This window comes from Nannobrachium achirus (assembly GCF_963921795.1).
Source record: "Nannobrachium achirus genome assembly, chromosome: 5".
Lineage (NCBI taxonomy): Eukaryota > Metazoa > Chordata > Actinopteri > Myctophiformes > Myctophidae > Nannobrachium > Nannobrachium achirus.
Window position 1 is genome coordinate 53621654 of NC_137814.1, and position 69297 is coordinate 53690950.

Genomic DNA, 69297 nt, shown 5'->3' on the forward strand with positions numbered 1-69297 from the left:
GGAGATCGTATCATCTTCTTTGAGGGACTCAGAGGTGAATTCGTACCAATTCGCGCCAATTACCTGCACGTCTTAGACTTAAGTCCTAGTCTCAAGACATTATGCAAACTGGCAGTTATTCAGTATGGGCTGCAGCAGTCAGAACTCCCACACAACATCAAGTGGGAACTGGCTAGGGTAGGTACCCTCACAAAAAACATGCAGTAATCCTGGTCTCTATATACTGCCTAGTGCCTTTCCCCTCCAGCCTGATGGAGGGGAAAGGAACTGGTGGGAATAGCGTGTTCCTACCACACGCTACGTCCAACCGGTGAAACCCCCCCTCCCCCTGTCAGGTGAAAAGTAGCGGCTTGGACTCCTCAAGCATAGAAGGAAGCATGAGGTCAGTCTGTTGCTCTCCCCAGGGAGGGAGTGTAGCAACCAGGATTACATTAGACAAACAATTGACAGCAGGTGTAAAAATTAGCTACAAAAACCATGGGAAAAAATGTAGAACAAAGAAGAAGAAGTGGCTGCCATGATTACCAATAGCAGATACAAAAAATAAAATAAATACAATTAGAACTGCACTCTGTCGAGGTGCCAACTTGCGTCTCACACACGCTCAAGTAGCCACACATGGCCTACCTGTGCGCAAGAAGCACGGGCCACGAGGCGTGCACTGCTGGCCTGGCCTCATGTCCTTAATGTCTTCGCCCATTAATGAAGACATTACCAAGAGCGCTCTGCGCTCTTATATACCAAACTACCAAACTCTGCTGACATCACCAGGAATGCTGGTCCCTCATTGGCTGTAGGTGTCACCTACATACATTCCCAGAATCCCAGCCGTTTCAGGGCTACGGTCTTCAAAAAACCCAGTCACCTACATAGCCCGATTGTTATGGGATCCTTGACCAATCCTCAAGCTAGCACCACTCCCCCATTGAACTCAACGGACTTGGTGACGTCACTGAAAATGCTGCTTCCTGATTGTCTAATCTAACGTTTATCCAGAACATTAAAAAGTAAGCTGGGCTAGAACCAGGGGCGCAATTGGCATTTTAAAAGTGAAGGGGATATATCTGGGAGGTATGTGCGCGCGCGAGCGCGCGCGAAATTTTTTGGGGTATCCCCCCCACTTTTGGTGATATCCCCCCCACTTTTGCCCCGAGGAGGGGGGGACATATCCCCTCCACTTGAGCTGAATTACACAGTTGTTTTACGCAGATTTCAAGGCATTCTTTTTTCTTGTTACTGTATCCCCCCCACAGTAACAAGAGGAAACGTAACTTAAAATGTGTTGACAAACGAAATTGTATTTCCATTATGCATCTGTTCAAAGGTACTTACATTGTTGCTTGATTTAAAGAACGACGTTATGGTTTTTTGGTTTTGTGACCGTTTCATTTTGATGTGAGAGGTCCAGCACCTGCAATGACGGTCTCCTTCTGCCAGTGCCACTGCCTGCCTGCTTGTGTCGCATTAATTAAACTCATTCAGAACAGATGTGCTGCAAATGGACTGCACTGCACTGGTGGGACTGTGCCTCTAGAGGGCAGTAATACGCCTTGAAATGAGAACTAGGCCTACTCTCAGTGTGTGTACAGTATAAGCGATCATATTTGCGTCTTTTTCTTGGACCTGAACACTGGGTGGGATATCCCCTCCACCCAAAAAAAGTGGAGGTGTTAATCCCCCCCGTCCCCTCCTATCTATTGCGCCGATGGCTAGAACTATAATGTGTTGCTTAAAGCAACCACACTAACTAGAAATACTGTTCCTACGAAACAGTGTGGGCTCGCTCGTGACTATATTCTGCAGCGTGCTAACTGTCATGTGAAGCTCAACCAATATTCCAGCTAACACCACTCCCAGATTTTCCACACCTCAATTGCACCTCATTGGCTAAGGGCCCTGCCTTTGTACTGTCTGCGACGGAACTCACAATATAAACTAGACCAGGTCAACCTGGTTGTGCCAGACCCCCTGTCTGTCATCATCATTTATGACATCATGCCTTTTGTAGGCATGTCATCATCATGTCATCATCATATATACCCTTTATATAGAAAACCCGGACAGACCGACATTTGCTTATGTAGGCCTACCCATTTCATGGGTCTGGCAACTAGAGATACTGTTCCTACGAAACAGTGTGGGCTCGCTCGTACTATATTCTGCAACGTGCTAACTGTCATGAGCCCACAATAATGAAGATAACATAGTGTTCTCGCCTTTCAGGCGAGCCCACAATAACTAGAAAGAAGAAATTGGAAATTGCAAGTGTGACGTGACTATATTAAAAACTCATAGTGCCATCCGGCCACAAGGGGTGCTAGAGTGCCAGAAATGTATCCATAGACCTTCTTTATAGCTTTCGTCGACCCTCTCCCAACTGCCTTGTGTTTTCACTCCAGTCAATGCTATGGGTGTCGAGAGGAGGAAGCTAGCTGACACGTAGCCAAAATGCTAACCCCTTTAGAAGCCCGATCTAAAGCTATTTCAGCCGCAAAAAACTTTCTCTTTGGGTCTGGGGACACAATCCGGAGAAAATCCTGTCTAAAGATGTGATTTATTATTGGAGTGGGCGGCGCGATTTGGCCGTTAGCGTGAATACGGCCCGTGGATGGCCGAGTCTAAGTCCCGGCCAAGGATGGACGTCTAGACCGGGGCTTCATTGAGGCCTCCGATAAAATAATTCATTTTATTAAATATCCCGGACATGTTCGGGATAGGCACCCTGGAATACGTCGCGCCGCCTACAATGAACATTGGGTGAACATTGGGGGGGTCTAAACTTTATTTTAAACCATTTTCAATGGAATAAATCGTCAGAGCATCTAGCGTCTCTCGTTGGTGAGCGCTGGGCGAGCCGGGACCACCCACGTTGCTCCAAGCAGCTCGGGGTAAGTAAAATAGCAAATAAAAAATTGTTTTTGATCCCGAATATCCCGAACATGTTCGGGATAGGCACTTAAAGGGTTAAACTCTCCTACTGCCAGATCATTTATTTATTTATTGGGTCTGGCGCCATCAAAAAGCGGCTTACCTTTGCGACGTTATAGTAGATAGACAGACAGACATTTATTTATTTATTTTTATTTTTTTTGGTTGTGCAATAGTGCACTTTGGTCTGCCAGGCAGCAGAGGGCGGCGTCATGCGAGAATGAATGTGAATTTGCCTGTTATGTGTTGAAGAAGAAGAAGACCAGTCACTGGCCCCAGAGCCTTACAGCCAGAGGAAATCAACAAGGAAGTGAATTGTTCTCCGTTGATCTAACGCATAATGGATTTTTTACACCATCACCGCGGAAAATGTGTTTACAGTAGACGGCCGCGCGACCCCTCATCAGCTTACAGTCATCAGACGAACGAACCGAACGAGCGCCGTATTGGCGGTAAGGTCTTGCGCAATCGGGCGAACGTGAACGTTCAAAGCGTGGGAAGAGTTAAGCAGCAAGCTAACCGTCTTGTGAAGCTCGACCAATACTGATAAAATCCACTTTAGTATGACAATTTTATTAATAGGGCCTATTATGTGGCTTGTGATGATCTTGTCCAATATTTAGTTGCTCCAGTGACCATGGAACAAAATAATAGTTCAGAAGCTGTGTTCACGTTAGCTCTCTCATAGTTGCCTAAATGAAGAGACTCCAAACATGCTTCTGCCTCCTAAAAAGGTATCCACCTTCATCACGCAGAAAAGAGAAGTACAGGTCTCTTGCTATCGCCCTCCTGGCTATAATGTGTTGCCTGCTAGCCTCGCGTACATTCTGACCAAAGGACACCTATTATGTAAACGGACGGCAAGCATGACGTAACTTCCGTTAACCGTCATGACCGTCCTGGTGCCGCCGCGTGTATGTGTCTCCCGTAGGAAGTGAGGCCGATCGCCCCCCGCTACCCCCGCCTCCCCGTTCTTTGCTCCCAGACCACGCCCCCGACCGTCGCGATTGGCCGGCTGTACTCTGCTGTACTTCCTGGCCATGTCCTGTTACTGTTGTTGTCGCGTCGCACTAGTGCTGTCACGCGTAGAAGGATGTTTGAGAGAGATGAGATTCAATTTATTGTCAGTGTACAGTACAAGTACAGTACAGTACAGCGAAAAGTATTTTCACATCTCATACGTGGAGACGTTTGAATACGCGGAGACGTTTGGACTTTTGGAAAAATGAAAATGCGCGTGATTTACAACGCTGCCGACCGACCGATGACAATATTGTTGTCTGCTATTTTCGAACATTATGTACCTTTACCTTTTGAAGTATATTTGTCTGATCTAATGTAACGCCTCATCAAGCATCTCTACTAACAATGATGTCCTATAGAATAGGACATCATAGGCCTATAGAATAATGTAGGAGGAGGAGGAATGGATGGAATTCTGATGGCTCATATATCTACCTTTCAGGTGGTGTAGAATTAGCATCACTATAACACCTCATTAATCATCTCTATGTATATACTAGGCTACCAATACGTTCAATTACAAGTCTTCTCTCCCAAGCTTGTCAAATAAAAAATGTAAATGCTTTATCTCTTGTGGTGTGCAATTATTATTATTTTCCCCCCCACAGTCGGTCCTTCATAATAATGATAATAATAACAAAATAACTCAAAATAGCCTGATTCCACGCTGGCTACTCCCCCCCCCCCCCCTCTCTTCCCAAACATAATAATAATAACAATAATAAAATGAACTCAAAATAGTCTGATTCCACGCTGGCTACTTTAGACTAAAGCATCAGTCTCCAGACGTTTTTCCCCCTCTCCCTCTCTTCCCAAACCTGCAGTCACACTGCTTTTCTGTGGGCAGTAATGCCACGCTATTCATGTGGTACAGTAATCGAACTTTACATCATTAGATGGTATTTAGCGACGGTCCAACAACAATATTGTCATCGGTCGGTCGGCAGCGTTGTAAATCACGCGCATTTTCATTTTTCCAAAAGTCCAAACGTCTCCGCGTATTCAAACGTCTCCACGTATGAGATGTGAAAATACTTTTCGCTGTACTGTACTGTACTTGTACTGTACACTGACAATAAATTGAATCTCATCTCTCTCAAACATCCTTCTACGCGTGACAGCACTAGTGCGACGCGACAACAACAGTAACAGGACATGGCCAAGATAACTATAAAGAAGGTAGAGTCGCCAAAATGGCTGGGCATCCGCCATTGACGCTCATGGGAGCCAAAACTGGAACCGGAAGTAGTGTGAACTGCATTGGAATCCATGGCATAAGGAAGGCAGCCAGCTGGACCATGCTTGTGAATAAATTATTTCTGAACGTTTGTCTCCTTTGTCAGATAATCGGTACAGGAATATAAAAAAATGCATATCACAGGTTGTTTTCCAATCAATTGTTTTTTTTATGTGCACACTGTATAATTTTATTGAGGCATCTAAACAGCGTCATCCTCCGCCATGTATTGTTTCTGGTAGTGTTGCCAGGTTCTAAGAAATAAGCAACCAGGCCTAGGAAAACAAGCCTAAAATAACCAACTAGGGCCAGGGAGGCACTAGGCTTTTATGAGCACTTACTGCTGTATGGAAAATAACCATCAACAAGCTAATAGTTCTGCTAAGATTTTGATAACTTGTCAAATGTGACATTCTGCATAATGAGCACTTTCTACTTTTGGTAGCCTACTTTAATTATATTTTAATACCATTCATTTTTTAATTCCTGAGTTTAACTTGTGAGATTATTTCTAAATTGCTGTATTGATTGATTACAGTTTGCAGAGACAGGTACAGATAAAGAGAAGTAGGCTACAGTACAGTACAAGTTCTGCTAAAATTATTTTTTCCAAAAAAGTATAAGTATGGCTTGTTTCCATGGGGTCCTTTGTACTCAATTGATCGAAACATTGATAATATTGATGGTACTTTTACTCAAGTAAAAAACGTTGGTACCACCACCACCACCACCACCACCACCACCACCACTTAGAACCACTGGTTAAAACAATAAAAAGGCAATTCCCTTGTTACTGAAGATATAATATGCAAAGTAGCCTACTGTGCTCCATCGGTCTCTTTCAATGTTATGAGATAGGCCTACATAAAGTGGCTTAAAATAAGACGAAAAGCTTACTAGGATCTCCTTTTAGTTGACCTTGTACCAATGAGTACAAGTAGGCCTACTGTCATAAAACTGTACGTTTTCCAGGCTTCTAGTACATTATTCAATCAATAAAAAATAAATAAATAAGCAACTTGTTCACTTTATAACAGGGGTCTTCAATCAGGCCAGGGACCTTATGATGCAGAGATGGAGCAATCCCCTTAATACCACCTTGTAGAGGCTACAACATTTGTAGGCTATTCATGTGTAACATTATTCATACTTTTATTTTAAACATGAATACATAGGCATATACCTATCAACAATCAACAATATGTCAATTGCAGTAAGCTTGTTTTATTTTTAACATAAATGTGGAAAATGTTTAAAAATAATTATTTGAAGATAAATGGACATGTGGGGGGGAAAGAGTAAAAGAAATGTATTTATTTGTTCATCAATCAAGCAATAATTTCGCGGACCCCCTGCAGTACCTCCGCGGACCCCCTGGGGGTCGTGGACCCCCCCCCCCCCCCACCCCACACACACACACACACACACACACACACACACACACACACACACACACACACACACACACACACACACAGACGCCACCTGCAACAACCAATATTTACAAGCAACTTCACAGACATTAAGCCCAAAGTCGCTTATAATAAGCGAACATGGCAACACTAAATCCTTGGCACGTTCAGAACGTACTTTGTACTCTTTAGATACCTCTATGAAATTGCACAGTGTGCACATTGAAAAGTAACATAGCAGAAAAAAAGTTTTATATGATGTCTTTTATTTTCCAGAAGTGATTATTTGACAAAGGTCTAAGACAGTCAGAATAATTGTTTGTTGGTGGTTTGTTCATGAGCTTCTCCACGGACTTCCATGGAATCCAATGCAGCCACCAAACTTCCGGCTGCAGGGCTGGCTCCCATGGTGAGACGAATCTGCCGTCTGGAATTGCATGATAGCGAAAATGACGTATATGTCCCTACCTTGTTTTTAATTTCCTTGGACATGGCCAGGAAGTACAGCAGAGTACAGCCGGCCAATCGCGACGGTCGGGGGCGTGGTCTGGGAGCAAAGAACGGGGAGGCGGGGGTAGCGGGGGGCGATCGGCCTCACTTCCTACGGGAGACACATACACGCGGTGCCGCCTCAACCAGAGGAGCAGTGGGGAATCCGACCCTAAACGATTTGACGCCGTGCAATGTTCATTACACGACGCTCCCGGATTGTTGAATAAAAAGCATTTTTATCCGAAATTATTTAGCTTAACATTGTATTTCCGGCTCATTTCCTCGCTTACCCTAGCCTCGGAAACCCAGGCTTCATTGCGCTTACCCCAAATGATGATCTAACCTGCGCCTCGAGACGGAATTAAGCAAAATAATTTCTGATAAAAATGCTTTTTATTCAACAATCCGGTTGAATAATAACAAATATTAGCAGGAATTCTCTGCAGTCTAATTATTGAGCATTTACGTCATTAAAATTAATTGCTTTAAATTAGTGACATCACATCGAATCTATGATCTACATACTGCTTAAAGCAATGACATCACATCCTTATCCTGCGTGGCTCCCAGCGCGCATAGGGTGCTATTTTGCCTTATGGTTTTGTGAAGCAGAGGATGCCATTTTGAACATTCATGGTTGAATATGCCTCAAGTATTTCTAAATAATACTACTCCACTAGTATCACATATGTAATCTACAACATATGTAACACATCTACACATGATATGAATTCATGCATTACTCTCCTCTCCAGTTTCACAAATAACTCACTTCCACAACAAGTCTAAAAGGCAAAAACAAATACCTTGTACTCACTCTCGCAACAACAACCGGAAGAGCAGATTTTTGTCAACAAACGCCAGCTGGTTCTCTCGGACTGGACTCACCTCGTCACCATGGCGGACCTGAACCGAGACCTACAGGCGTACCTGGCCCAGTCCAAAGGCGGCGGCGGGGCCAAGACCATCTCCCAGTCCAGCTCCAGCATGTCCTTAGACATGGGCGACGGCGGCGACCCGGTGTCCGGCAGCTGGTTCGGGAGGTGGTCGAGCCGAGGAGGCTCCGCGGCGTCGAGCAGCAGCAGCGGCTTTTCCTGGCCGTGGTCCGCGGAGCCAGACCCGTGTCTGCCGGGGATGAGCCGCCGGCAGCGGCTGGTGGCGTTCGGCGTGTGCATCACCTTCTCGGCGCTGTGCTTCGGACTGTCGGCGCTGTACGCGCCTCTGCTGCTGCTCTACGCGCGCAAGTTCGCGCTGCTGTGGTCCCTGGGCTCGCTGTTCGCCATCGCCGGGGCCGCGGTGCTCCGGGGACCCAGTCGGTTGATCGGCTTCCCGACGCCCGGCGCCGCCGTGTACATGTGCTCCCTGGGCGGCACGCTGTACGCGGCGCTCAGCCTCCACAGCACCGTGCTCACCGCGCTGGGCGCCATCGTGCAGGTGGCGGTGATCGTCGGCTACGTGGTGTCCCTGCTGCCCGGCGGCAGCGCCGGCATCAAGTTCATGGGAGGACTGGCGGCTTCCGCCATCAAAAGGACCGTGACTGGTGGGAAGACCATGCCGATCTGAGAGTACTCCCGTTGTTATTGTTGGGCGGGCCCGTCTGGTTCCATGATGTGTTGCACTCTCAGTTGAATTAAAGATGCAATCCAGGACTTTATTTTGAATGAATGACACGTTGTTTTAACCAATCTGATACTGTATGGCTATGGCAGGGCTTCTCAAACTTTAACATTTAGTCTCCCCTTAACTCTGACAGTGTACAAATGGAACCAAATGACACTGTCAGAGTTACAGACTTGTATTGGTCAATTTAATTTAGAGTCCACAGAGTCCCTGGGATCCACTTTGAGAACCACTGTTATATAGTAACGTACTACAAACTATGTGGGTGGTCTTGGAGGTGATCCCTCCTTTTGTGTCAAGTAGGACATCTACTGGTTGACGAGTAGTACTACCTGAAGCTCACAAGGCATGTGCACTGCACATCATCTCCCCTGGCCAGCTTGGGGACAAGTTTGGTCTCTCCAACTCAGGAGATGGTTACTTCTCTCTGGTTAGGACATATGATGACACTCATGGATTGCAGCTTTAACAATGATGATTCTGTGTAGATGGGACAGATACAGATACCCATCTAGACAGAGATGCCCAGGACTTAAAAGACTAAAGAATAAATGTGAAAAAAGACATTTCCAAAGTGCTCCGTTGTTCTGATTCTGTAAAGGGACCAAACAACCTTCTTTGTTTTTACAAATGTTCACACAAACTTATAACTGTAAATTCCAGTCTGTATAATAAATGTGAAGCTAATATTTTTGTTTTTTGCTTTTCTCTAATGTAATTTTCATCAATAAAATGTTCTCTTGGTGAGAGATGTCAAGTGACTGAAAGCCGTGGGACTGAGGTGTGTGGGGGATGAGTTGAGGTGAAGTGGGTCATATTACAATTTGAGGAATGTGCCATTTCAATATGTCCTACACCTGCAAAAAAAAGTTAGACCAAGGCACTCTTGAGGGACAGTTAAAAAGCCTTTATTTTAGGGCTAATGCATATTGGCAAGAATAAAAAATTCACCTACGCGTTGCGGCACATAATGCCTTCTTCAGGGTGACAGTCAAGAGTGCCTTGGTCTAACTTTTTTTGCATCAATTTTGTCACCTGACAACCAAAGAGCACCTTTCCCGGGAGATTTTTACTCAGATGCACTCCTTACTCTCTGTTTTCTACATGTCCTATACCTGATTGTCCATTCCAGGGACAATGTGTTTTATACTGAAAGGTGCCATTTCTGCTATTTGAACTCATATTGGCGGATGCTTGTGATTTCTGCTTTCCAGGCATTTAAGCTTTTTCTAGCGGTAGACACAATGTCAGGATAACAGTGACAGTGCAATGTTATCCTGCACAGTCACTGTAAATCCATACCATTTATAGTTTCATGGTCAATGTCTTATCTTCCCAGTCTCACTGTGCAACTGTGGCATACGTATATGAATTAAGCATCTAAGCCAAGGCTGTTTGAGTTAATATGGTAATGGTCACCAGTCTGATTTGGTTTTAGGACCACATCAGTACCTTCCAGTCAAGGGTTAACAAACACTATGGTCTCAGAGGCAGTTTCCCGTCAGACAAATACAGGTCATGTTATACTTTCCCTAAAGGTCATGTCCACTTGCTGAAAGTTAAATAGTGATAGGTAAAATTTGAATTACGGTTCATTTTAACATTTCTTTTTGCGAATTCTGGAGCCGAGATATGGACATACTGCACCTCAATATTTATGCGAAATATCTCAATAGCTATACAATGTGATTTATTTTAAATATCACAGACATCTTGTGTTGTGTTAATAGCGAACTAAAGAGATGCTTCCCAACTCAAACTTGCCCGTCGGAGCAACCCAAGATCAAACTTCACTTGGCCCAACATTTATTTACTTGCCACGGGCAGTCGGGCAACCGTTAGTGTCAAGCCCTGCAGTTACAGTTCGTAATACTCGGCCAGGATCGTTGGACCATACACGCTCTACTGTAAAAATAGTAAATGCTAATGTATGATGGTACCTTCATTCATCTTTCTCAGAGCATGTTGACCCACTCTGAACAATAGGCAGTAAAACACACACAAAAGAACAGCTCGAGACAATCCTTTGGTAAACTTTGCACAAATTCTATTATAGTTTCATACAAAAAGAAATTGACAAAAAAACAACAATCTCATGACAAACTGTACATCTAGAAACAAAAGGAAATGCCTCTCCTGAACCAGAGAGGTACCCGGCTATGAGACAGTGATGCTTCTCTCCATTCTTTTTGACATTAAAAATTAACTTAAATGGAGCTCTGAGGACTTGAAAGGGGGGTGAGGGGTAGGGGGGGCGTGGACACATTCAAAGTCCTGTTCTGTTTTTTTTTTTCTTTTTGGCGTCAGGATCCAAAAACACAGCCAGTACTTTACTGGGACACTTAGAGCTCAGAAGAGAAGGGAACTCTTGAGACATGGGGGGGAGAGTGCATTCTGTGACGACGCCACCGGACCACTTTCAAAGGTTTCCCCAGTTGCAAATGTGCTGTGATCAGTTGAGGTCTGAGGTTTCACAGAACGTTGTCCACTTTAGACGGCAGCCATTTAATTTGATTCCACTGAAGGAGGCAACACCCCGCATATACTCTATACACGTCTCTGATGTTCATCATTCCGGAAAACAGCAGATCTACAAGCCCACGACGCGGTGCAGGGCTTGTAGATCGGCAATTTTCCGGTGGTGCGTGATACAGTCGTACAGTGAAGTATAAACGAGGCCTTTACAATTGAGTCAGTGCAAGTAAACATGGATAGACGAGACCTGATTTCACTTTGGTTTCTTCCGAAAGAATACTTTAGCATTATGTTTTTGTCCATTAAAAGCTGCCAACTTCGGGCAATATTCCAATTTACTTATGTATTTATTACCTTATTTTGAACCCTCCCAGGTCTGAGCCCCAGGCATTGCAGAGGAATCCTAAATGTAGCAATGCACATGATCCATTTCTATAGGGTGGTGGAATCCAGGTCGGGTAAAAATGACCACAAGCCACCTGCCACATAACTGACCATATGCAGCGGGCAGAAACCTTATATTTCATCTTTTTATATATTTTATTATTATTATTTATAATTTTTGTACAAATATATGCCTTATTTTCTACTTTGTCATATGACAGTGTGTCACAAAAGCAATGACTATCTTCAAGCTAGAAAGTGCTGTCTGTGGGTTTATAAATCTTGAACAAACGAAATGTCTCAAAAGAGCTTGTGACTAAATGATAAGGTTTCTACCCGACAGCTTCAAAAATTGTGATTCTTGCCTGGGAGGTTTGTCTCCTATACTTTATCAGTCACTTTCACATGTTAAGCAACAGTCAGTTGGTGGTTTCACTTGGGCTGCAATCTTATAAAAAAATCTCATTGGCTGATAAAAGTTGTGCAAGTCACAGATGAGTTGTGGGGTGTTCCAGCCCTGTACACAAAGTAGCTTGTTTAAGGTCTCCTATTCTAAACATCCGGGTGTGAAGTAGAATGGTGAAGTTGTCAGGTGAATTTGGAGACGAACTGTCCTCTGGTATACAAGTTACATCCCCACTAGTGGCAAACCCCCACAAACTCAACTCACTTAACAGCCAATAGATAGGTCATTTGTTATCTCCGCTGTCAATCATAAACACAACCCCCTTCAATCGACCATCGAGACCAATCAGGGATAGCAGAGTTTTGTGGGCGGGAATTGTGGTCGTGCTCAGACACAGACGTGAACGGAACAGTTTGTCTGGAGGGTTGTATAACAGTGGTTCTCAAAGTGGGCTCCAGGGACCCTCAGGGTGCTTGCGAGGGTTCCAAAGGGACCCTTAAAAAAAAGATCTATAACTCTGAGAGTTTGCAAATGGAACAAAATTGACCGCCCTGTAAGGGGTCTATTTGATTCCATTTTGTGCACTCTTGGGAGTTAAAATTAAAAGGTTTGAGAACCACTGTTGTAGGTGCGCAATTGTGTCCAGTATGACGTCTCTCCTCTCTGTTCTTCCCTCTGTCTCTTCACACAACTCCATGCGATCCATGTTCAATCCCAACACCATCACCTGTGCCAGGGTCATGGCCTGGCACGGCCCGGCAGGGCATGGCCAGGTTTGTGTGGTTGTGTTGGTCCTTGGCGTCGTTACGGAGCATGTGGGGTGACGTTCCAGGGATGGCGCAGCGCAGTGGTTCTCAAAGCGGACTCTGTGGGTTCCTTTATGGGGGTCTAAATTGACCCATACAAGTCTAACTCTGACAGCGTACAAATGGAACCAAATGAACCCTAACGGGTTCATTTGGTTCCATTTGTACGCCGTCAGAGTTAAGGGGAGACCTTGGAATTTTGAAAGTTTGAGAAACACTGGCGTGGCGGAGAGAGGAGGCAAGATGAAGAGGAGGTAACAAGTGCTGAGTCTTTCCTCATCATTGAGGCCGCCCCCGCCCTCCCCTGGGGGGCCCGCCTCTAGGTCCTCCCCGGGGTCCTCCTCTGGGTCCTCCCGGCCCCCAGCCCCCCCGCCCTCCGCGACCCGGGGGCCCGCCGTAGCCCCCGTCATCTCTCTGTGCCGGACGACCTGGACAGATACATGGGAGACAAAGACGACAGTCGTTTAGCATCTCTGATTCCACAGCCGTATTCGACACTAGTGCTCTGTTTATTAAACAATGAATAATAATAAAACATTTTTATAATGCACTTTACACTCGAAAGAAAGTGCAACAAACACAGTAAAAAAGAATGGATCTTAACACATTTCGTGGCTGGACTTTTATGATTTTGGTTTAAAACTACTGCCTTAGACAGAGATCTCCGTCTAAGCGTTTTCTTTAATCAGCGTATTAATATCGCCGTTGTCTACCGTTCGATCAAGCCTCGGCTGCTAATAGTTGCTCAGAGACTAAATAACCCGGAAACAAAACATCGATTCCCCATCCAGTCCCATCTAACTGCAGAAGAAATGCGTTTCCGCGGGTTCTAGGTTTCCACAGCCTCACATGGCCCCGCCTGCATGAATTAGAGTGCAGCCCGAGCCGAGCTGAATCAATACGGAAGCCATTTCACTGTTCGCTCACAAACAGTAAGGGTGCGGAATGCTCCGCAAAGAAAAACGGAGGACACGAACGGCAGTGTGCACACGCGCGATCGTCCTACAAAAACACAGTAAAACCACAAAAAAATGCTGGCACAGAAGTCAACAAAAGTGCTAAAAAGGAGATCTCCGTTTTAGGCATGAAAAGTGTTAATGGGTTTGAACCATGTGAAACAGTCTCGGTTTACCTCCTCCTCCTCCTCCTCCTCCTCCTCCGTCAGGCCCTGCTCCAGGGGACTCTCTGTCTCGGGGGTCTCCTCCGGTGCCGGGTCCTTCGTGCCAGGGACGTTTGCGGGGGGGCAGCGATGCCATGTCCATGCCCTGCAGGGACGACGGGCGCTCCCGGCTGGCCGGGGACGAGCCGTCATGCATCTGTTGGTTGTACCCCTCGTGACCTGAGCGAGAGCGAGAGAGAGAGAGACACACACAAACGCACGGATCGTCAGGGACTCAGCAACTACTAACATAGTGGGCATGTTACAGAGATTTGTGTTATTATTTTTTCTGTGTTAGACTAGAGAACTTCCATCAAGGGTAACCTCTACTCTCCATGTTTTAACTTTTTTTTTTAAATTTTAATTAATGACCTACAGTACATGATCATACTACTAGAGTGTCACACAAAGGTATCAAAGTTAACAGATATAAAAGCTCGAGGCACGGCGCAAAGCCACTGTTACTGAGAAGTAACAGTTTTGGTTTTCTCCCTACTGTACATAGACTTTATACTCTAACATTGAAAGTAGCCATTTCACTCTCAAAACTATGTATGAATTCACTTGCAATAAGCAAGGTAAATACATCAAATGCAGGGTAATCTGTACATTGAAACTATTGGAAACAAGGTAAAAGGTACCAGGTTTACTCTGCCATCGGTGTATGAATGTGTGTGTGAATGGGTGAATGTAAAGCACTATCTCTGTAAAGCGCCTTGGATAAAGGCGCTAAATAAATGCACCATTTACCATTTACTGTATGTACAAGCTCACAGCGCTTTACTCCGTACTGCGCTGCAAGCTTGTACGTCTGACATCAAAAAAAGTTAGGACGTTTTTGAATAATCTACATCAGGGGTCTTCAACAGGGGGTCCTCAGAGTTACTACAGGGGGTCCTCCAAATCTTCCAATCCTTTTTAATATTAACAACCTGAACCCTAGTGTCCATATTCTGAGAACTGTAGCCAAAAATATATTTACATGAATCCAAAATACACTGATGATTGTGCTGTCAAACGATGAAACTATATGGAATCTATGAACAGGTTGTGGGGGGTCCCTCTCTCAAACTAAGGGGTCCTTGGCCTGAAAACCTCTGATCTAGATTTCTTTTTTTTTTTTAAATATCGTCTCACCTCCTCCCCCGCCGCCTCCTGCTCCTCCTCCTCTGGGAGGACCTCCTCCACGGCCTCGTCCCCGTCCGCTGTTGTCCCAACCTCCTCCTCCTCCTCCTCGTCCCATGTCGTCTCCGGGGCCGTCATTAAAGCCCTCGTCCTGGCTGCCGTACTCCTCGTTGTTGTTGTAGCCTCTCCCTCCACCAGGACGCCCCGGACCCCCGCCTCGGTACCTGAGGTCAGGAGACAGTGAACGGTGAGACCCTAAACCAGGACTAACCCCCTCCCCACCATATTTAGAACAGTGGTTCTCAACCTTTTCAGGCCGCGACCCCCAAAATTATCATATTTTGCCTGGGGACCCCCCACCCTAAAGCATTTAGAGAGACATTACATTTTGTATGACATGGTTCTGTTGGGAAAATAGCAGATCTACATGCTCTATTGTGAGCATGTAGATCTGCTATTTTCACAATTTCTGCCTCTAATAATTGACAATTTAGCCAATGTTTAATTTGTCATTTTAGAAGTATTAAAAAGTCCTTAAATTGTCACTTTAGAAATGTGTAGATAGCCTTCACATTAAGCCAATCATCAGGGGACCACCCTGGGGGTCCCGACCCACAGGTTGAGAACCACTGATTTAGAACACTAAATAATAAGAAAACCTAATATACAACTTGTGCAATGACTATACATTTGAGATATGGGAGACAACATGTTTCAAGGAACAAATAGTGTATATATTGCACATTTGGGCAATCTTGTGTCAATCTTTGGCCTTTTGGAGATTGAATTAACCCAATAACACAAGACCGGGAAAGCCTATACATTTTTATACGTTTAAAACCGGGAATCATTTTAGATGTTGCCATGAACAGTATATATTTTATGAAAACTTTTAGTTTAGGATTTAGGGGCCATTTTTTAAAATCGGCCTTAGGTCTAAATGGGTTAAGGAGAAACCTCTGAAAGGAGGTGAAGTTAGTATCTTTATGAATGAAACCATGCAAGTTAGTAAGTTATCAGCTCGCTAGTGTGAAAGGAGATACAGTATACTCTAGAGGTGAGTATTAAAGTCCAATTACAACACTGTTGAGTCCTGCTTTGTGTGCTGTGGAACGGGAACAAGAGGTAAAAAAAGAAATAAAAAAGACGGGTCCAGGAGTAAACCAGATGTAGTGGCCTGAAGCATGTTGTCAACAAATGAAGCAGGGGAAAAAAAATGCTCCAAGCATTTCATGACAATAGAAAAGCAAAACAAAGAGACAAGTCTGACACGTTGTTCCAGCTACGAGTATGAATCAACCCTTGCTGTGTGCTGCATTGTGAGACAATATTGTCCCATTTTCACTACACTTAAAAGATCCAGTGATTTAGGTCTGTCAGTGTACAACACAACAGAGACTCGGGTTGGATTCCTTGCAGCAGGGACTCGGACATGACCAGGCAGGCATGGGGTGGGGGTTGGCACAGCACACATGGGGATAATGGCAATGACATGTTTGGGACAAAATGAAAATGGCTGAAGTTGTTTAAGTATAGAATATGTGTTTTACTTCTTTTCCAGTGTGAAAGCACTACACTCTCAAAACACGGATGGAATAAGAGTGATATGGAATTAGGGGGAGTGGCCGACGCAAAGCCCTGGCAGCGAAGCTGACTGGCTGATCAGTGTGAGACTGTGACACCCACATGTCATCAGAGTCGTGGCCGTGGCCATGTCTCGGAGGAAGTCTGTCTCTGTGTCTGGGGTCGTGTTCCTCTCCGGGACCTCCATAACTATCATAATCATACCTGTCACACAAAGGTAGACACGCACACACGCACACACACACACGGCACGCACGCACCACCCAGAAGTATTTCAAGTTTTAGAAGTTGGAAAGGTTACAGATTTGTACTTTCTGGACCGAGCTGCTGCAAAGTCTAAAATGCTTTCCTCATGTCTGTTAAAATGTTTGGTTCTACATTAAGCTTCTGTTTAGTCTGCATCGCTGCAACTTCAATCACAGAAGCAACAGATAAAGATGATCTACAATATTTGGGAGTGATATCCTGGTAACTATGTAACACAAGGTGCAATGTTCATTGTCAATTTAAGAGTTGGAGCCTTGCAGCTCGGCCAGAAAGCAAAGAGCAGTTAATTAAGTTGTTTGACAGAGTTTTATCAAACAAGTCGCTAAACCAGACACCTAGCAAAGATGTTAGTAAGCAGGTTAATGTAAGCAGCTGGAAGAATTCACAAGCAAACGTTTCATCCCATAATAAAAAAATAAATAGTGAGGAACCACAATGGAGCTCTGTAAGGATGGAGATTTGGGTGGAAATTATACTAAACAGTTTTTTTAACGAATCACACAAATGACCAATTTGGATTCAAAACGGCGATTTTCGCCGAAAAGCTACAAGTTTGCATGCCTGAATAATGTTGTTGATCAGCTATATTCACTGTGCACCACCATGGTGAAGGGTCAGAAAGCCGCTCACCTGTCATCCCTGTGCCCTCGGAAATCTCCTCCGTCGCGAGGGAACCGCTCCTCGGAGCCCCAGTTCCCTCCTCCTCCACCTCCTCCACCTCCTGCACCTCCTCCTCTGTGTCCTCCCGCTCCCTGGTAGCCCTGGCCAGGCCCCTGCCTCCAGTTATCCTCTCCTCCTCCTCCCCCTCCCCCTCCTCCACCAACGCCTCCTCCACCACCAACGCCTCCTCCACCAACGCCTCCCCCCCTGTTGCCATGGAAGTCCTGGCCCCCGTCAAAGTCCTGGGGCCCTCGTCCTCGGCCTTGCTGGTTGTCTCCCCAGTAGCCCGGCCCCGAGCCCTGGTCTCCCCCGGGGCCGCCGCCGCTGCCACCGCCGCCGGGTCCTCCCGGGCCGCCGCCACCAGGGCCCGGCGGAGGCCCCATGTGATGGTTGGGCGGAGGCCCTCGAGAGTCTCCTGAGATGGTGGACAGAAAGGAAGGAGCTATGAGGTTAAGACAACGGACCGTCCCGTTTCATATCCTCCATCAGGGGTTCTCACATTTCATTTGTCCATTACAAATTTAAGTTGATGATTAACAATTTAATAGTGTTTCTGGCATTGTTGAACATTGGAAAATATGAATAAAAACTGTTTTCCTTTTAGGCGTTGCAACGCAATTTTTTAAAGTTTTAACAACAAATGTTCTCTTAATGCGGGTCCCTGGCATAACATCTTTTCAGAAGGGGTCTTCAGCCAAATTCATATCAATCTGGAGGGTGCTTCACATGACAAAATTAATGTTTGGTAACCAGTGCTCTACAGTCTGTGGCACTTATTCAAACAGCAGCAGGTAGCCTGTTTCAAGCCTTCTCGATGCCACAATGTAATCAAACTCTGTTATTACTGTATGTAACGATACACGCTGTCATGTGATAGTGTGAACAGGAAGCAGACTTAAAACACTCGTTCCCTACCTTTTCCATTGGGTCCCTGCTGTCCCATACCGTGCATCATGGGTCCAGAGTTTTGGCCCTGCAACAGATATTACAATAGTCAGATATACAGTACATCTGCCCTGTCACGCACCGTTACCGTTATACGTAATACAAGAATATTTATACATTATGTGATTGGGTGCTTTATGATCTTATACTGGGGGAAGAAGGATGTTAACTCATATGCTGCCATTTAACAATACCTTCGTACTCTTTAACTGCCATTCGTCTCCATAGACTTCCATGTAATTCATAGTGCACGGATCATGCACACCCATGCCTAGATAATGCACCACGTGTGTCCACATTGCTCACAGCTTTCAAACAAAAAAATCCGAATGGAAATCCGTTCAGGCATTCATGAGATAGCAGCCATTATGTTTTACACTGTTGTGAGCTTGGAGGTCTGCTACCTGAGTTGTATGGGGGTTGTATGGGGGTTAAACAAGCAATTTCGCGATCGCTATCATGCCTACTAACGTTTTTGGGGTCCAAAAAAAATTAAAAAAAAAAAAAAAAAAAAAAAAAAAAAACTTTTTTTTTTTTTTTTTTTTTTTATTCACGGGATTCACGGGCGTGGCAGGGTGGGACAACGGGATTTTTAAGGGATTCACGTTTTTGGCAGTTAATGAGTTAAGGTTTGTTGTGTTAAGCAATATGGGGCATTAGTTAAGTTAAAAACATTTCAAAGAATCTGGGTATTTCAGCATAAAGATTAAAGAATGTGGCCTTCTGTACACCTGCATTTGTGTAATATTGATGTATCCTGTTTTACACAGAAATGTGTTTTACACAAAAATGTGTTTTACAGCACTTAAAAATACATTTGGAAATGAACGATCTGAAGCAATTAAGTATACTTTGAATATAAAATGCTTGGTCAATACTTGTGACAGATTGTTTATATTTGCAACGCAGCATGTAACACACCTGATTGTGCATGTATGAAGGACCCCCCTGTATATTGCCAGGAGGGCCCTGCATATTTCCTGGGGGTCCCTGCATGTTTCCTGGCGGCCCCTGCATGTTCCCCGGGGGCCCCTGCATGTTACCCGGGGGCCCCTGCATGTTACCCGGGGGCCCCTGCATGTTACCCGGGGGTCCTTGCATGTTTCCTGGGGGCCCGTGCATCCCTCCAGGCGGTGGCCCCTGCATGTTCCCCATCCCGAAATTGTTGGGCATGTTGCCGTGTGTCCTGGGAGGGGGTCCCATCATGCCCCCTTGCATTGGCCCCTGAGGGCCCATCATGTTCCCTTGCGGGGGCATCATGCCGCCCTGCGGAGGCGGCCCCTGAGGGTCCCGGGGGCCCATTGCTCGCGGCGGGGGCCCCATCATCCCGCCGGGCCCCTGCATTCCCCTGGGCCCCGAGGCCATGCCGTGAGGGCCCATGTTCCTGGGAGGACCAGGGTGTCTCTGCATCCCCTGGGGAGGGCCGTGCATGTCCGGCGGGCCCATCATGCCCTGCGGGGGCCCTTGGTGAGTTGGCGGGGGACCCGACGGAGGGCCCATCTGTCCCGGGGGCATGAAGGGGGGCTGCATGCCGCCTGGGCCCATAGGAGGGCCGCCCATGTTGGGGGGCATCTGCTGGGGGGGCATGTTTGGAGGGAAGCCCTGGGGAGGGGGCATGGGGCCTCCGGGCCCCGGGAATGGAGGCATGGTCCCCTGACCCGGTGGAGGGCCCATGTTGTTGTCGGGGTTCATCTGGTTCATACGGTCCATCTTCATTTGCTGCGGGAACAACACAAGATACGTTATTTATCAAGAGGTCAAAATATAGAACCTGGCTAGCATAGAGGTAAATGCTACTGTAAGTGCTATGGGCTAAGGAGGTGTGTCTTCAGACCACGGTGGAAGCTAGGGAGTTAGGGCTGACCTTCGATTACTTTTTTCATAATCGAAGCTTAATCGAAGCTTTCTTTCGAACTTCGAAGCTTCGATGACGGCGACCGAGGGGGGGGGGGGGTAGGGAGCAAAAGTTTATCGGTTACATAAGTGATAACCGTTAAGGAAATGTGTTTAAAAATGCGCGATTTACACAATTTTAAAAGGGAAAAAACACACCAGTTTTTTCCTCATAATAATGCTCCTTATTTTCATTAAATAGTACAACAATACAACGAGGAAGAAGAAGATACGAATGTTTTCTACATTAAAGAAAGGTGTTTTTGCAGGACAAGTAGGATTGACATAATCACATCACGTCAGTAATGTAACAAAGCGCGGCTGCAACAGCAAACACTGCAGCGCGACTCGAGCCCTATATAACAAACAGATTAACTCCCAAGTCCCAAGGTGTTGTACACGCTAATGTAATAGTAGATTTTATAGTAAATAATTGCACTGCACTGTGTCTGAATTAAAGTTCCACACTCATCAACCGAAAGCTGATGGTCAGGCTCAGACAACGTAGCCTACTCTATGCGGGCGCGACTATTGAGCTTGCAGCAGATCCGATATAAACTTCATCAACACCACGACAACGTAACCCTAGCAAGTTGGGTTTTAAGCTATTTTTTCCTCTTTAAAACGGGATCGACGCTGACGGGGTCCGTTTTGTAAAATCCAATTGTCGCTGTTTGTTTCCTTGCGTTGAGTTGTGTGTCTGTCAGCGAGTGGAAGACAGCAAACGCATGCATGGATCATGTTACACCGACAATGGTTTGATAACGAAATGTGTGACTGCATCGCATAGTTGCATTGGGTGATGTTACTCAGACATTGGTTTCACACATTTCGGTGCCAAACGAGAGGAGGAGGGGGTGACGCTATCACGCTAGAGTGGAGCGAGGCGCATGCAAGCTAAGGCACGCGGCCCCCCCAAAGGACAAACGGCCGCGGCCGATTATTCGAATTTATTTTTCAAATTCGAATACCGTGCCTTCGAACGAAGCTTCGAATATTCGAATTTTTTGGGTCAGCCCTATAGGGAGTGACTCTGCAGTTCCAATTGCACTGGGGAGTTTATTCCACAGTTTGGGGGCCAGGAGGGCGAAGAGTCTAGGACTAGTGGATCGTTGTCTTGGGGTTTTTAGTGAGGGTTTTGTCAGCTTCCCTGTGTTAGCTGATCTGAGTGACATTTTATATGTTGTCTTTTTTGGGGTTTTTTTTTAACAGTGCTTAAGTGGTGAATGTAAAATGACAATGAGGGAGCAGGCAGAGGCGCTTACCTCCAGCATGGGGTTGTTGTACTGCTGCTCCATCTCTGCACCACTCCTCTTCCCATCCATCTTCTGTTCCACCTTGATCCCTTTGGGCAGCTCGCCACCAGGGGGCAGTGCAGGAACCTTATTATCAGCCCAGGCCTGGAAGGAAGCAGAGAGTGAGTTATTCATTTCTCCTTATTAAAATGTTTCCAAACACAGTGAACACCTCTGACCAAAATCTATTTCGAATGTGTTCTGGTAATACACAACCAAAATGTTCACAAAATCACCCAAAATGTCTTACAGTATATTCTGCAAGTGAGGAGCCCCCACCGGGATGATGACGTAGAGCCTTCGTCCTACTCCTCCCGCCCAACACTGCCCGCTGAGAGGTGCCGCCTCCCCCCCAGCCCGAAGGATTACATGCAACGACCAATAGCAGCATCCCCGCTCGGCTTCCCTCCCCCTAACGTGGGCCAATTGTGTTCGTAGATGCAGGACAAAGCTGGATGCACCACAGTGGATTTGAACACACAACCTATGTGGGGGTGGGCCGGGACCTTACCACTGCGCCACCTGAGCGCCACGAGAGATACATTTGATGTATGAAATCCTTGAACGCTGCGTGTTTGGTCTGTATCTGGTGGTCCTACAGTACCTGTTGGAACTGAGCAGGGATTGGCTTGGCGTAGGGGACCTTCTTCTGAGGGACCTTCTTCATGTCTTTGGACATGACCTCCTCCACGCCCCAGTCCAGACCCGGGATGGACATCTCTACCTCGGGAGCCGCCTCTTTACCTGGACACACACGCATCATCATCATGTATGAATACTTTACCCGGACACATCTTTATTTTCACATCTTTGAAAATTGCAATGCGTGGTGCGTCACTTAAATGCAGAGTTCAGAAACAATGTTGGTGCAGTTTCTCATTAGAATGTGGTGGGTGTGAGTGATCACTCACCACTCTGCTCTTGTTCCATGGCCACCTTGAGCTGTTCAGGTATTCCCATACCAGGGATGGAGGCCATGATGTTTGGATCCATGTCATCTAAAAACACAAGCACCAAAATATACTCATGTTTAAATACATTGACAAAATACCTACATCTTGAAATACCATCTAAATCACAATCAGCAAAGAAAGAAATGAATAATAGCAATGAGTAAAGTAATGATGCATCATCAATATCTGTGACTTTTTTATGAGATTATGGAGGCAAATAGCCTCCTGGTTCTTTTAAACACCAGGGGTTCAAATCGATTCAGCGAATGAAACGCCTGGGATACTATTTGGAAAAATACAATATGCTGTATATTGACACACATATACTTGTGATAATTAACACAAAGGTATACAATATAACTTGGAATTATAATGGGATTATGCGTTACATTTTATTAGAGTAATACTGAATTAATGCACTTTTATTTGCGAGTTATTCTCCTAAAAGACAGTATATTGGTTTATTATAAAGGTTTAGGTATGAATATGGGCTTGTCACCTAGTGAAGTTAAGTCTCCATACCAATACGAGTGATAACACACTACTATTTATTACATTATATATTAATAATACTACTGATTATCTTCATATGATACTGATATTTAATGATACTGGTGTTATATTCTCATCTCCACACAGAACTCACCATATTCCACGCCGTCCTCTGACATTCCAGGGAGAAGGTTCAGGTTGTATCTGTCCCTCATCTTGTCTCCTGGACGGTTCCTTGTCCAGAATTTGCTACGAAACACACATGTTTTGTTATCAGACCTCTAGATTTTAACCACTTTAACCATTATTTCATGCTTTAACTATTAGAAAATAGCAGATATACAAGTTCTTGTTGATCTGCCATTTTAGAAAAAACTTGAACATTTGTGCAAATCTTTGAATATATATTCTTTTAAAGCGAAAATGTTATCTCAAATCTTTGCTTTTGGGGGGTACCTGGAACAAAATATTTTCAGATGGAAGTCCGTGGTCAAATACACCACAGATAAAGAAACATACATTTTTCAAAACCGTTAGGATTTAGAACACTTTTTTGTGTACATTTATTTCAGGTCTAGATGGGTGAAACGGGTAAATGGTCAGCTGTCCTGCCCTACCTGGTGTGGTCGTTGGACCCGGAGCACAGGATGTGACCCAAAGGATGCCAGGCTAAACTCCAGATCATTCCCTCGTGAGCCATCTCCATGCCACCAACCTCCTTCTCCACCCTGAAGAGCAAGTCCATGGATTAAAGCAAAATAACATCTCAAAATTATTTATTTTGTTGTAGTTTTTTACGCCATTCTAGTCCTAATACAGTATGTCATTTGTTAAACAGCGCTGTGTTTAATAAACAATTATCCCAATATGTAGAATTGTGATGTTTTGTCAGCCATACAACCACCCAGTTCAAGAAAGTGCAGATTGATGCTAAAGTCGGCCATACCAGCCCTGACAAAAAAAAGGATAGTGATTTTGTATTTTTTTTTTAAATGCCAGTAGCCAGAGGTTAGTCTTGTTCTGTGGTGTTATAGTGTATAATGCCTACTCCATGCTACTTCAGAGCACAGTGCTCTCCGTCTTTCACTCTATGAAGTACTGTAATTTAGTTGAGGTTTTCTCAACTTTTGACGCCCGTCTTTGCCCTCTCGCCGTCCCAACAATGTGGGAAAAGCGTTGGACGCTCGTTTCCTTAGACTCTGCATTGACGTGACGTGCCAGCATTGCGGTGCGAATTTGGTCTAAAGGGAGTTTGTGTCTCAGCTGACATGGTGTGACTCACTCAGTGTAATCATGTTCTTGTTGTCATACTTAGGTATGGGACGATATGAAAATTTCATATCACGATTATTGTGACAAAATAAGTCGCGATTTACGATATTATCACGATAATCAAAATCCATTATCGTTGGGCGGAACATTTGCCAAAAAACAGCAGATCTACAAGCTCACTGCTGTTTTTTGGCAAAGACATTTGACAGAGAGTGAAAAAAAGACTCTCAAGTAGGTATATTATAAGTACCTTTTACCAATTTTAGAGGGTTTAAGTACTGGATATGTAGCTCGGGAAATAAAAGGTGAATTGATCCCAGTGCATGACGGAGGACGATATCACGATGAATTCAATCTCCACGATACTATTATCATGAGTGTTTTTTATCACGATATACGATAATATCACTTATCGTCCCATCCCTAGTCATACTTTGTTCAGCCAGTTCAGGGCCCAGTGTAACAGTGACTAGAGACAAGATTCCAGGCTGCATTGACAATGTAGAAACACAAATACACATGTCATGACACTTTTTGTTATAACGTTGCAATAGTTACCCTGTGTGCCAGAAGAGTAGAGATCCATCAGAGCCTCCACTAGCAAACAGACCTTCATGGATGGGATGCCACGCTACAGCTAGAGGAAAGACCACACAACATGAACATTACAACTGTTACCAATATTACTACAGATGCTGCATATAAAATCAATATCATTTGTGTTATAATGCATAGTGTCATGCTGGAGAAGTACTGGTCTGGCATACTCTCGGTAATGGAATTACAAAGTCCTCAACATCACTTATGGGTGCTGGCTAAGACATTGTCATACCAAGGACAGCCACATACAGTTCCACCATTTGAAATTATTTTTGGCCTGGTACACCCGTAACAGATTGTTTTTGTTATCAGATTTAGTATAGAGTTCTACCTTGCCTATACTAACAGTGGAGAGAGTGAGGCCTAAGATGACCCAATGGAACTCTCAAGGACCCCTCCCGGTCTACGGTAGCCTTTCGTTGTCAGACGCTCAGCCACCCCCATCCCCCCTGCAGTGTGATGAGTCTGCCAACTAGGGGTGGGCGATATGGTGATGATTATCGTTGAGACGATACAATGTCTCCACGATATGCCTTTTCAGAGATATCGTATATATCGTGATACATTTGAGGGAGCCTTGAGGACAATTCCTGTTTAATCGTTAATACAGGGATTCATTGCAGAAGTCAATTTAAACTTGCATTTTGGTCTAAATCGGTAGTTCTCAAACTTTAAAATGTCAAGGTCTCCACTTAACTCTGACAGTATACAAATTAAACCAAATGGACCCGTAAGGGTCAATTTAGACCTCCCAAAAGGAACCCAGAGAGTCTAGTTTTTGTCAAGTAACTTGAAAAATAACCATAAAAACCAACGTGAAAAAGAATCGTGATAAAATCGTGTATCGCGATACAGCTTGGGAAAATATTGTGATATTGTATTTTTCCATATCGCCCACCCCTACTGCCAACGCGAGGCTAGGTCCACGGTCCCTAATCCTCACTTTGAGAACAACTCGCCTTCAAAACAAATAAGTATGGAAAAACTAAATGATCAAACACAGATGGGCCGTAATGCTGGCTGACCTGTGGCCTCCTTCTTGTGCCCTCGGAACACCTGCAGCTCCTCCTTCAGGTTGCGGATGTCAAACAGTTTACACAGGTGGTCACGTGACGCCGTCAGCAGCCAGTTACCGTTCAGGTTCCATTTCACCTCCATCACTGTGTTTTTGTGAGCGTGGCTAGAGAGAGAGAGAGAGAGGCAATGGAGGGAGGAGGGGGAGAGAGAGAGAGAGTGAGTTCTCGTGGAATATTAAATGGATTCATCACGGACCACTATTTGAAAACATTTCGTGACAGGGACCCCACTAAGCTCTGTATATGTGGGTCCTAATTTCTGTCTTTTTAAGAGATTGTATTGATGCAAGACCAATGGCTTCTATTTCTGCATGCCAGTTGGGAGAGAAAGGGCCTGGGAGAGAATGTCTGTAGTTTCCATTAGCTTGGACTCCACACCCATGAGGTCATTGGTGCACATGTCCACAGCCCACCTCTGAGACACAGTGAGTTGAGTAGACAGAAATGGTGCCAAATCTTATAATAATGAGCATTGGTGAGAAGTTAAAAGTTGACAATGAGTGAAGTGCTCGTTTTAAGAGACTTTAAGTCCTAGAAAGTGGCACCATTACAAGACATCAACAATTCAGGGGAGACAAACAATATACTGAAACTGAACATAAAACTTGCTCTGTCACTGTCAGGCAGAAAACTCATATTTCAACTTTTCATGTTTTTTTTTTTCATGTCACTTAAAGCTAAATTTTCATCCATGCCTTAAAATACTTCAAATAGACGATCTACGTTGACACGTTGTGAGCTTGTAGATCAGCTATTTGAACGATTTAAAAAAAAATATATAGTAAAAAAAAAAAAGGCAAAGAAGTTTAGGGATAAGGAATAAGGCATGGACAAAAATAGGGCCCTTAGTGCTTGACACTCTTATTCTTGTTCCATTTCCTAAAAACTAACGGTATTGGACATACAAGGTTTCCACCTGACAGAGACCTACATGTCAGACACCCTGGATCAAAGTCAACCGTCTGCAGTTGCATGTTGACAGGAACTCACAGTGTAGCCAGACTCTGTCCGGTCTTGGGGTCCCAGAACTTGATGGGCTGTTGGCTGTCCTTGCTCCCAGAGACCACCAGGGCCTTGGTGGGGTGCCAGTCCACGCACTTCACATCAGCACCGTGACCTGCAGAGGAAGAAAACGTGGTTAGATTTAGACCATGGAGGCCGATTCTACAAATGCTACAAACCTTTTTCGTAATGCTAAATTGATCAAGATTTTTCATTTTTCAAAAAGTATTCAAAAATAGCAGATGTACAAGCTCGCAGTGTGGCACGGCGTGACGCGCTGCAAGCTTGTATATCTGGTATTTTTGAATAGCCAAGGCAAAAATCTGAAATGACACAGATTTTGCGGTTTTAATGGGTTAGGCAGGTGTGTGTGTGTGTGTGTGTGGTAGAAAAAAGGTGTGCACACCCGTTTCTAATCATTCTGAATTCTATATGTAATACTGTATTCCGAGTTATAAGGAATATGAATGTATCTGACTGTATTGGCCCAGAACAGTGATTGTGTGAGTCCAATCAATTACAAACAAGGGAATACAGGATCAATACAATATATTTGACTTTTTAATACTTTTAAACAAACAGGCTACTCCTGTTACCCTATTCACAATGGAGAATTACAGCGAAGATACAACATGTGGAGTTTTGAATCATAATGCATTCAGCATTAGCTCTAATTTAATAAATCAATAACCACCATATCAGTGGTTCTCAATATGGGGTCTGAGCACCCCCAGGGGTCCTTGAGGTTCCAGCTAAATGACTGATAGTTAGGAACATGGACCATTAAGGGTTTGTAAGTCTTGAGTGAGTACAAATTTAACCAAATGGACCCCTGATTTTGTTCTATGTGTACACTCTCATGGTTATCGTAGATTGGGGTCCAAGAGATAAATAATTGTATCACATGGGGGTCCATGGCCTAATGCATAATAACTGGGGGTCCTTGGGATAAAAAAAGATCTAGTTCAATAAAACATGATACAATAAAATGTTTTCCCTCAAGTAACAGATTTAAGCTGATTTCATTCATGTTCTTAGACCAAGGGGCTTTGTCTAACTACATGAATGAAATCAGCTTAAATCTGTTACTAGAGGGAAAACATTTTATTGTATCATGTTTTATCATTATTTTTGGTAAAGTCAACTGCTGTAAAAGTACAGGTCTAACTTCTGAACAATCAGACGTTAGACAATCAGAAGAGTTGAGGGTGGCAAAAAAATATACATTTTACACTTTGAACTCAAAGAGGCATGTGTTTAGTGTTCAATAACAGGATACATAATGTCATCTTTTCAATCAATTCTGAAAACACTTTTATTCGCAGCAGGAATTCCTTGAAATTCTACACATTTTATTCTCTTTTTCTTTTACTTCGGTTAACCTTTTTATTTCGTGTTCTATTTATTAAATGGAATTAATCTGAAATTTGTATTTTTGTATTGCCTATAGTACATTATATTGACAGAGTAGAGTGCTATATGTGATGCACAGCACACACAATATAAATATTACTATAATTGGTTGAAAACAGCACTCGGTACTTATTGCTGAAATGGTGTTCATATCTCACAACCTAATCAGAATGGGGTCGTGTGTATGTCTGTCTGTATGTATGTATGTCCCAAATTTGCATCTGCAACTCCACGTTCAGCAGTTGTTCAATTGTCTCAAAAACATAATACAAAAATCAACAACGCATGTTCCTTGCTGACCATCAACTTTTTTTATTTATTTTTTTAACTTTTTTTTTTTTTAATATGAGTTCCTTGCTGACCATCAACTTTTTTTTTTTTTTTTTTTTTAACTTTTTTTTATTTTATTTTATTTTTATTTTTTTTAAATATGAGCGCCCGTTAGGGCGCGATTTCTAGATATGAGCGGCCGCGAATTTCTAGTTAGGTTAATTTAAATGTATGGATTGATGTAAACCAGAAAAACAAGTCACCTGTGAATGCATACTGGTTTCTAAGCTAACAGACAACCATTTATTCTTTCATTTGATCATTTTAAATAACGCTGGATCCTGATCATATAAAGCAATCAAGGAAAAGTGTCAAGGTGGCAACAACTAACATAGCACCAGTGCCACTGATGGGCATAGGCCTTGCATCTCCCTATTTCATCCTTTTAATGTTTATTTATAACATAAATTAATGTCCCATTTTATACTTTATGCAATGACTGTCATTCAAAACTGGCGAAAATAACCGATCTGCAAGCTCACTTTTTGCAATGTGTCACATTGTGAGTTTGTAGATCGTTGCCATTTAAAAATAAATAAATACAATCATTTATAATGCCCAAAACAGGGACACCAGGTTTAAAGTGGTTATGGCTTGTCTATGGCAGGGGTTTTCAAAGTGGGTGATGGGGCACCCTGGGGTGCCGTGACGGCAGTCCAGGGGTGCCGCGAGATCAATTTATTTGAACACTTGAAAAAATATTTAGTATCATTTTAAACTTGAAGTACAAAGTTATTTTCAGTCAGTTCTAACCAAAATGGCTATTATCTCAATGTTTTCCTCGCAACATAATCACTAAAATATCGTCACTGTCAGGCAGAAACCTCTGTCCCACAAAACTAGTGAAAACAGCCAATCTACAAGCACACAACGCCTCGCGATGCGAGGCGTTGTGTGCTTGTAGATTGGCTGTTTTCACTAGTTTAGTACATTTTATAGATGATAAATACAAAACGAACTTTTGGACATACAAGGTTTCCACCCGGCAATGACGATATGCTATAAATATAAGGTGCTGGGAGTGAAAATTATAATGTAGGGGTGCCTCGGATTAAAAAAATATTCATGGGGTGCACTGAGACAAAAAGGTCTATGGGTTTTATAAATATGTAACGAAACATGAGCTTGTGACTGACTATTTTGAATCCATTGGAACACAGGTTATTTTTTTCCATTTACTGATGCAAGGAGGCATTGGGTCCCATCCTTCAGAGTCTTTGGTATGACCCGGCCGGGGATCGAATCCCAACCTCCCAGTTTCAGGACGGGGACACTAACCACAAGGCCACTGAGCTGGTTCATAATTGGCTTACACAAATAATGCCCTGAGTCCCTGTGTGTCTGGATAGCTAGATCAGGGGTTTTCAAAGTGGGTGACGGGGCACCCTGGGGTGCCGTGACGGCAGTCCAGGGGTGCCGCGAGATAATTTGATAATATTTGGAATTTATTCGGATACTTGAAAAAATATTTAGTATCATTTTAAACTTGGAAGTACAAAGTTATTTTCAATCGGTTCTAACCAAAATGGCTATTATCTCAACGTTTTCCTCGCAACATAATCACTAAAATATCGTCACTGTCAGGCAGAAACCTCATATCTCCAAGTTTCAAATGTGTAAGTCTTTTGGTAAAGCAAAGCCCTGCTTCATCATACAAGACTGTCGCACAAAACTAGTGAAAACAGCCGATCTACAAGCACACAATGCCTCGCGATGCGAGGCATATAGGTTTCCACCTGACAACGACGATATGCTATAAATATAAGGTGCTGGGAGTGACAATTATAATGTAGGGGTGCCTCGGATTAAAAACAATATTTATGGGGGGCCCTGAGACAAAAAAAAATTGGGAACCCCTGAGCTAGATAACATAATTCAGTGCTCTGGTTACAGTCATTATGGAGGGAGTATTGTACAGCCATCTATTAGTATCCCTGGACAGTGGCGAGTTACTACATTATAAAGATGCAGCGCTGCTTTCAGGTGTTGAGCACATCAATCATTACTCAATTAGTGTCATTAATTAATATCAATTAGTGCCTATCAACAGAAACGTGTTGCTTTGGAAAAAGCCCCTAGTTTGTTTTAGGGCAACTTCGTTCAATTTCTAGCACGAATCCTGTCATTCCATTGAGAGGACAATGTGAAAATCTCTGTCTTGAGAACAGGATAAGACAGATAAATAGGACAAGTCCTACTTTAAAGCATTAAATGATGATTTTTTCAAGTCTATCAAGAGTTCCTCTCTTATGAATTGCAGTACTGTGACGTACGTTTGGGAAATACAGACACTATTTGTGTCGCTTTGATCACATGCACTTCTGCTGCACCATCTGTTAGGTACATCAGTGGTACACTGATCAACTTCCACTAGTAGGGAGTTCCTCACTTGTGAATGACAGCCGTGTCAGATATAGAAAACGTGAAATAAGTCTCTAAACCAGCGCTTCTCAAATGTTTTACTTCCAAGAAAACCCATAACTCTGAGAGCGTACAAATGGAACCAAATGGACCCTGACGGGTCCATTTGGTTCCATTTGTACACTCTCAGAGTTATAGACCTGTAAAGGGGCCCCTTTTAAACTCTCCTTTTCCTTTGTGCTAGTAATATGTCATCTACCAGAAAATGATATTGAGCTTAAAATGAGCTCCTGGCTTTAGATTAAGTGGTGCAGCCGTACACATCAGTTAATAAGTACTCTGTCCTGGCAGAGTTCCTGACAGCCAGTACAAGAACCCTCAGTGCAAAGTGTAATAAGGTACACAAGCTGTGCTGCCAAGGCATCGGTAGGTCTGGCCAAGAGCTGTCGGCTCAACAGCATTTTGGTCCAATCCCAACATTTCCCTGATAATAAGGCTAAGCATGTTTTTCCCACAAGTCAACAGCCACCTTGTTGATTGATAGCTTACACTCCGATTTGTGAAGAACTCATTAAAGGAGTAGTTCACCCCCAAAATTACTTTTTTTCTATTGAAAAAAAAAAATGATTAGTGTTAAAATGTTTTCATTTACCACTTCAGTGGGAGGGGGAATGCGCAAACGTGGCTAAATATTTATTTTTAGACAAGCCATTACTATTTACGGTAACACTACTAGCCCCCATAAGTCACATCTGCCAATGACAGATTGTGGTGCATCTGGAGAATGGGCTTATTGTGTCTAAAAAGACATATTTAGCCACTGGTACGCATGCCCCCACCAACTGAAATCGTTAAAATTGCTAAAATGATAGAAGGCAGTAAATTAAAACATTCCAACACTCATCTTTTCTTTTCTCTAATAATTTAAAATACGAACCCTTGTTGTAAAAAAACAAAAACAAAGTTGTCCTTTAAAACATTTCCATTTCACTTTTGTACCTTTCATATATTTTCACTGTCGCGTATTGTCGATTTACATCGTTTTCTATTGTTGGTAACATTTGTATAGTCTATCTATCAAGCAACATTTTATTTGTATTTGAAGCACATTGTATCCATTTTCGAATAAGAGCTATAAAAATACACCTGAGTGAATGAATGAAAAGCTAGACATTTCCAAATCCCTGAACACCTGTGTGTGTGTGTGTGTGTGTGTGTGTGTGTGTGTGTGTGTGTGTGTGTGTGTGTGTGTGTGTGTGTGTGTGTGTGTGTGTGTGTGTGTGTGCGCGCGTGCGCGCGTGTGCGAGGGGTCTGAGAGAGAAGTGAAGTGAAATGCGGTGCAGTTTGGTACACCAGCCACCGTCCCGCCGATGGACAGACAGAGACCAACGTACCTCGGAGGATTCTCTCCTCGTGACATCGCATGAAGTCCCAGATGCGCACGGTGCCGTCGTCTGAGCAAGTGGCAAATTTATTATCCGTTGGTGAGAAACTGAAGACACAGGCAAGGGGGGGAAAGGCAAGACAGTCAAACAATGCAGGCACACACACACACACACACACACACACACACAGAGGTAGACAGACCGCCAGGGACCACAGCTGGAGCTAACACGCTCCTCCATCAAGGACACTGTCCACCACACACAGCCAGCCGTATCCCCTATTGGCTCAACAACCCAGTGATTTCCAGCTCGTGTCAGAGGGAATTACAGCTGTTCTCGGCCCGGTTTGAACTTATCACTGCCTAGCTACAAAGTCTCTATCCGCTCTCTGATGAAGATGGTTCAAGGTGTCTGTGAACAGTATTTATCTAACAAAAACATACCACACAAAACCACTTCTCAAAACACTGACCAAAAGATGCGTCAAAATCATTCTTCAATCTATGGACGAACAAAACTAAAGGAATTTTACCGATACTTGACTCCTGCCTGACTCACACACAGTTCTTGGTACAAAAGGTGAGACCAAGACCGACTGAGGTTGATCCACAAACCACCACTCCATGTGTGCGTTTCCTTTCGTAGTCCTCGACAAGGCATATTTCTGCAGTCATTCCGAAAAAGAACTCTCAACTATACTGCAAGCTTGTATAAAATTAACAACTCTGAATCTAGCCCCATTCTTGACCTAGCAAAGCAACAGACAAGCTCCCTGGCGACTTCATCCACATCATCACAACTGGTATAATACCGTCATCTAGATTTCGTACCATCACTGTCGGGCAGAAACCTTGTATCTCCATGTTTGTTTTCCTAAATGAATGCCCTATGAGTGTGGCATAAAAGTAAATAACTGATACACCAGGCATCACAATGTGACACATTTAAGTTGGACAATTTTTACCTATAATGCCCAAAATAGGGACACCACAAGAGCTTGTGTGACTAATTAACTATATTGAATCCATTGGACCACAGGTTATTCTTTACATTTACTGATAAGTAATGGTTTTGTCCATGCAAGGTTTCCGCCTAACACTGGTGATATCAATCATCACAAGCTACTGACAACAAACACTTGAGCCGGTGAAAAATAAAGGTCTAGAAAAAACAAATAACTATCTATTTAAGAACTTTCAGAATAGCCTCATAATGATCTCATTTTGAGGTGTCTTGCTCAGATGTTCCTGGTAGTTAGTGTACATGATGGGATAATTCAACTTTGTGGGGTCTCTTTTTCTATTTTTAAAATCCATTTAGGCCTGGGACCATTTTAACCATTATTTTACGCTTTAACAGTTAAAAAATAGCAGATATACAAGCTCACAGCGCAGCACAGTGCCACACTGCAAGCTTATAGATCTGCCATTTTTGAAAAATCAATTCTTTGCAAATCTTTGAATATATCTTTTTAGAGCAAACATTTGTAACTAAACTATTTGCTTCTGGGGGGTCCCTGATACATAATATTTCGATTTGGGGGTCCGCAGCCAAATACATATCATTTTGGGGGTTGTTGACATGAAAAGGTTTGCGAACCACAAATATAGAAACTTCAAAAACCTTCAAAAGGATTTAGAAGACATTTATAGAATCGGGTCAAAAATATTTAAGACTTCACGATTTTTCAAAAATAGCAGATCTACAAGCTCACAGCGTGGCACTGAGCTTGTATACATTCTATTTTTCAAACGTTAAAGCATAAAATAATGGTTAAAGTAATAATTAAACGGCAGAGTGACGAATGGCAGCTAGAGGTCACGCAAAAGCAACACAGGTCCCCGACCCCCGACTTGAAGTTGTGATGACTCGACCGGCACTCCAAACATTCCCCATGCATCTCTTCAAATCACTTTTAACCTGGCATCCCAATATAATTTAGAGGCAATTTACAGGCAATACGATAATGTGAAAAAGAGGTTTTTCAACATTTTCAGAACGTTTAAGAATAGCAGACCTGCTAGCTCGCTATGCGTCGCACAGTGACACGTGAGCTTTTAGATCAGCTATTTTGAACATTCTTCGTACAAATTAATGTATCATTTCCCCACGGCCCCAAGAGCTCTAGCAAACACGGAGAGCTCTATTCTGCAGTTTTTCTGCAGCTATCCATGTGGTGTACATAACAGTTGGATGAGAATCGTGTGATAAGAAATAATGCTGTCACTGACAAACAAAATAAAAACTAAGCTATGATGACTGACTCTAAGAAACAAGTCATTTTATGTTTGGTTGCGCTCGAGTGTTGCGCTCTCATTTTCAGCTTGCAACCAGGTGTAACATCAGCCATTGTGACGCCATCAAGGCATCACAAAATCAACTGCATATTTAGTCGACTAAACTAGACTAATACCGTTCAAAAGACTAAAACCAAATTACATTTTATTCAAAAGACTATGGCTTAACTAAATTCAAATAAAAAGTGCTGTCAAACAGTCTGGCAGTTTGTTACTAGACAACTCCTATTCAGTTTGGACTGTCTAATCCACAAGGAGGCACTGTGGAGAGGGTGTAACACTATGACATGAGTTTATTATGACATTGGGCAGAATAGCCTACATTTTATTAACTACCACAATCACATGAATCAACTTTCAACTGAGGTTGTATTAGCAACAGCAGAGGGCAGATGGCTCCATCTGCAGGCCTTTCAGCGAAATGACAGGTGATCATGAAGCCAGGCAGAAATGCAATGCGGGGCAAAAGATCAACTACGTTATTTCCGAACGGCTTTAACAGAAGTCAAAGCGAAGCATATTCTAACCTTCTCACCAGCAGAAGTTAAGCAACCATACATGTATTATCAGCCATGTATCACTACCGTTCTCCAAACATCAACCCCATGCCCCCAAAACATGTCAAATGTATGCACTGCTATGATCTCTTATGAACGGGGTGAGAGGGACAAATTGAATAGAAATATGGCAATGTATTAAGGTTTAATGAAGTAAAGCATCTTATGTCACAGTCAAAGTGAGTTGGCATCAATGAGAGCCAGTGTGCGACGACATTAGGATGTCATTCTAGAGGTGGTTTTTCGTTAATAAACTTAAATGAAACTTTATTCAACATTCCCCTACATTCACCTCCAAGATGACCACCTCAAGAAGGGCAGAAATCAAAACCAAAGGCAACTTTTATTATTTGATAAAGGCAACGTGTCCCCCCAAAAAAACAAAAGAACTTTAACATGGGGGGAGGGGAATGGGTGAGCGAAACGTTGTGTTGCGTGATCAGGACTGGGCCCAGAACATTTACGTTGTGTGCGAAGACTTCGGATCGTCAACGTCAGCTAGCAAACTGCTCTCACACCGAGACAAGTTTGGCATTTTTTTGTAAAAGACAAAAATCAAAATCAAAAAGGAAAACTTTATTTAGGAGTGTCTAGGAGCAGTAGACAAGCAGAATGTTATGTTTGAGGCCAAAGGTTTGCTTAGAGACAGAGTTACTACTACATGTTCCAAACGCCTTCTCCTGGACGTGTGAAGGAAGACACCCCCTGAGGAGTTGTCTCCGTACCTCAGTAATGCTCTTCATAAGTAACGTTCAAACTTTATTTGTCTTTATTATGGCAACCATCCGCTCCATTTTATTGGTTGGTGCTAATTATAAAGATCCCTCTACTCAACTTTATTGGGTGTTAAAGAAAACCCTGGGCTTTTACTTTATTGATCAATGTCACATCCCTTCCACTCAACTTTATTGGTCAGACTGCACGACTTCTGGGCCTACAACTGGACAAACCAGTGGTTGGTTTTTAAAAATGTATGTGAAATGGAAGAATACATCACTTTATTCAACAAAGAATAGCGTGAAAAATATCAACCTTTTTCTGTACACAGCAATTATGTAGAGAGAAAAGAATTCATCAAGAAGACAACGGTTCAGCAGCCACAAGAATAAAAAACAGCAATATAAAAAGGAACACACAAGCCACAGGAACCGCAAGAACAACGACAACCCTGTGGCTACTAGGCCTTGGCACTGCCGGGCCGCAATAATAATAATAGTAATATTAATAATAATAATGAGGGTGATAATAACAACCACATAAGACTTGGTTTAACTACAGAGAATGGTAGATGGGGTATAAACCTGGCTTCTCTAATGGCTTCCTTGTGTGCCTGGAACATCTTGACGTTGTTCATGTTGGACTGCCAGTACTTGACGTAGCCTCCGTGGTCGGCCGTCAGCATCCACGTGTCGTTGTGAGACCAGGTCATCGCCCGCACGGGACTGTCGTGGGCCTGGAGGACACAGGACAGGAGAAGGGCTACCACATGAGTATTTGTGACACTTGCTTTGGCAATGTAAACGTATGTTTTCTCATGCCAATAAAGCTCCTTAATTGAATTGAATTGAGTCCTAGTCGCACAGCACTACTATGTCTGTACCAGATGTACCCAATGTGAAGTACTAGGGAATTACTTTAGATCAGTGTTTCTCAAAGTTTCAAGGTCTCCCCTTAACTCTGACAGTGTACAAATGGAACCAAATGGACCCGTTAGGGTTCATTTGGTTTCATTTGTACACTGTCAGAGTTACAGACTTGTATGGGTCAATTTGGACCCCCCTAAAAGGAACCCACGAGTCCCTGGAATGCACTTTGAGAACCACTGCTTTAGATGATCCAAATGTGGTGTGCATTACACATTTACAGAAAGAGGAAAGCTCTAATATACAACTAGAAAGATGCAATTCTGGGAATTTGCAATTGTGTTGTTGCTGTTTTTGCATTCTCCCATTCAGATCAATGGCGAACATTAATTCACTAGTAAATGGTTAATAAAAATGCCTTTGGCAACCACACTAACTATGTATCAGTACTTGTTAAAGGGCCACATCGCAGATGTATAACCTGGACCCAGTGCATTCTGTGTCCTGGGATTGTCCTGAACAAGGTGTTCGGCAGCCTACATAAAACATGTATGATCTCTGCCAGATGATGCAATTTGCACAGTGTAATGATGGCATAGAGCCTAGAGACCAAGCTCTCGGGACACAGAAAACAATGGGAAGTTTGGTCATATTTTATATTGTCCTCCTGTTGTATGCCGATAATGGCAAAATTGACACCAATTGAGACACTATTTGCCTTCACAAGAACTATGACAAGCTGTATGACTGTTTGAAATGATCGGAATCTACAACAATCACACTTCTCACAGATATGTTGCACTAATGTTCCGTGTCCCATCATTTCTTCAAGTTTACCTGTAAAATGGTCTCAAAGTTGAACGTGAGTCCGTTCCATAGGGTGAACTCCCCACTGGACGCCCCGGTGACGAGACGGCGACCTTCGGGAGTCCACTAGGAGGGTACCAGAGAAGGAGAAAAGAGAGATCCAATTCATCATTATCCACAGTCGGTACGAGCATGTGCAGCCGGTTGCAATAAGGAGTCAGAGAAAACAATTGGATCGGTGACGTCTGGAATTGAGCCAACGGCACCATTACAGTCATACCGATCCACTCTGGAATAAGGGCATCAGCTAAATAACTTTATATATACAGTAGATATTAACACGTGGAAAGACAAAGTCAAAAGACAAAGACAGCATAATATATATAGAGAGAAGACCTACCCTTATGACAAAAACGGGACATTTGACTTTGTTGGTGGAGGTTCGGACAAACTTCGTGGTGACAGCGTTCATAGGGTTGTTGAGCATCCCGGCAGGAGGGACCAACTGTAGGGACAGACAAAGACTGCTTCATCAAACACTACAGGACTACAACTCCCAGAACACAATGATGATTACGGCTCATAATAGTAGAGGAAAAAATAGGCCAGAAGTTGACCATACCCCTACCCGGGGTAGAACAACACGCGACATAGTTTTTTCATATCTTTAGGATGTCCCTTTCATGAAATGGATTGTCCCGAGTTTTGCTTTTACTGCAAAAGTCATGAAATTGATCCATGAAGGGACTCACCACATAAGCAAAAAAACGCCTATCCTGAAAGATGGAGTTCCAAGTCAAACCTTTGTCATTTTCTACCTGCAGGTTGTTTTTACCTCATACTTGCACAGAAGGTCTACAGGTAGTGTCCTTACATCCCAGAACAATCAGAATGCAAAAATATGGTTCTGTTTTGAATCTGCTGTCTTTTATATAAGGACCTTCTATAGGCGGAAATGACATTCCTAAGGAAAATTCCACTGTAATCCTTCTATAAGGGGTAGTACAAACTATGACAACGTTTTTTCATAACTTTTACTTGTCCTATTCATGAAATGGATGGTCAGTAGTTTTGCTTTTACTGCAAAAGTCATGAAATTGATCCATGAAGGGACTCACCACATAGGCAAAAAATACGCCTACCCTGAAAGATGGAGTTCCAAGTCAATCCTTTGTAATTTTCTATTGCTGGTTGTTTTTACCACATTCTTGCACAGATGGTCTACAGGTAGCGTCCTTAAATCCCAAAATAATCAGAATGCAAAAAAGTGATTTACCAAGAAAGGGCAGAAAAAGTTAATCATACACCATTTCCTACTTACTGGTAGGGAAGGAGCTGGAAACAAGGGCCTTGATATCCCGGTATCAATAAGCTTTGGGCTTATCAAGCTTGTTATTGAGCATAGCGGCCCATGACATCATGTTTAAATAATCAAGACAAGAGGCGATTAATACATTGTTACAGTACTATTCATAATATATAGCCATTTAACACTTACTGCACACTAATGAATGATTTTCTAAAGATATTAAATGACAATATTTTTTACTTTTGTCAATTCTCATCCTCATAGACAAACTCAGACTCACAACAACTGGCCAATGCAAAAAGATACCAGTTCTGTTCAGAATCTCACATCTCACATCTTCCCACAAAATATTATAAAGCGCTCAACAGTGGGCTCGATAAAAGCCCATGGGTCAATAAGCAGGATCGATAAGGTGCTCATTATCAATACAAATTAACAAACTCCATTCAGATTGTCAATAGGGAATACACCAACAACCAAAATAAACCAGAAGAATATGTCATAATATGCTTGTATTGTGAATCAGAAGTTTTTCTATATATGTGTGCCATTCTTACTGCATGCCAAATAATCAAACAGCAGCTTTTTCTCATTTTAATTTATTTCGTTTATTTCTTTTTCAATATTTTCATATCAACAACTAATTTGAGTGTGAGGGGGACTGACCAATTTGCAAAGCTGGTCAATGGATACAAAGCTGTGATCTCCCAAATTCAGACATAATTTTGTCAGGAGTTTGTTCGTGACGTAATCGGCTGTGTATCTATTGGTCAATGGCTGGTCGATGGATTAATTGAATTCAGTCTTACTATTTATGTTATGGTAATAAATATGGTATGATGGTATATATTATTATAATATAAACGGTAAGAAGGAATTCAGTTCCCAGTGGATTACAACCAAGGGCCACTACAAGGCTGGTCCACAAGGCACAAGCTGGTATAAAAGGATTGTGTCATTTCTTGTTTATTTTAGTTTACAGGCAATGTACTGTAAATACAGGAGCAATATTATGTACAACACAATCCCACAGAGAGACATTGAGGCACGTACTACTTTGACTGCAACAATCCTTATAGCAGTAGAGTTGGGTGAGGTCTCTTACTGCTTGGTGCAGGCTATTTTTGCCAGACCCATGAAATGGGTAGGCCTACATAAGCAAATGTCGGTCTGTCCCTTTTCTATATAAAGGGTATATATGATGATGACATGATGATGACATGCCTACAAAAGGCATGATGTCATAAATGATGATGACAGACAGGGGGTTGGCAGAACCGGGGTCTGGCACAACCAGGTTGACCTGGTCTAGTTTGAACAGGACAGGCTTTAGTGATGTATCCTTTAGCATCCAACCCTTCCCAACTGGATTCCACAAAAGGGGTTTGGGGACATGATTGTGGCACCATATACTGTACCAGTTTGGTACATAGCCTGTTGAACATTCAAAAATATCCTCAGTGGGAGGCAGATGTGAGACTGGCATGTCTGTCGTTGATGCAAGAATACAACAGAGCTCATCAAGACTAGAACCCACCTGGCCCTTTGCCTTCTTTTTTAGGCCATAGAGAGTGAGGGCATATTGTCTTGAACATCCTGAAGCCTCTGGTAGACTATCTGTCAAGCCAAAGGTTCTCAGACCCTGACCTAATTTATATACAGTACTATGGATATACTTGTGTTGCTCGCCTACTATGTCAGTCAACAACTCCTTGGAATAGCTGCCATTTTCATGCATGCTGGTCATGGGATAGACAACGATACATCCCAATGTCTGATATTACAAATACATTGGGAGTGGCTTTGTGTGAGAGTCTTCTAGCATGGCACGCATTGACTGGATGCAATGCAACAAGCAGCCTGTTCAGAATAAGCAATAATACAGCTTTCAACAAGCTGGCGAAGCACATTCATGAACTTCAGGATCTGAGAATCTTTGGCTTACTGCATGCCAAATAATCAAACATTGGTCAGTCTCCCTTACACTGCTCAAAATAGTTGTTGATTGAAAAAGAAATAAATGAAAATGAGAAAAGGCTGCTGATTATTTGGCATTAAGAATGGCGCACAAAGTGTAGTGTATTCTACTGAATATAGGCTTACATACATACTGTACTGCATTTAAGACTGAATACCATAGACTGCTTATAGAACAATATGTTTGCTGCTTTTGAGGTGAAGAGAATTAGGCCTTGGGATGGGTGCATCTCTCCACTCTGACATGTCTCCTTTCCGACATGTCTGCATTCCGACACTAACCCTATCTCTACCCCTAACCCTAAACCTTAGGCCCATGGGAGTGTCGCCACTCCGACAATAAGAAGTCCATTTCGGAGTGGCGACATGTCGGAATGGAGAGAGCCTCCCCCTTGGGATGTAGGGACACTACCTGTAGACCATCTGTGCAATATGAGATGAAACAACCAGCAGGTAGAAAATGACAAAGGATTGACTTGGAACTCCATCTTTCAGGGTAGGCTTTTTTATGGTGGGTACCTTTATGGATCAATTTCATGACTTCTGCAGTAAAAGTAAAACTACTGACCATCCATTTTATGAAGAGGACAAGTAAAAACACTGTCAGGGATTGTACTACCCCTTATAGAAGATTATCTCCAGGATCACAGGGGATTCTTCCTTAGGAATGTCATTTCCGCCTATAGAAAGTCCTTATATTAAAGGCTGCAGATTCAAAACAGAACCATATGTTTGCATTCTGATTGTTCTGGGATGTAAGGACACTACTTGTAGACCATCTGTGCAAGTATGAGGTAAAAGCAACCTGCAGGTAGAAAATGACAAAGGATTGAATTGGAACCCCATCTTTCAGGGTAGGTGATTTTTGCCTATGTGGTGAGTCCCTTCATGGAACAATTTCATGACTTTGGCAGTAAAAGTAAAACTCGGGACAGTGCATTTCATGAAGGGGACATCCTAAAGATTTGAAAGAACTATGTCGCGTTTTGTTCTACCCCTTATAGAAGATTATCACCAGACTTACAGGGGAACATTCCTTAGAAATGTAATTTCCGCCTATAGAAAGTCCTTATATAAAAGGCTGCAGATTCAAAACAGAACCATATTTTTGCATTCTGATTTTTCTGGGATGTAAGGACACTACCTGTAGACCATCTGTGCAAGTATGAGGTAAAAACAACCTGCAGGTAGAAAATGACAAAGGATTGACTTGGAACTCCATCTTTCAGGATAGGCGTTTTTTTGCCTATGTGATGAGTCCCTTCATGGATCAATTTCATGACTTTTGCAGTCAAAGTAAAACTTGGGACAATCCATTTCATGAAGGGGACATCCTAAAGATATGAAAAAATTATGTCGCGTTTTGTTCTACCCCGGGTAGGGGTACCTCAAAAACTAAGGCTCTTTTTTAGGATTTTTTCCTCCTCTATAAGTCTTCCATTTAAAGTAGGAAGGGTTTCCCTAGCACATTGTGAGGCTAATCTTCCACTGTTTCCAGTTGCCCTAGTATGTAGCAACATTTCTGTTTTTATGTACCATGAATGTATGTTGTATTTTTAACCACTGCACAGACAAAGTTCCGAAAGGAAAATAAAGTTCTTTGAATTGAATTGAATTGATATGAATGTGACACACTAGAGGAGAAATGAAAGGGGGAAGCTTTTTGCGGTCTACTGCCCACAGTGGCTGATTACCAGTATCTGGCTGATATCTAGTGTTAGAATAGAATGCCTTTCATAGATTAACCACTTAGGCCAAGTCAAAGTTCATATTGGTTTCATTTCATGTAAACACCGTACTCACATCATTATAGCATGCTGCATCAGGCTGGATAGCACGGAAATCCCGATGGTCCCGCTGCCACAACCGGTTCTGTGATGAACAGATAATGAACAAAATACCTCAAGACTAGGGATCAGAATGCCTGGCAGACGCAGGTTCAAATCAACGGCCACTGGACGTTCATTTCAAGCTGCTTATACTGTACTCACTGCAAGTTCAGGTTTAGTATATAAACCATCTTAAAAGCAGTTTCATTGTTAAGCATTCTCAAGTGAAGTACTAGACTTTTATTTATCAAGTGCACCTCATGGCATGCGACAAAACATGTCATAATAAATATCTCAAATAAGTAAAGAGTCACAAATATGACAGTTAATGGGCGATACAGAGTGTGAGCATTCTCACCACCTTTCTAAAGTCAGGGTTCCCACACATTTTTACCAATTAATTTCCAAACCTTTTCCAAAACTTTACCAGAATGTTTAATCCAATTTCCAGGACTATATAACAATAATTCAGCTCAATAACAGGTCTCTTACTCCCATGCGCAATGCCCAAAGACAGGTAGTGTATGCCAGTGGTTCTCAACCTTTTCAGGCCGTGACCCCCAAAATAATCATGTTTTAACTGGGGACCACCCACCCTGACGAGCACTAAGAGTTGAGGAATTTTGTATAACACGGTTCTATTGTGAAAATAGCTGATCTACATGCTCACAACGCCTCACGTTGCGAGGCGTTGTGAGCATGTAGATCGGCTATTTTCACCATTTCTGCCTCTAATATTTGACAATTTGGCCCATGTTTAATTTGTCATTTCAGAGGTATTAACAAAATCAATAACCAAAGACAATTCATAGCTATTTTTTCCAGGACCTTCCAGGACCCTTGAAAAATTACAAAACCTTTCCAGTACTGGAAAAATATTTTTCTAATTTCAAATTATTTCCAGGAATGTCATGACCGTGGGAACCCTGTAAAGTACTTCACATTTAGACTACAACAACGTGACAGACATAGGATGGGTACCTCCAGGTATCTGATGACAGATGGGTTGTAGTCGATGGTCTTGCGGTTGACCGCCTTCCTCATGCGCTTCCCGTCGAAGGTGAGCTGCTGCATGGCCTGCTGCTGGGCGAAGTCAGGCCGCTTGTAGAACAGCTGCCGGGGCGCCTGGTGCTGGAAGCGCGGCATGTGGAAGAACCGCGGCGGGGAGGTGATGTCCGTCGCCATGGTGGCCGCTGGCTCAATCCCCCTGATGGCAACCAGAAAGGGCCGTTCAGATTAGAAAAGAGCACGGTAAATTCTAATAAGATGGGATATAAGTATGTAATAGTGTGTCCACGCTACGAACGCACAATCAAACTGCAGGCGACACAAGTACATCACCACAGACTAGTCAAATGTAAAGATTTTTTCCCCCCCCAGAATCAGCAATGGTTCGAGTTAAGAGAAGTCAACCAAGTTAGTTTGAGGATTATGCTCCATCATATAATATGTCACGAGCTAAAAATATACACTAGTCTACAAGCTCACAAGGCACTGCTGATATGATGCGTTGTGAACTTGTGAGTGTGTAGAAGATGAAGCAGGCTTGAACAAAGTGGTTGACTCGACAGTAACAAAATGAATGTCCTTACAGTACAACCAGAAGTAACTTTGTGATGATAAAATATATGATATTCATATTTCCAAACAATTCATATGATTAAAGAATGTAAGAAAAATAACAATAACAATATCACAATAAAATCCCAAAACACACAGAGGGACCTGATCTAAAATGTCCTTAGTCTAGATTTTAAACGAATGTCTGGCACAATTTGTTTTTACGTTTCCCAAACTAGTATAAGATCCTTTGCCTTCTATAACGAAAACATCACACAATTCTTTCAAAAGAAAACAATCATTGCAAAAGTGCAAACAATACATTTTGAGTCAGGTGCAATTTCATCGCGTCCCTTGCAGAGTTGCTGCACCCAAGTCTTCCTATAAGCTATTGGCTTCAGCTCTGTTACAAAACATCCAGACGTATCGAATGTCCCACTGTTTACAGGAAGAAAATAATGTTAGCTCTACATTCTGCTTCCACAATATCACTATGAGCAGATTTCTTTTTTTTTTATACATTTATAAAAGACAAGTATAAGGTTTTAGGCTCAAGCTCAGCCATATTCACATCTTGTTTGTGCTGTCTGATACTGCCACTGATATCAGCTGAGACACACCTAGTGTTGTTCAAAGATTATTCACAGAACCGATATGGCCATATAAATAAAGCTCAAGGGAAACCTAGAATGCCAGACACTGTAACAAGATCAAGTTTTAACACAGTATTAAAAATCAAAGCTAGAACCGCAAAGGAAAAGGAACATGCCAGCCTAGAGGGATGCCTTACAGTAAGGTACTTTAGTATGAAACACATTTAAATTCTGACTCAGAATAAAGATTCTACATATATTATTTCTTGATGGAGATTAGCAATCTTTAGTCATAAAGGAAGATTCTTATCTGGAGCTTTTAGACATTTATATTAAAGATAGAATAATCTCCACAGACAAAACCTGGTAACTAGGATCACTCTTAAGTTTTGGAATTAAGTACTTTTTAGCAGGCTCCTGTGAGCATCCGTTAACACTACTACAACCCAACAGGGAATACAAATAAAAATAAATCTCTCAAATTGGCATGGAAGCGGTCCAGATGCATACCGCATAGCCTAGGCCTGACAGCACATTGTGGGTTCGAAGACCTTTGCTATCCCTGTTTCCGGTCAGTCTACTGTCCCATCAATAAACGTCCCCCCCCAAAAAAAGGGAAAAAAAAGAAAGAGTTGCAAGGAAGAAAGGATTTTGTTTGCAGTCCACCTTTCGTACAGAAACTGAATTTGAAGGTGCTTTACTGAGCCATCTGTACCACTTTCAGAAAGAGATATATTTAGTGAGAACTTTCAGCTAATTTTAGAGCATTTAACCCTGGCACCTCCGTTTTGGGCAATGTAGGTGAATATCTTTAAAGGTTTCAAAATATTCAGATAATAATTCTATTGTTTTTTAATAGTCAATAGATATCATCGTTGTCAGGTGAAAACCTTACATGTCCATTGTCCATGTCAGTCTTGTTAGTTCTTGTTAATACTTCATACTTTCCCGATGTTAAAATATTTGTAAATCCAAAGGCAGATAACCATTCACAGCTTAACTAGCCAAACTACAAGATACATTTTTTTTGTGAGCTTGTAGATCGTCTATTTTCACTACTTTTGAGCGACACTGTCATACGTAGAAGTAGGGGAAGCAATAATTTACAAAAATGAAACATGAAAATGCAAGGTTTCTGCCCAACAGCACCGATATACTATTATGTTCAGTGAGACAAAACGTTTTAACCATCTGAAGAAATGTTTGAGGTTTCAAAAATAATACATTAAAAACACTCACACTTAGCAGGTGAGGGTCACCAAATTAACAGAAAATTATTCCATTTTGTTACATTCATAAACATGAATATAAACTGTGATGCCACCTCTGTGTCTCATTAGTATTTTGATATACATGTAGCAACATCATTAACAAGCATTGACACCAAGGCTTGCCCACCTGCCCCTGGCAGGTAAATAAAACTTTGGGGCAGGTGGAGTTTGCTTTCGGGTTGCCCGACCGGGCAAGTGCTCGTTTGAGAGGGGACACAACCATCTATAAACACAACACGAGATATCTGTCTAAACACCTGAACATGGACAGCGTGCTCTGTCTTCTGGTCTGTGGAATGTAAAATAAGAGCACTGTTACCTATAATGTGCTGTTTTTACTGTTGCTACACTATTTATTATTTGGCATTTGGATTTAGAGGTATTAAGGTATGACATTTTTTAATCGCACAGGACCAGAAAGTAAAGAAATAAGTGTTAAATTGAGCAGTAATTAAAATCTTGCCAGTCATTTTATAATGGGCGATTTACTTTTCGGGCAAGTAGCACATTGGCTGTACTTGTCCGATGGGCAAGTGCCTCTGAGCCCTTAGTGTCAACCCCTGAATTTAATTTTACATTTTTTTTAATAAGAATTTGAAGGTTTTCAGAGACCTTCCGTTAGATTTTAGAAGGCGTTTTTAGAATCGTCCTCAAGTTTCTAAATGGGTTAAAATACAGCTATTTGCCAACATGATTTCATAAACACATAGCTGATGCCATCACAATTTTGTGCATGTGTTTAAAGCCTAAGGGCCGATGCATACTCCACTTTTAGAGATTAATTTATTTTGGTTCGGGGAGGCAAAATCTCTGCATTACCGAACAGTCGAAAATATCCCATCCAAGCTCACAAATAATATGGCCTATGTCAACACGGTGTGAGTTTGTAAATCAGATAATCGATGGCTGGTAGTTAAACATAATGGTTAATGACAACATGTGATTAACCTGTCTCAAGTAAGTAATACATACAAAATAATGTTTAGCCTAGATTTTAAATACACAACCCAAAAAGTTCAGAGACATTTCTGGGGACCAGTAGTTGGCAACATGGTGGGAGGGAAACCCTACAGCCACCTGCTTTCAGACTGTGGCTGATGAGTTCCTTGTGCAAAATTTTGGCAGTTAGCCAGACATAACTCATATGCTATTTTACTACTCATTACTAAAAGTGAGCACCATTTGGCTTGCAAATGTGTGGTTAAAACATTGACCAAACTTTATAAATGAGTAAAGTTGAGACAGAGCCAGATTCTATTTCATTTCATGGATCCAGCTTTTCATAGTGTAGCTGCTTGTTTATAATCATCAACAATGTAAAACGGAACAGCCAACTGGCTTTGACTGTGGATCCCCAAATGATGTTGGCTACCCTTGAACTTGTAAGTACAGTGTTCATGCTGTTAAGTGCAAGCTGTCACCCCACATAAAGAACTTCTACACTAGCAGTTTGCGGTCCTTGATGCCAACTTTGCCAAGTACTGAGCCGCCCCATAGCACCCCTGAGAGAAAAACTGTTGATTAGACAGTGCCAAGACCTTCACAGCAAAACATAACATACTCAGTACAATCAATCACCAATGCAATGATCAAAAGACATGAAAAAGCATTGTAACATCAGACAGTCATTGATACGTTTAAGCAAACAGAATAACTTTGAGTAACACTTGGTTCCAGAAACAATCATTTGGACATGATCAGGAAAAGTGAAATCATTCTTTCCTAAGCCGCTTAGGAAGGGAAACAATTTAACGTAATTTAAATCGTACTTAAACGCAGTCAAATGTAATGGACATAGGACGCACCGGTGTTAAATACGTTCGGCTGTGCTGTGTATTAATGTAACCCAACTAGTAATTTGTAAACTGCATTGTGTGATCGGCGTTCAGTGTGACTGGTCAGTGTTCACTAGTGAAAAACGGGGACTGTCCACAGCACACCAAGCACTGAGAATATAAATACTTTGTTCCAACACTGTCAGCATCCACTTGAGATAAAATGACTTTTAAAAAGGATATATTTATAGTAATTGTGCTTGTGTGTGGACAGACATTTAGGGTATATAAACATCAAGCCAACACTGGGGCAAGTAACAGTATGTTCCCAGACTGCACAGAAACAGTAGGCTGTTCAGTCAAGTCTGTTTTTAATCCAGCAACACCTGTGGTATCTAAACAGCAGCCTGTCTTTTGCCTATATTATGTGCCATGATAAGCTGCAAACCATAACTTCTGGTAATAAATAAAGTTATTGTAGACAATCTATATGGCAGAAGGCAAGGTTAATTTAACTAGTACGTGTGGAATGGTTTGAGGTAGTCTCCATGCTCTTCCATTGAGAAATGCAGACCCTGGTCTCAGGACACCTACTAGGTGACAAGAGCAGTAGATTGATTCACTGAAGAATTTATTAGAAGTTTGCATTGGGAAGGGTACCGTTTCATGACAGTGTAGTTCACTGGTACACGGTCAACTAAAAGGATACACCCAAGAAAGTCTATGACTTGTTTTAATTGAGATCTCTTTTTTATATATATATTTTTTACTCATAACACTGAATGAAAGTAGTACTGCCTGGAACTCATGTGCTTCTTGCATGAGCTGTATAAGTTTGGTTTTACAAAGGGACCTCAATGTAAACAAGCCATATATATTGCTTTCTTGGGTTTAAATCCTATCAGTAGACCTTGTATCTGAACTGTACAGTCTTTCAAATGCGAACTTATTCGATCAGTCAATGTTTGTAAACGTTACGGGTTGCAGCTCTGCTTAAAAATAAATAAACAGCCCCCAAATAAAAATGTGATAATGTGTAAATCTGATTTTGTGTCCCATAGGGCTATCGTGGTCTACATGCGATGCTCAAGCTCAACTACAACTGGTCTGTAACTCAGGGAGGCTGTAACAATGTAACCAAATGGACCATTACGGGGTCCTTTTGGTCCAATTTGTAGAGTAACGTTTTCCTTCACAACCATGTTGTCACTGATGCTAACATGTTTAGCCCCGTGTGTGTGTGTGTGTGTGTGTGTGTGTGTGTGTCTGTCTAGCAGCTAGCACGCTAGCATTAGCATGTAGCTAACCCAGGATTTGGGGGGGAAAGGAAACACCATTTAACCGAACCCAACGACACCGTGGACGGACCGGGGGACAGACACCGTGTGGGCCGCTTTTAAATCCGCCATTAACACCGGGGGTCGGCCGGCCTGCCCGGCGGAGAACCCTGGTCGCTTCCATGGATTTGTGTTTTGTTCAGTTTAAATGGCGGCCCGGTGGAAGAAGTGTCATTTAAACAACAACAGCGCGCTGCTAAGATTACAACTCACCAACAATATTCCAATGCAGAGTTTTAGCTATCAAGCTAAGTAATTAGCGAGATACACGTTCTTCTTTTCTCTTTCTCTAAACAAATATTCGTATATATTTTTTTTGAAGAACAACCATAGAAGTCAGTGTATAATTTATTTGCCACTTTTAGCCACCCGTCACTACCACAGGCTCCATGTCGACGCTTCCTCCTCGATGCTTCTTGTCCTGAGCGCCGCGAAGCATCATGGGACTTTATGTTCTTTGCTGCGTTTTTTTTTCTTCTTTTTTTGCCTTACGTCAGAGCGTGACGTCACCACGTAAACTACAGGAAATGTAGTTTTCTTCAACTTTTATGAACTAGCTTTCTCTACAGCAGTGTTTCTCAAACTTTCAAATGTCAATGTCTCCCCTTTACTCTCACAGCGTACCAAACGGGTCCATTTGGTTCCATTTGTGCAGAGTTATAGACTTGTATGGGACGGGTCAAGTTTAGACTCCCATAAGGAGCCAACGGAGTCCCTGGAATCGAATCATGAGAAACACTGCTCTCTGTGGTTCACAAAACATCAGATGCATCACAGGTTTTCAGGTGTAAAAGAGTGTGTGAAATTGAAGAAGAGAAATTAGTGAAGCTATTATGAAGAAAACAAGGAAAACAAAGTCAGAATCACATGACAAGCGAATCAAGCGATAACATGTCACAAAGGCACAATGTCATATGTCAAATATGCATAGGGTAGGCCTATGGTAATGGTGATCGTAAGGAAAATTAGCATCACCATATAGGCTACTCTTTCTGTTGGTTACTTACTTAGGCTATACTGCCATAGTTAGGGGGTTCACCAACTTTTAGCAGCATAGCATTTACATTTTTACTTCTTTAATTAAGGAATAAATTATGCATTCATAATTATTTTTTGTTTATTTTCATTGAGTTTAAAAAACAGGTATTTTCATTACATTTGTGGTAACTATTTCACATCCAGACCACAAGGGAGCGCTTCCTGGTTTCCTGTAGCCTATGCCTATAGAGGGTTTCAGAATGAATCCAACATGCGTCTTTATATATCTTCTCTGTTTATGCGTTACAGCACAACAACTAAGCAAATGGTTATTACAAAAAAAATAACTATTTAACACATATTTTAACAAAACATATCAGCACCTTTAACTCAGAATAACTTTTGCAGTCAAACGATCTGCATATACTGTAAACACAGTCTATCCTGTCTGTTTATAGTCTACAATACCGGCAACCTCTGACCCCTGGTGAATGCTGGACACATCTGCCCATATATAATATGTCCATGGGTTCCTTCCTGCCTACCTCCTGCCTGAAGACACGTTCGCTATAACGAGACATGAGGTATCGAGATCGTATGGAATCGGTAGGTAAGTGAGTCGTCCCACCCCTATTAATAGACTCTAATTGCTCACGCAGCCTCTCTCACATAGGTTTGCATTGTGACGTGCCTTGTTTGTTTAACAACACAGCCAGGTATCATCCTGATCCTGAGTCCATGGGCCCCTGGGCCGTTGCCATGGGTCCCTGAACCATTGAAAGTAGGCCTACTGACTTCACACAACTGCCCTGCTATTCACATTCATAAGAACCCTAGGGGGTCCTCAGAGTTACTACAGGGGGTCCTCCAAATCGGTGTGTGATAGAAACCTTTTATCTATTTTTTTGTATTAACCACTTGAACACTAGCGTCCATATTCTGAGAACTTAACAAAGCCAAAAATAGCTGATCTACAAGCTCACAACGCCTCGCAGCGCGAGGCGTTGTGAGCTTGTAGATCGTCTATTTTTGGCAAAGAGCTTTGGTGTAAAGGGGGAAAGAGCAGACTAAGAGTGAAGTTTATTAAGTATTGATGGCTCAAGTGGTTAAATTTAAATATCTGAAAACACATTGATAGGAATCCAAAATACAATGATGATTGTGCTGTCAAACAATGAAACTATATGGAATCTATGAAAAGGTTGTGGGGGTCCCTGCTTCATCTCTCCTTGGCCTGAAAACGTTGAAGACCCCTGACCTAGACAACAGTAATATTTTACTTAATTTATATAATGATAAAGAATGGTTGATATTGTACATCTTAGGGGATTGAATGGATTGAAGGGATAGCTCCTTGAGCTGCAGCATCTCATTTTTGAGGGGGTCCGTGCAGGGGTCATCAATATGTCCATACACGGACAAATGTGTCCGTGGAAAAGACTTGGTCTTGTCCGTGGCAAATTTGAGCTTTTCTGATTTACACACCATTATAATGTTCTTATTTTGATCTCAAGAATGCATAGTCTCCAGGTTTATATGTTTGTCACAGATTTACTACAACACTATGGCACATTAGGAGTCTATATGGAGACTATACTAGTGGTACTCAAACCTTTTATTTGCAAGGACCCCCTTAACTCTGAGAGTGTACAAATGGATTATGGGTCCATTTGGTTCCATTTGAACACTCTCAGAGTTACATACCTGTTAATTCAAGGCCAGCTATTTGTGTGTTTCTGGTAATGTTATTGTCCACGCATAAAAATGAATTTTGACAAAAAATGTCGACCACAAGCCAACATGGCGATGACCCCTGGGTCTATGCATAAAAACATGAACAACAGACATATACATAATACAAGTATTATACATACACATACACAGAGAGCTTGCTCACCCTCTCCCACCCACCCCACCAACCACCACACCAACCATACGAAGAGAATGAAGGGCACAGTACAAAGGCATCAGTGTATATATCCCTAAAAATACAGTCCATTTATACACATAAACAAGTTGTATCAGTGATAGAGGAAGATCATTCCAATCAGATGGAGCTTTGTAGCAGAATGACCTTAGTCCAACCTCTTTAGAGATTTGTGGGACGATAATCTATATTGCCGTCCAACAGCCCCGTTCAGGGATACAGCTCTGCTTATGCCTTGAGGAGTAAGGTCAACAGGCCAACAGAGTTTGTGAAAGTGATGTCCATGTTGTTTGTACAACAAAGTGCTTCTGCTGTGTTTGTGTCCAGGACTCCTGCGTGCACGTGTGTATATAACAACAGAGTGCATGAATGTGATGTCCATCTTGTTTGCACAACAGATCGCTTCTGTTGTTTGTGTCCGCAAGTCCTGCACGGGCGGCACCTCGGCAGTAGCTCCATGGACGGTATTCAGTGTAGGTCTCCGACAGTCCACCCGATGCTCGACCCTAGGGCACCAGGTGGACACACACACACACACACACACACACACACACACACACACACACACACACACACACACACACACACACGCTAATTTGAACTCCTTTTTATATTTGAAAAACATATAGTCTGCGCTATTGTGCCCACCATCCTTCAAAAGAGTGAGGGCCAATAACACTGTGAGGGAGCACCAATCCGTTTCAAGTAGAATGCTTCATTCAGTCATTTTGGAAAGTGTGTTTTGGCATGACACCACAGAGGACACACCCTCCTCGGTTAAATACGGCATCGATGGCAAGTGTGACACTTGTTGCATTTCTGTCCAGCATGATGGAAGCGCTACTGGACAAGTTGAAGCAGAGCCCTATCGCTACATTTGGCATCATCCTCTTTGGACTGGAGAAGCTGTTGGCGCTACAGTTTGCCTGTCCTTGTGACGGACTGTGGAGCAACAGAGAGCTGACTGCTGCGATATTCTTCATTCCAACCATAATGACCTTTGCCATAATGCTGATTATCAAAGAGTTTGAACTCGATAGATGGAGTGTGATCTCCCTAACCAGCCCCGGCATCATCTGGCTGATGCTGATGTTCCGTGACGGCCGGTTCTTTACGTGTGCCATGACAGACTGGGAAGGCAGATATGTGGAGCTTGACGGTGCAGATCTGCAGAGATGGTGCGAGCCAAACAATTCGTCTTTTATCTGTCTCCACGACCAGAATCTCGAGCCTCTCCTGGGTTGTATGCTCAAATCACAACAGTTCTTTGTTAGATCTCAGGTAAGTTCAATATTCTCCTACCTTATGGAGGACGTCTATCCCAGATTATAACATGCACTATTGAAAATCCTTCATTGCAATATTGATGATGTAATGCTTGTAATGTTCTTAATTCCGTTTTTTCCCTTGTAATTTACGTATTGCCTGTTTTGTCTCCCAGTGGATAGGCTTAGGGCTTCTGTTGTACATGTGTCTGATACTCATGCTCCATTTAGTCAGAACAGTATTTGACAAAGAGACAAAGGCAAAGCAAAGGATTGAGGAACAAGGACTGCGCAGGACGGTGGGTACCAGGACAATTAGTTTCATACTTATTTTTGGGAGAACCAGGCCTATTTATTCCCTAACTGTGCCCTTGTATTGATATTTAAAAAAAGAATTCAGAAGAGACTACCCAAATAAAATGCCTCAGAGTGAAATAGACTGAGGAAGACGCAATGATGAAAATGTCAGTTACCCCTGCAAGTATGCATACGTGCGGACCAGTTGAGTGCTCCGGTATTTTATTTGGGTAGTCTCTTCTGAAGTGCCCAGGTATTTTTATTTCTGATTCAAGCCCTTCTACCTCTGAGCTGAAGCGCGTTGGACTGTATATTGCATTCAGTGTATTCACGACACAATGTGACAACAACACACCATCAACATTTACATTCACAATGCTCCTATATAGTTGCTTTTGATGTGACGAATACATTATACAAATCATTGGCTCCAGAGTTAATGTTTGTAGTCTAGATGTGTGCTACTGTACGTGCTACTCCCTATGACAACTTTACTTTCCTAATAACTCAATGAAAGGGGTGGAGGTCATAGTTATATGTAAAGAAATTGGAAATTGAATTCTAATGATTATCATTATCATTTTGTCAAGCCAACCTCAAAGGAGACAGAGTCAAAAAAACCAAGGTGCTTCTTGGATCAACAGGAATGATCGAGGGCTTAAAAATAAGATCACACAAAAAAGTGGAGAAGAGGATGTGCTGTAGAGAAAACTAACTGTAATGTATTTAAAAATGCTAAAGTTCTGTTTAACTCTACATCCTCTCCTCCTTTCTCTTTGAGTGCTCGGATCTCTCTTCTATTATAATTTTGTTATTGTGACTCCAGACTGATGATTACCTGGATGATGATGATGATGTGTTTTTGACTGACTAAAGTCGCTTCATCAGATCTGTGTTGAGCTGAACTGATATCATCTCCGTTTGTTTCATTTTGCTTGTATAGGAGGAGATGAAGCAGATACATATTAACGTGGATGATGTCTATGATTTTATATTGCGCAAGTCAGGTATGTCCTTGTATCTTTTGTTTTGAACATTGCATGCCTACAAGCCCACACAATACATCGCAATGCGACACATTTTGAAATAACTGAAATCAACTCTTCAATAGGAAACAACTCGACTCAGTCTATGCCAGTTGCCAGCACTCAAACTATACCGGTTGCCAGCAGTCCACCACCTGTACCAGTTGCCCGCAAGAGTCAGTCCATGGCGGTTGCCAGCAAGAGTCAGTCCCCGGCATCTTATGCTGTAAGGAAATGTGGGATTGAATGGATTGATGAAATTAAGCATATAGGTGGTGCATCCAAGATACACTTTGTACACATGTTGGAATGTTTTATGAAGGCTGCAAAATGTACTGAATTGTACATTTCTGTAAATAATTCATACTATATGGGTTGGCATCAGGGTGGATCATAGGTCATGATGTCACAGTATCATGTCCTGGTCAGGTTAGGGTGATTAGCCACACACAGGTCATAGACAATCACTGAGAGACAATCCTACAGAGGGGTGTGATCGTCCACCTGTGAGCAAGGGGTGTGTGTACTGTTTATAAATGAGAGGTTTGTAATATTGATGTAAGACACTCTTGATGAAGGTCCAATGAGACTGAAATGCCTGTCTACTTAAATAAAAAAAGGGCTGCCGAGCAAGAGCAGTGCATGGAATTTTCTGTTCATGAAAATAGTTTTTTCATGTTTTTTTTCAGTCATTGCTTTTCTTTTTCAGTCCTCAGTGGTTGAAAGCAAGACTCAGTCCTCGACGGCTGCCAGCAACACTCAGTCTTCGGTGGTTGCAAGCAAGACTCAGTCCTCGACGGCTGCCAGAAACACTCAGTCTTCGGTGGTTGCAAGCAAGACTCAGTCCTCGAAGGCTGCCAGAAACACTCAGTCTTCTTCGGTGGTTGCAAGCAAGACTCAGTCCTCGAAGGCTGCCAGCAACACTCAGTCTTCGGTGGTTGCAAGCAAGACTCAGTCCTCGCCGGTTGCCAGCAAGAGACAGTCGTCTAAGGTTGCCAGCCGTCTGGAATGTAGGCCAAGTCTTGAGCTACTACTGTGCGACAGCACCGAGTCTGAAGGTACGTTTACACATGCAATGAGTGTCACACATGGTCCACTCAACACGTAGTGGTTGTGTCACCTGTCTGGAGATCCTGATCGCTACACTGGATCACAACTCCACTACTGATGGTGATATAGGCTATTACTGTAGGTCTGAATTCAAGAAAAACATAGTCCACGATTAATATAGCAATGGGCCTTATGCATACACACGCCCCCTACTGGGCTACTCGGTATTGGGATGCTGCCCCACGTCCTGTCTCGTCTGGAGCAATGATAGTGAATGTACATGCAGTCATCAGATTGTAGCAAATTGAACGGTGTAAACTACATTATTGTCCCCACCAGCCGAAGGCTGAGGGAGAGTATGTTTTCCCCTCCGTCCGTCCGTCCGTCCGTCCGTGCGTCCGTCCGTCCGTCCGTCTGTGCGTGCGTGCGTCCGTGCGTCCTCGCAGTTTGTGAGCAGCTAATCTCAGTCACCGTTGGCCCGATCGCTGCCAAACTGAGCACACACACTCCCTGGATGCCAATCTAGAACCTCTGCCCCACATTTTTCAAATCAGCCTCATGGTGGCGCTATAACAGGCCGATTTGTGTGGCCTGGTTGTTACCAGCTAATCTCCGGCGCCGTTGGCCCGATCGCTGCCAAACTGAGCACACACACTCCCTGGATGCTAATTCAGAACCTCTGCCCCACATTTTTTAAATCAGCCTCATGGTGGCGCTATAACAGGCCGATTTGTGTGGCCTGGTGGAGACCTGTGCTCGGAAGAGCACTGCTTCTAGTTTGATTTGATTTCATATCATCTTCATTTATATTTTGTATTATTTGAGTGTCGACGTTTACATGATGCCATGAGTTCAAAGCGTCTTTTTAAAAACGGGAGGACAGCTCTCCAACATACTGCGTCTCAGTGACGCGTGATTATGGATCCCACTGGGAAAGATGGATAACCACGCCCCGGACTCATTTTTGAAGCTTGTGATTGGCTGAACCGGACGTAGGAAGCGCTCCGTTGTAGTCACTTGGACCGCGCGAGGTGCACCAAAACCCAATTATCATGGCGTTTATCGTGCGCTTGCCCAGGCCTTACGGCCTGGGCATAAATAGAACGATTGCATTCACCACGGCTTCGTAACTCGCGCGGCGCTCCGCCGGCCGCGCGGCCCTGGCCCGCTCTTCGCGGCCACTCGCGCCTGTGGCGCTCGGGGGCGAAGAGCAGGACCAAGGTCCACTGGCCTTCGCGCCGCTTGTAATGTCGTGGACAATAACTGAAAACGAGCGCTCGATGCCGTTTCCATCCATCTTTCCCAGTGGGATCCATAATCAGGCCTCGGTGACAGTGTAGGCTGCACTTCTCAGTTTCCACTTTCCACCAGTAGTGAAAAAAGTACTTATTTAAGTACTTTTATTTAAGTAAAAGTAGCAATACTGATCAGTACTCTGTTACAAGTAAAAGTCCGGAAGTCAAAATGTACTTGAGTAAAAGTATGAAAGTGTTGGCATCAAATATTTACTCAAAAGTATAAGTAGCCTACAAAATGTTTGAAAAGCTCACAACAACACATTAGTGAGCTAGTAGATGACAGGCTATTTTCAAGTAGTAGTTGGCATTTTAGTTTACCTTGTGTTATTCACAAGGTAATCTAAAATGCCAACAGTGTTAAGGGTTTAAGTGAAACTATTTAAACATTTACAGTATAGTCTAGGCTACTGTTGGTCTGCTGCCCTGGTTGGTAGTCTACCTATTTGCATCATGTATACTGTGGTGGTTCTGAAAGTATCAAGGGTCCTTGAGGTGTTTCCCAGATAAATGATGGATAGCCTAGCGACCAAATGGACCCTTATGTGGATCAGAAGTGCTAGTAAACAACGGGTGAAGTGAACCGCGATGATTCTTCCATTGTTGCAGTCCTCTTGTGAGTTTAAAGTGTTTGCTGAAGACTCGGGACTCTTGTTTTCTCTGTGGTTGTAAAGTTGTCTCTTCAGATATTCTCTTCTCCAGTTCTTTGTCTTTTGGAATCGGAGGTAAGTGGAAACTGAAAACCGAGTCTGTACAGAAGTGGTTTCCTTTTTTACACGCTACAAGCCTAAAAAACAGCAAGTACGCTCACTATGAGCGTCTTAATCTAAGGCTACAGAAGTGCTATGCTGCAGTGCAGTCTCCCGTTTCAAGAGGAGATTTAAGACGTTTCGATGGCAAAACGTACATGTCGACACACTGACACAAATAATACAAAATATAAACTAGAAGCAGTGCTCTTCCGAGCACAGGTCTCCACCAGGCCACACAAATCGGCCTGTTATAGCGCCACCATGAGGCTGATTTAAAAAATGTGGGGTAGAGGTTCTGAATTAGCATCCAGGGAGTGTGTGTGCTCAGTTTGGCAGCGATCGGGCCAACGGCGCCGGAGATTAGCTGGTAACAACCAGGCCACACAAATCGGCCTGTTATAGCGCCACCATGAGGCTGATTTGAAAAATGTGGGGCAGAGGTTCTAGATTGGCATCCAGGGAGTGTGTGTGCTCAGTTTGGCAGCGATCGGGCCAACGGTGACTGAGATTAGCTGCTCACAAACTGCGAGGACTCACGGACGCACGCACGCACGGACGGACGGACGGACGCACGGACGCACGGACGGACGGACGGACGGACGGACGGAGGGGAAAACATACTCTCCCTCAGCCTTCGGCTGGTGGAGACAATGAAGATGATATGAAATGATAAAATAAAATAATGTAGTTTACACCGTTCAATTTGCTCCAATATGATGGCTGTACATTCACTATCATTGCTCCAGACGAGACAGGAAGTGGGGCAGCATCCCAATAACAGAGTATAGAGGTTAAAGGCTGCTAGGCTATGTCAAATGCACAGTGGTAAAAGAAAATAGCCTATGTCAGGGAAAAGGCACTACATCTGTAATATAGTTTGTCAGCACAAAACAAATTTGATTCATCCAGCAGATGCTTTGTGTTTGTATTCTCTTAAATGCAGACCAGTTAATATTATTGGCGTGGAGGGGCAAGTGGTCCCTCTGTCATTGCAGGAGTTGTCCCAGATAGACTCACAGTCACAGCTTGTCAGTGAATGGCCGGCTAAAGGTGCTTCTCATTTGAATAAAAGTTGACCAGTCCAGAACTACAACTTTTTAGCACCTCTTGATGCTTCCCCCGCCTGCTACACTCCACTCCCAATCCCATGATCCTTTGTGCTGCAGTTTCACCTGCTCCATAGAAAAGAAAGAAGAAAAAGCCCAGCTGAGAATAACCCTATAGCAAGAGCTGCTGTTTGCTATATTGGTGCTCTATACTTAAAGGGATATTCCACTTTCAACAGGGAGCAGTGGTAGGGCTTCTCTCCACATACAAACCCATTGTAACTTCAAACTCCATTTTAACCATGATAGATTCATTAAAAAAAAAACATTATTTTTTCTGGAGACTCATTTTACCTGCCTAATACGTGAGCAGGCCGTGTTTTTTCGATAACTTTTTTCATTTATTTTTAATAATTATTTGGAAAAATGGAAAAAATGAAATACAAAAAAAATATCATTAAAAATAAATGAAAAATGTTATCGAAAAAACACGGCCTGCTCACATATTAGGAGGGTAATATGAGTCACCAGAAAAAATAATGTGTGTTTTTAATGAATCTATCATGGTTAAAATGAAGTTTGAAGTTACAATGGGTGTGTGTGGGGAGAGGCCCTGGGCCTGGAGGGCCTGGTAACATTTACATCAAATATCTAAATATTCAATCAAGCTAATTAAAAACTGTTCAGGGTGTTCATAAAAGCCTGATTGGATGATAAAATTACCAAAAGTTTTTTTGAAAGTGAAATACCCCTTTAAATTTGGGGACGGTTCAGTGACGTGGTAAAATAGTTTCCCACTTTGAAATAACTGACACAAATTATTCCACAGAAAACACTGAGGAGATGCTAGTTGACGACAGCTCCGACAATGACTCTAACCACATCGACACTTTCCCGCTTCTGCCAACAGACGACACTGCCTCCAAAACTGAGAAGACAAAGAGGGAGAAGGACTCCAGGGTGTGAAGCTGCTCTGCTTGGCATCAGTGTGTTAATATGCGAGGAGCTAAATCGGCTGAGGTTTTGGACAAGGTTGACGCCCCCAGGGGCGTCACACCAAATTCTGGGCCCTGGGTACAAGGATTCACTGCGGGCCCCCCATGAATGTTAACTATTGAAAAATAGCAGATATACAAGCTCACAGCGCGGCACCGAGTGCCGCGCTGCGAGCTTGTATATCTGCTATTTTTTTTAAATCATGGAAATGTGTGCAAGAAACCTATGTCAAGGACCCCCAAGATGATATGTATTTGGCCACGGACCCCGATCTCAAAATATTTAGTTCCAGGGACCCCCCAGAAGCAAAATTTGAGTTAGAAATGTTCGCTTAAAAAATACATATATTCAAAGATTTTCACACATTTTCACAACTTTTCAAAAATAGCAGATCTACAAGCTCGCAGCGCGGCACTCGGTGCCGCTCTGTGAGCTTGTATATCTGCTATTTTTCAATAGATAAAGTTATTAGGGCCCCTCCACCTTGGGCCCCAGTAACTCAGTCCCACTTTCCTACCCCTTGTGACGCCCCTAGACGCCCCCCTAGGCTCGCGATGCAGAAGGGAGAGTGAGAGACCTCTTGTGTCAAGCGCGTCTCCGCTGAAAGCACTGAGTGGTAGTGGGCGATGTGAAAATTACAAAAAATAAACACTTCTTTGGTATTTTCCCCCTTTTTTCCTGCATAGTAGGCCTACTGCGTTTTATTTGTCTGTCATGTTAAATGAGCGTCTCCGCAGAAAGCACAGTGGAAGTGGTGATGTGTAAATAAAAAATAAAAAAACACTTTGGTACTTTATGAAAATGTTGCTACACTCAAAACTCAATGTTCCCTGCCATGAGGTGGACGTAGCCAAAAGCTCCCAAGCCGTGAGGGGGCGTCAACCTTGTCCAAAACCTCAGCCGATTTAGCTCCTCACTGTTAATATCAGTGTAAAACGGGGTCTATAAGCTGGTAGAACTGCATGCCGCATGGGAATTGGAAGGTTCGTTTGATCCTCGGCTGAGGCTCCCCTCTGGTTTAGTGTTTAAGTGCCTTGGTCAAGACAGATTTGTAGGCGATTGCTTATTTCAATCTTTTTATTGTAGTTTATTATGTTCAGAAGGCTAACAATGCTCCCTAAAGAAATCTAAGTCTCTGTGAAACGTCCTAGGGGCCACTGTGAGAAGCTGTGTCACTAGCAGCTCATTGGTGCACAAACCGGCCGACCCGGGGCTAAAATGATTGACAGACAGGTCTAACCAATACGAAACAAGAGGCACATTGATTGGTTAGGTGCAAGTGGCCAAGAATTTCTGGACCAATGACAGAGCTTCTCACAGATAAAAAGAATAGCTATGGAGATTTATTTAGGGAGCATTGTTAGCCATCTTAATTTAATAAAAGAAATAAATAAGCAATGGTCAAAAAAATCGGCTTATGTCAGCAGAAAACTATACTTATATCAGCTTTAATAGGGTATCAGTGTGTTGTTCTGCGTGTGTTTTTATGTGATGACGACGAGGTGTCAGGGTGTTTTGTGTATACCATCAAGATCCTAAAGGACATTCTTATACGTTTGAATAAACAACATGTACATTAGACTCTAGACGCTGTTCTTTCTGTATTTGACGAAGCCACGGATATCCTAGCCTCGTAAACCAGACTCTTCCTGCCTTCATTAAGATGGGAGGAGTCAGTTTACTAGGCTACGGATATCCCATCATTATTACAGGATTTTCTGTTCTTTGCTCACAATGTATAATTGTTGTCTTTGAGCAATAATCTGACATTTAAAATGATTTCTTATATTTAAAATATTATTGTAAATGTTTTTATATGTTTTAATAATTAAATGGGGGAAGCCTATTTCACCCTCACAATAAACCCTGACAATGCTGGGTACCGAAAGTAGAACAAGACAAGGCTGATTGACAAACAATTATCTCTTAATAGTATCAGCACTCATTAAACAATTATTAATCTATGATTGTCGCTCACTGAAATTAAAGGACGACTTCGTTTTTTTTTACAACAAGGGTTCATATTTTATATTGTACTGTAATTAGAGAAAATTAAATTAAATTAAAAATGTGTGTTTTTTTTCATGGGCAGATGTGACTTATGGGGGCTAGTAGCGTTACTGTAAATAGTAATGAAGAAATTGCTGGCTTATTGTTGAAATCAAACTCGCTAAAATGGCAAAAAAAAAATGAAAGCAGCAAATGAAAACATTTTAACACTCATCTTTTATTTTCTCTTATTACAATCTAAAATATGAACCCATGTTGTAAAAACCAAAGTTGTCCTTTAACTTGGTTTATTAACTTAAAGCTGTACTGTGGAAGCTGCTCAACTAGTGGTCAGTAGCGGTATTGCTTTTTTCGTCCGGAGTCGCCGCGGCGCGGGCACCTCCGCCTTGCCGATATGATTCCGTAGAGCTGTCTCCCATCATTTTTAGACCAGAATTGAGGGAGTAGCAAGCAAGATTCCTTCACCAATGTCAACACAGTTGCTGAGGGAAGCTACTTCCTTTAGAGACAGCAAGACTCGCTGTGATTGGCCGGTGGTGTATGATCGGCGCTGTGATTGGCCGGTAGTGTATCATGTGGGAGATGACATCATTTTGCCGGGAAATTCTCCCCCCCTCACAACTCATAGAAAACATATAAAGAGAAGGCTTCAGAAGCTGAAAATAACAGAGTGGGGGTTCTAAAACTTTAGCGATTTAACAGTTAGGACAATTTTAAGATTTGTTTTATAAAAAAAGTTACATGGTATAACTTTAAAGGAGCTATAGTCAACTTTTTCTTGAAAAACGGATGCTAAAATAAAAATTATGTTTTGAAAATATTTTATAAAAAAATAAGCTTCATAATACATGTGTTTCTACAAAAGAATTACCACAACAAGCGTAAAATAATGATAAAATAATCATTTTGGCCATTGACACTTCTAGTCTATTTAGACTAGGATGTAAACAAAGTGTCGGCCCGACAATGGCCAAAATGATTATTTTATCATTATGTTACGCTTTTTGTGGTCATTTTTGAATTGAAACACATTATGAAGCTTATTTTTTTCTAAAATATTTTCAAAACATTATTTTTATTTTAGCATCCGTTTTTCAAGAAAAAGTTGACTATAGCTCCTTTATTGACTCACTGTATTGAGATCAGGTAAGTTATAGTAAAGTGGTTGACACATAATGTGTATGCGATAAGTTCCCGGATGTACCGCTGTGTTAAATTAGGACAGTTTAAAGGGGAGGCGTGTGTGGAGGAAGCCAGTGCTGGGGTTCAGATTGTTGGACTGTCAGTAAACATCTGTAGTCAGTCATTAACTCAGATTAAACAGCCCATGCAACAGATCGAGTCCCTGCCGCAACTCTCCACATGTAAGTACCCAGCAGCTAAATAAATCACATTATGCTTAGTTGTTCTGATGTATTAAATGTAAATGTTTATTTTTTGTCCTGTTCCAATTCCATTAAGATGGCACCCTGATTCATATTATCTTGTGTCAAAAGGTTACACGATTTCAAATGAATGATGATAATCGGGGAGTGTATGTGTGTGTGTGTGTGTGTGTGTGTGTGTGTGTGTGTGTGTGTGTGTGTGTGCGCGCGTGTGTGCGTGTGTGTGTGTGTGTACCGGTACGTGTGTGTGTGTGTGTGTGTGTGTGTGTGTGTGTGTGTGTGTGTGTGTGTGTGTGCGTGTGTGTGTGTGTGTGTGTGTGTGTGTGTGTGTGTGTGTGTGTGTGTGTGTTTGGTTGTGTTTGCGAGTCTGTCTGTGATTTGGACTGTGTTGGCCAGAGGTTATCAAGGTACAATCAAGAACTGTTTCATCAGTATTGTTTATTCAGGCCTTTTCCACATGACAGATTCTGAGTTTTTGTTTTCATCTCAAGTGACATCTCAAAAGGAGGATTGAGGAAAAGCGTGAACATTTTCCTCTGTGCCGCTGTTCTGGTGAGCTTGTACATTTGAATTGCATTGCATTACATTTAAATGATTGTATTTACATTTATTTGTGGGATTTATAGCAATACGCCCTTCTGTAAATGCATGGAACGACCTTTCTGTTAAAGTATTCATGGAACAGCCTTATGGTAGAACAGATGTACAAACAATGTAGTTGCAAAATCTAGATGGAATCAATTGTGACATTTAAAAAAAGAAGGCCTTGGTAGAGCGGCCAGAAACAGAAGGGTCCGGCTCGTGCCGTGGCCCAGGCTATGTGTCGAAGTGTCCCTGAGCTGAATTCTCCCTAAACCTGCCTAAACCTAACCCTAACCTCAGTAAAGCGATGGTCCATGTCTAAACCTAACCCTAACCTCTAAAACAATGGTCCACAATGTCTAAACCTAACCCTAATCCTAACCTCAGTAAAACCATGCCTAAACCTAACCCTAACCTCAGTAAAACTATATGCTGTCAGAAATGCTCCGGGAACAGATTCACTTGATGTAGCCATGAATCATCTGTAGACTTGCATGGTAAATCTAAACATGGAGAAGTGAAAAGCGATTGGCTAATGCCTTCTTCTCAGACACATCCCCTATTGGCTGGCAGGTTTGATTGATGTCATGGCTGACTTCGTCCTCTGTGCATCAGTGGTGCTGCTTCTGTGCTGGACGTCGGTTAGCAGCGTGTCAGGTAAGTCACCACCAGGATGCTCCAAGTGGACCTGCAACTTGGTTCCATTTTGTACACTCTCTAACACTGAGGATTGTAGATTGGGGTCCAAGAGATTTTAACAGTTTGATGAAACAGGGGTCGGTGACCTAATGCATAGCAAACTGGGGGTCCTTGGAATTAAAAAAGTTTGATAATCACTGAGGTAAATGGACGAGTGGTTCATAATCATAACTGGAAGCCCAGAAACACATTGTTGCATGGGTTTCATAAGAAAGGGGATTTCAACTGATTGTGAACCAGGGACCACCACCCTGACTAAGAATCAGCCTGGGGACCACTGTTGTGTTGGTTGGGGATATGGGCTATAAGATTATTATAGTCCTTTTTTTGGTACTCATGGTGGTAAACTCATGTTAACTGATATACTGATATATGATATATCTCAGAGTTAAATTACCATTGATTTTAGAGTATACATTGGGGTCCCAGAGATTGCAATGGCATTAAATGGGGGCCCGTAGCCTAATGCATGTCCAACTGGGTGTCCTTGACATTAAAATGGTTGAGATATAGTGGAACATATTCAACATAATTTAATTTAAAAAAATACACTCTTCACTTTCCTACGGTATGTTTCTAAATGCATGATCTGGGACCACATGCAATTCCTTCACGGACCACCAGTGGTCCATGGACCACCAGTTGAATGATGCCTTGACATGTGTCTCACCCAACCTGGCGTCCTGTGTTGCCTCTTGGGGGACATTTTAAGTAATTATATTGTCGTGTGTGGATGGGGGTCTTTATGAACTTCTTTCAAGAATAAAGACGTTTTTGTTTTTATTTGTCACTGACTTATACAGCTGCAAGCAGCGAAAAAAGTACAATATTTGTCTTTGAAATGTAGTGAGGTTGAGGTACAAACACTTGAGTAAATGCACAGTTTGTAACAGTTTCTTCCTGGCTGCATGTGTCCAGTGTTCTCCAGTCGACCGGAGGCCCACACGCTGCTGAGGGCGAGACGGGCCAACTCCTTCCTGGAGGAGCTCAAACCAGGGGACCAGGAGCGGGAGTGCAATGAGGAGATCTGTGACTTCGAGGAAGCCAGGGAGATCTTCCAGACCAGGGAGGCCACAGTAAGACCTTCGCTATATTCCCTAAGACCTTCTGTATATTTTTTCCCACAATAACCATTCCACATAAAACATGTTTTTGACTACTTTTCGGGAAACAAATAATATATATATATATATATATATATATATATATATATATATATATATATATATATATATATATATTTTTTTTTTTTTTTTTTTTTTTTCTGTCGGGAGTGTCTGGACACGACTAAAATTGTACAACTAAACCAATATGGCAACTAACTTGACCCCAACAACCCCAACCTGATTTATTTACTCCCTCCTCATCGGGACATAATGAGTAGTACCCCATGAGGAACCAGTTTTTCTGGTTTCATTGTCCTTTTGGGGACCTATACGCGAGTAGTTAAACAAGTTAGTATTCACCAAAAGGTGCAAAGAAGACTGTAGTGGTATCATATGCTACAAAGGGATGGAAATGATTCATTGACTGTTCATTTTGAATCCACAGCTGGAGTTCTGGACCCGCTACATAGGTAAGACAAAGTTGTATGTATGGAAAAAAATACACACACACACACACACACACACACACACACACACACACACACACACACACACACACACACACACACACACACACAGTGGTCGGATGGGTGGGCCGCATGCATTTTCGTTCATTGCATACTTACGTATACATAGTATAGTTCCTATTTATTGGCATAACAAAAAACCTTTTCTTCAAGGTTAAAAAAAATACATTTAAAAGTATGTATTCATGTTTTATGTATTTATTTATTTATTATCTAACTAATAATTTAGCGAATGTCTGTTCGTCCGTCTGACCATCTGCATGCTGACTGCTGACATCACTGATACTACACAGTTTCGCCGCTATGGTAATCGTCTGTCTGAATGCTACTCTGACATAGTACTGACATCGCGAGACTGGCCTGGACACAGAACACCATGTATGGGCATAAAGATTTGCCCAACGGGCACTCCAACATGGAACACCATACCGGTATATGGGCATAAAGATCTGCCCAACAGGCACTCCAACATTACTTCTGAGACTCCTACATTCAATCCCTTAGATACTGTGCACACCCCCCAGGCACAGGACTGGTAGTTCAAATCATAATGTTTTGCCAATTTGGGCGCCCACTTGCAATAGCCTACCCTTATACGGTCCACCAGCTGGACCCGGCCCACAGGTGAGAAGAACCACTGACTCAAAATATCATGTTGTGTTTTCAGATGGGAACCAATGTATTGCAAACATCTGTGCTCATGGGACCTGTGTTGATCAATTCCAGAATTATGCCTGCAGCTGTGACCCGGGTTATGAGGGGAAATACTGTAACCAGCGTGAGTAGCCCCGCATTTGTATTACACCAGCTTGTGAGGGCCACAAGTGTGAGGGAATCACTGTGGACACTGTGAGGACCGTCTCCCTGGCTCTCACAGGAGAAATGGTTGTTTTATCGTTTAAAAGCAATATTTTTACAGTTACGCCTACAATTCGTGAGGTGCATTTGTAGTCCTAAACGGCCATGTTGAGGACCAACACGGGTGTTTCAATTTGTCTGATTGGCCCAGAACTAATGTTCTACTACGCCAATCAGAACACCTGTGTTGGCCCTCAACATGGCCCGTGTAGGACTACAAATGCAACCCATGAAATAGGAAAAGATTGGGGTTGGGGTTAAGTGTAGGATAAGGCTTTTAGAGGGTAGCTTTAGAGGATGCTCCATGGGGTTATGCCTCATTTATACTTTGCGCGACGGTGTCACACAGGTCCTACAGGTCCCATAATCACAGTGTGTGTGTGTGTGTGTGTGTGTGTGTGTGTGTGTGTGTGTGTGTGTGTGTGTGTGTGTGTGTGTGTGTGTGTGTGTTGCGTGCGTGTGTGTGTGTGTGTGCATTTTTTAGAATGCAGCTATCATGTTTAATTATGTTGACTTTCTTTTTGGGCTTTCTATTTCCACTATCGCCTCATCGCCTGCTATATCGCCAGTAGTTGCCGGGCCCCACTGACAAATAACACACTTCTGGAAAATACGGATGACGGCCGCCCGCTGTTAACACTTATGTTGCAATGATTTTTTCTCTTCAATGTCTCGCGTTGCCATGGTTACCATAGACTTCCATGTAATTGTGCAAGTGTGTAAAAAGTGCACGCCCATGCCTAGATGATGCACCACGTGTGTAGATGCTGTTCACAGCTTTCAAACAAAAAAATCCGCTTGGAAATCCGTTCAGGCATTCATGATTTATCAGCCATTATGTTTTCTTCAGATGTAAACAAACATGGCTGCCATGTTTGAAAGAATGGGTTGGTATGGGGGTTAAACATGCAATTTCGCGATCGCGATCATGCCTAATACATTTCTGGAGGTCCAAAAAAAAAAATTGAAAAAAAAAATGTTGATTTTTTTTTTTTTTTTTTCTTTTTCAAAAACGGCCCAAACTTGGCACAGCACTAGTACCAATACAAACTCGGGAAACTCGGGGTTGGCACCATATGTGTTAAAAGGCAGTCTGCTATGTTTTTAATCTGCCGTTGTTTTTAATCCGAACTGGAGCACTAACGACAAAAATCAGCCTGGGGTTTAATGCTCCTTTAAAGGACAACTGTGTTTTTTTTTTTTCATGTTTTAGATAGAATGTAGTGAGAATTAAAAGTCACATCTGCCCATGAAAAGATTACCAGTAAGACTCCCTAATCAGGAGATAAGCGACCGCCAGGTTGCAGCGTGATTTTAGGGCAAAATGTGTAGGAGCAGTGTCCAAAAATGTTTTTGAAATAATCGGCCTGATGGTGGCGCTATATGGGACAAATCCATGTTGATGACATGAGTGTAGACATACTGTGTACCGATTTGCGTGATTTTACGGCAAAATCTGTAGGAGCAGTGTCCAAAAAATGTGTTTGAAAAAATGGGCCTGATGGTGGCACTATATGGGACAGATTCACAGATGGCTCTCTTGGCACCGCCGAGGCGGATACGTGGGTACCGGCCCCGGCTCGCTCCTAGCCAGAGTTATGGCATTTTATGTGCGCTGCAGTGGCGGGGTCCTCCACTAGGGGATGCGACCACTTTTGCATCCATTCTGGAGCACCAGGAATCGGTGGTCCCTGGGAATTCCCCGTGAACAGCGCTGTTGGGGTGGTAATTTGGTAATTTTTGCACTTTTTGGCAGCGGCGGAAGGGGGTCCCTGGGGGTCCCTGGAGCTCCGGGGGTCCCTGGAGGGATGGAGGTTGTGGATTGGCAGGCAAGGAGTGTGTGTGCAAAGTTTGGCATGGATTGGGGCAACGGTAGCGGAGATATGAGTTGGGGAAAAGTGTGACATGACGGACAGACAGCCGGTGGAGGTTTTGAGATCGCTGTGCATCTTGGGAACGGGAAGCATGAGGTAAACAATGATTACTACACACAGTTCTCTGTGTGTTGC

At 42.7% G+C, this 69297-nt stretch overlaps 4 protein-coding genes across 8 annotated transcripts in view; 3 read left to right on the forward strand and 1 right to left on the reverse strand.

The window, feature by feature from the left end:
* Positions 1 to 7970: 7970 nt before the first annotated feature.
* Positions 7971 to 9381, forward strand: LOC308285695 (vesicle transport protein SFT2C-like). The gene has a single exon (XM_080726540.1). It carries the CDS (start codon positions 7990 to 7992, stop codon positions 8653 to 8655), a length of 666 nt encoding a protein of 221 aa, XP_080582666.1. The 5' UTR covers positions 7971 to 7989; the 3' UTR covers positions 8656 to 9381.
* Positions 9382 to 12980: 3599 nt separating this feature from the next.
* On the reverse strand, positions 12981 to 49893 carry LOC308285183 (uncharacterized protein). The gene is made up of 21 exons (XM_080725899.1): positions 49704 to 49893; positions 43936 to 44161; positions 42929 to 42997; positions 38240 to 38344; positions 37870 to 37965; positions 36751 to 36902; positions 32605 to 32702; positions 27095 to 27221; positions 26054 to 26208; positions 24987 to 25065; positions 23774 to 23884; positions 23311 to 23405; positions 22623 to 22709; positions 22316 to 22455; positions 21682 to 21816; positions 19445 to 20242; positions 18494 to 18551; positions 17549 to 17993; positions 15080 to 15291; positions 13916 to 14122; positions 12981 to 13211 (listed from the first exon to the last, which is right to left on the reverse strand). The coding sequence occupies exons 2-21, from the start codon at positions 44137 to 44139 to the stop codon at positions 13063 to 13065; spliced, it is 3522 nt and encodes a 1173-aa protein (XP_080582025.1). The 5' UTR covers positions 44140 to 44161; positions 49704 to 49893; the 3' UTR covers positions 12981 to 13062.
* Positions 49894 to 53099: 3206 nt separating this feature from the next.
* Positions 53100 to 60235, forward strand: LOC308284557 (uncharacterized protein). 3 transcript variants are annotated; one of them, XM_080725217.1, is made up of 6 exons: positions 53100 to 53676; positions 53837 to 53959; positions 54901 to 54964; positions 55069 to 55208; positions 55692 to 56040; positions 59955 to 60235. In XM_080725217.1, the coding sequence occupies exons 1-6, from the start codon at positions 53143 to 53145 to the stop codon at positions 60089 to 60091; spliced, it is 1347 nt and encodes a 448-aa protein (XP_080581343.1). In that variant the 5' UTR covers positions 53100 to 53142; the 3' UTR covers positions 60092 to 60235. The 3 variants fall into 3 exon arrangements, with proteins under 3 accessions (XP_080581343.1, XP_080581344.1, XP_080581345.1); XM_080725218.1 differs by having other exon boundaries at positions 60036 to 60235; XM_080725219.1 differs by lacking the exon at positions 53837 to 53959.
* A 3188-nt stretch (positions 60236 to 63423) lies between these two features.
* The window catches only part of LOC308285916 (vitamin K-dependent protein C-like), an 11824-nt gene continuing 5950 nt past the window's right edge, over positions 63424 to 69297 (forward strand). Inside the window, exons 1-6 of one of the 3 annotated variants that reach the window (XM_080726829.1) lie at positions 63424 to 63495; positions 64008 to 64068; positions 64649 to 64755; positions 65716 to 65873; positions 66349 to 66373; positions 67098 to 67208. In XM_080726829.1, the coding sequence (XP_080582955.1) occupies positions 64686 to 64755; positions 65716 to 65873; positions 66349 to 66373; positions 67098 to 67208 (364 nt within the window). In that variant the 5' untranslated portion in view covers positions 63424 to 63495; positions 64008 to 64068; positions 64649 to 64685. The remainder of the gene's footprint in view (positions 63496 to 64007; positions 64069 to 64648; positions 64756 to 65715; positions 65874 to 66348; positions 66374 to 67097; positions 67209 to 69297) is intronic. The other 2 variants (XM_080726830.1, XM_080726831.1) reach the window with 2 other exon arrangements.

What these genes read in the sequence shown, in the direction of transcription:
- LOC308285695 (XM_080726540.1), top strand. Translation starts at nt 7,990, where the DNA reads ATGGCGGACCTGAACCGAGACCTACAGGCGTACCTGGCCCAGTCCAAA.
- LOC308285183 (XM_080725899.1), bottom strand. Translation starts at nt 44,139, where the DNA reads ATGGCGACGGACATCACCTCCCCGCCGCGGTTCTTCCACATGCCGCGC. An exon ending in ACTTTGAGACCATTTTACAG is followed by an intron (nt 36,903 to 37,869) that starts GTAAACTTGAAG and finishes TGTGTCCTCCAG; the next exon opens with GCCCACGACAGTCCCGTGCG. An exon ending in CTACTCTTCTGGCACACAGG is followed by an intron (nt 23,885 to 24,986) that starts GTAACTATTGCA and finishes CTTGCTCTTCAG; the next exon opens with GGTGGAGAAGGAGGTTGGTG.
- LOC308284557 (XM_080725217.1), top strand. Translation starts at nt 53,143, where the DNA reads ATGACACCACAGAGGACACACCCTCCTCGGTTAAATACGGCATCGATG. An exon ending in TTTTATATTGCGCAAGTCAG is followed by an intron (nt 54,965 to 55,068) that starts GTATGTCCTTGT and finishes ACTCTTCAATAG; the next exon opens with GAAACAACTCGACTCAGTCT. An exon ending in AGTCCCCGGCATCTTATGCT is followed by an intron (nt 55,209 to 55,691) that starts GTAAGGAAATGT and finishes TTTCTTTTTCAG; the next exon opens with TCCTCAGTGGTTGAAAGCAA.